Source organism: Myotis davidii, unplaced genomic scaffold, assembly GCF_000327345.1.
Source record: "Myotis davidii unplaced genomic scaffold, ASM32734v1 scaffold639, whole genome shotgun sequence".
Lineage (NCBI taxonomy): Eukaryota > Metazoa > Chordata > Mammalia > Chiroptera > Vespertilionidae > Myotis > Myotis davidii.
In genome coordinates this window covers 908569-980657 of record NW_006290541.1, presented here as the reverse complement: position 1 = coordinate 980657, position 72089 = coordinate 908569, and positions in this window count along the sequence as shown.

Sequence of the window (72089 nt, the reverse complement as noted above, 5' to 3'; positions counted from 1 at the left end):
TGCAATCATCATTGAGTGCTTTTTTTTCTTTTTAAAGCTTTCTATTTGAACTGAAACTTTGGAAGCCAACACTGACATTCGAGCTCTGGCACTCTAATGCCTCCTGAATAATCTGCTATATTCCAGCCCCAGTTTGGGACGACAAAATGAGGCAGGAACAGCCATGTCACTGGCCACTAGGTGGCAAACTCAAACACTCACAGCTTTTATCGTCAGCTACTGTTCAAATGCACTGGCCAGGATGGGTTAACACACACAAAGGATGATGGACAAGAAGTGAAATGTACACTGGAGCAAGTTGGAGTGAATTATCCTGGGTGCACCTGTCCAAGGACTTTATCATGTTTGTGGGGGAGGGCGGGACATTATGCTTGAGCTAGCTCCATGATAAATATTGTTTCTGTTTTGCATCCCGCAGGGTGGATTATGGAACGTTCAACCTAGTCTGTCCCTACTCCCCCCACCCCGCTTATAAAACACTAAATTTAAGAATCCCTTCAGATGTATCTTCCTACCTATGCATCCTTCCTCATGAAGTTAGCCATCTTTCAGGGGACTACAGTGGACTCAGATGTCAGGCCACCTCACAGAACACTGCTTTAATGTGCAAGGATTGTTTCTGCCCAGGTGTGTGAGATACTGCATATACGGCCAATGGCTTGGACACAGTTAACATCAGAATAAATGTGTGTGCTGAGCTTGGACAGATGAGACCCCAACCTGCCGTGCTGTCGCAGAGGGATGGCTTTTACATTTGAAGGGAGCCGTTCCCCACCATAAAGCTGGAAGGCAACAGTGAGCCCATCACTTTTGGCAGGTTTGAGGAGTCCAGATGTCCATCGTGAATTGGGTTATTTAATGTATCTGTGGGCTGTTTGCAAAGTGGAAATGCCTTCGATTTTGCAAACACCACCTGGGCAAATGCCAAATGTGTTGGCCACCAACATCAATGTGTATTTGGGTACCAAATACGTATAAAGGACCGTTGCTATTCAATCCAATGCAAATCAAACACTTTGCATTTTAATGTATGTCTACTTAATTCTGTTTCCTGCATGGAAGCAGCTCCATTAGGTCACCCTGCCAAACTCTGGTGACAGAGGTGTCTCCCCATGAGGCAATTATCAAACTTATCTATGCAATGCTTGGGTGTGGCGTGACCCTTACTCACCTTCATGGTAACTCATCAAATCCCATTTCCCCAAAATGAACAGGAAAAATAACCCTGGCTTAGCTAAGGAACTTTCAATATCTGATTCTGAAGAAAATAATTAATTTTGGATGAAACCCAGAGCACGGGCATTATCAGGATGACAATATCAAGTGCCTTACTCAACCCCATTCCCTAAATCTATGACTTTTAACCAGTGTGTGTGTGTGTGTGTGTGTGTGTGTGTGTGTGTTTGAGAATGGGTGTTTGAGAATAACATCTTTGAGAATGTGTTTGTAGCAATGGATTTATTTGTGGATGGTTAGGGCAATTGTGCTCAAAATGTACTCAAAATTCAGAACTGTCTCCTCATGGCTTCGCATATCACATGATCTCACTCATTTGTGGAATATAATGCACAGCATAAACGGGGGAGAGATCAACCAAAGGACTTGTATGCATGCATATAAGCATAACCAATGGACACAGACACCAAGGGGGTGAGGGCATGAGAGGGGGGTTGGGGGGGGGTCAACAGGGAGATAAGGACACATATGTAATACTTTAATTAATAAAGAAAAAATTTAAAATAAAGAATATTCTGTAAACATTTTTAAGGAACTTGTGGTCTTCCTAGATGTCTATAGATTAAGAACATGGTTTATATTTTCTACATATGGTTCAAGTTAAATCAAAAGGTTTATTAACATTTTGATTTGAATACCCACCTTTTATTTTCATTCAACATGATAGACTGGATTTCATTAATCACACTTCTGTAACTTAAAGTGAATATTATGAAGGAAGGCTTCTCTTCTAAAGGTCCTGCTGGAATAGGAAGATATATTGAAAGTGTTAAATAGTCAAATTGGAACGGGAAGATTATTTTGATGAAATGCAATGAATCAAGGTTGTAGCCAAATGATAGTGTCTCCTGTGCTCAAAGAAAACTTGGCCCTTCAGAGATCATTGCTCAAGGAAGGGCAATTTGGACATGCTGGTTCTATGTCCCACCCTCCACGCTACCAGTTCACTCTCTGGGCACCTAACTTTCCACATTGCCAGTGGCATCTGCTACCATTTTAACTTCAAGAAACATTCTTATGAGTCTCACAACTTGGCATCTTGCTGGGCCACTTATCTTTGTTTCCATAACTCAGTCCTGGGCACCTTTTGGAACAGACTGAGTCATCACTCAGAAGGGGACGTTTCTCTCTCTTCACTCTAGTGCTGTCTATTTTTGGAGAATCTGCTGACAAGGGAGCATTCCACTGCCTGTAGAGGCCATGCAGGGTTTATAAACAGCCTAACTTTGAACCATCCCTGCAAACCCGCTTAGGCATAAAACAGTGCTTCTCAAAAGCAAAAATCACCAGGAGATGCTTAGTGAACAAGAGTCACCAGGAGATGCTTAGTGAACAAGAGTCACCAGGAGATGCTTAGTGAACAAGAGTCACCAGGAGATGCTTAGTGAACAAGAGTCACCAGGAGATGCTTAGTGAACAAGAGTCACCAGGAGATGCTTAGTGAACAAGAGTCACCAGGAGATGCTTAGTGAGACCAGATTCCCACTGCCCTCCTCCCCCTTGCTGACTCCATGGCAGTACTTCTTAGGTGGGGTTCAGGAAGCTGTGTGTTTGATAAACACCCGGGTAATTCTAATGGCACTATTGTGTAGCCTATAAGTCCACCAATGTTGGTGCAGAGTAGTGACAGACTTGATCTCTGGGTGAAGAATGGGCAACAGAACAAGTCCCAGATGAGCTCTGTCTACATGGACTAGAGAAAGGTCCACCTTGGAAATTTACATTTCACAGGGGAGATGGCATGACAAACTGGCATGAGCTTAGATTTTAGAGACAGACAGACCCTGGTGAGAACCCTGGCTGGACCCTCTACTGCAACGGTTCTCAACCTGTGGGTCGCAACCCCTTTGGCGGTCGAACAATTCTTTCACAGGGGTTGCCTAAGACCATCCTGCATATCAAATATTTACATTATGATTCATAACAGTAGCAACAGTTATGAAGTAGCAACGAAAATAATTTTATGGTTGGGTCACAACATGAGGAACTGTATTTAAAGGGCCAGAAGGTTGAGAACCACTGCTCTACTGGCTATGCCCATTTGAGAATACCACTTACCCCTTTGGGGCATCAATTTCCTGATTTGCAAACTGGGCTTTTCTTTTCAGGGTTTTTAATGGACTCAGAGATACATAATTGACTAGTTTCCATGGGGCCTACTGTGTGCTAGGCACTCAATAAGTGGTGAGTTTATCTTCGTATTATAATGGTTAATATCCCTTTAAATTCCAATGATCAGATGATAGTCAAAAATGATTCGGAATCAGGAGGGTCTTCCAGAATCCTTTTTCCCCCTCGCTCCACTTTTTGTGTCTCCCTCTGTTTCTCTTTAAGTGGTTGCAGGTTTCAAATGAGAAGTTCCCTTCATTTTATTTTAAATACCACAGGAAGTCAGATTTTGACAGCTCTTGTCGGCACGAATGTGATGCCAGGAGGGGGCTGAGGAGGAAAGCAGAGACTCTCTGCCCACGTGGAGGTGTGCAAAGTGGCTGATTAGCCAGGTATTTTTAAAGTTTCATAGGTGTGAGGCAGCCTCCGCTAATGAGAATTTTAGGGCATTTCTCAAATCTAAAGTGAAGGGTGCCAAGAGTGGAACATGACCTTGGGGCTTTGCAGTACATGTTAACTAATATTACAAAGAATGCTCCGAACACCCTCTGAAGTCAACTTCTGCAGGAGGCGCAGGGGGAACAGGTGAGGCTCTGGGGACCGGCCCAGAGAGCTAATGATGGCTGCTATAAATAGATTTCTTCCGAAGCTGGGGAAGAATATCACGGGTACTCTGCTCAGAGCAGGAAATGGAGGGCTCTGAGCTGGAAATCAGGTCAAGGGTCCCCAAGACAGGGTTTTATTTGGAGCCAAAAGTTAAAGGCATCCATGTATAGAGCCACCAACGCACATGGCTGGACGGGAGCACCACAGCCCTCTGGCCCCCAGCCCCCTTGGGACACCCATCACCAGCTTTTCCACAGTTCACATCTGTCATGAGTGAATACCTATATCTGCGGGGACCTCAGTTCTCTGGGAGTGGGCAGGCTCGGTGGGGGAACCGAGGCATCCTGAGCACCTGCTATATGCCAAGCCCTGTGCTGGGCAGTTCACCGGAGCCGGTTCTAGCCTCCCACTGAGACTGGGCGCATCCTCTTCTGATTTTACAGGCGGTGGTGCAACTGATGTCTTGGAGAGGCTGAGCAATGCTTCCAAGTTGACACCAGCACTGAGTGGTGTTCAGGGTCTGGACTCAGGACTCCGTGTACTCACAGCAGCTGACTTACTGAAGACAAGTGGGCTGCAAATATGGCCCTTGTGGGCAAAAACGAGGGTGCCTACAACCAGATGAAAAGGCAACGCTGGGATACCAACAGGAGTCCATTTCTGGGGCGGAGAAATACAGGTATAAGCAGCCACAGTGTGTACTGCCATTGGCGACCCAGGGAGCAGGTGAGTCCTTGGGGGACAGGAGGTGGGAGAAGACCAGGTTACTGCATATCTGATGATGGCAAGGAGCTGTGCCCCAGCAAAGCAATGGAATGGCAAAGCTTAAAGTCTAGTGGGGAACTCTGTGGCCTTGTGGGGAAACTAAGGCATATACTAAGGCAGATGGAATGCACTGGATCATTAGGGGATTGGGCAAGAAACTGTTAATGAAAAGTGTGACTCAAGGTTACCTGGGAAATGAGTCTTCTCAATGCCAGGTAGTTTTCCAGGGCTACCAGAAGAAGTTGAGGGTTTTTATAACTCTTATTTATCCCCCAGCACTGAGCACAGTGCCTGGCAAACAAGGTCGCTGGGTTCTCATCCCTGCCCCTGTCTCACCGGGAGCTTCATGCATGCATGTACGGAGAGGCTAGAAATCTGAGATTTAAGGACTCATTCTGCAGCCGACTTCTGTGTCGACTTGAGCAAGACGATCAACTTTTCTGCAGAGTTTCTTCTTCTGCAGAATTTGTAAAAATTCCTTCCCCACACGCTTTGCAGGGGGGCTGCTCCGAAAAGACATAACCGCGCTCCTTACATCGCAGCCTTCTGGGGCATAGCCCAAAGTGGTGGATCTCACCCTTGAAGTGTCTTTGACGTCTCAGACTTTATCTTTTTTAAAAAAGCACGCAGTTCTTCATCCTGCTGCACAATATATTCAAGTTTGTTTTTAATAAAAAATAATGTTATTTTCACCCCAAATTGAGTTCAGCTGATTCCCTGGGAAGATGTGCCTCTTGGACCTTCAGTGCCTCCTGGTTCCCTGGGTGTCCCAGTTTTAAAAGCCTTTTGAAAAGAAGAAAGCCAAAATGAAAGAAAACCATCAAGCACTGAACAAGTGCAAGGCATTCTTAGAGTTCTTATTTATTAATAAATAACTGTTTTTAATAATTAATGCCAATCAAATCCACTTAAATGGCCCAAGTCCTTTAGGAACGAGAGACAGCCTCAGTCACAGCTACAGGAAAGCGGTGCTGGAAATAGAACATCTTCATCCTGGCTCAGTGCTGGCGAATGTGTTGTTTTTATTCATAAGAGCTACTGGCTCTTATGTTGGGTTTCCTTTTTCCATCACACCTGATAGGGATAGCCATGCTCAACACACACACACACACACACACACACCCACACACACCAACACACACCTGCCCCAGGATGCATGTACACACACACGTGCATGCATGCACGCATACACACATACATACACACACACACACACATGCATACACACACACACACACCAGCAGCTCCAGCAAAAAACAACACAGCAACACCTCCACAATGCCACTTACTTTAATCATGATTGATCAGCCTTATATTGTACTTCTCAGCAATAACATGGTGGGTGTTATATGCCATTTGCAGAAGAGGAAACAGAAACTGAGGGAGGGCAGTCCCTTTCCAAGGGCACCCGGTTCGGTGGAGGTGAAGCAGTGTTGCAGTGCAGTTCTAAAGCAGAGATCTGTCTGCAAACTACAAACTACATCCTGTGGCCCAATCTGGCCCACCACCTGGGTCTGTCAATAAAGTTTTGTTGGAACACAGTCACACTCATTCACACCTATACTGTCTATGGCTGCTTTTAGGCTATAATGGCAAATCAAGTTTTTATAATAGAGACTATTTGGTGCACAAGTGCCAATATTTGTCATCTGACCTATTACAGGAAAAGTTGGCCAACCCCCATCTAGGACTCTCTCTATTTCTCACAACCCTTATTTTGACCAACTGAGTTTGTCTTTTTGAGAGCCTGACCCTGAAGTCCCACAGGATGCTGAACCACCTGAGAGCTGAGAGTGATGTTTGGTCCAGTAGAGGAAAGGCCCTGCTGGGAGGGCTGGGTGCACACCTGCTTTGCTTTCACGTGGGGTCCTGCAGGCTCTGCCCCGGGTACCAGTTCACCTGCTGCTGCAGTGACTTATTAAACACTCACACCCCACTCGCCCACTTGCTGAAATTCCTTCCCCGGCTTCTGCTGCATGGTGATCACATCCAAGTTCAGTAACAGGCATCAGAAGGTGTCCCGTTCACATCTCCCTCCCTCGGTGCTTGACATGTTTTTGAGGACAGGATTCTACCACTATGCCACATTGCATGTGTTTGAGCATCCTCCTGAAATATGTCCCTCTTGCCTAAGGGAGTAGCTGTGGATATGACCAGTCAGTATCCAGGATAATGTGTATTGGCAAATAGGGTTCCTGTGCTTCTAAAAAGCAGACCCATAGGTGGTCTACCTCTTTTTTTTTAAACATATTTTTATTGATTTCTGAGAGAAAGGGAGAGGGAGAGAGAGCTAGAAACATCAATGATGAGAGAGAATCATTGATCAGCTGCCTCCTGCACACCCCTACTGGGGATTGAGCTTGCAACCTGGGCATGTGCCCTGACCAGGAATCAAACTGTGACTTCCTGGTTCATAGGTTGACGCTCAACCACTGAGCCACGCAGTGGTCTACCTCTTGCAATTACTTGTCTTCTTTCCCTCCTATGTCCCCTCCTCTTCACTGCACAGGTAAATCAGATGGCTCTCTTCTGCCAGCTTCAAAGGCGAAGGCGTTGGCTCATCTCATCTCACCCCTGTTGTCGCACCAGAGCTGTGCAGAGGTAGAGTGTAGCCGGCCGGCTGCACTGACAGAGTGTCTCTGTGGCCAGTGTGTGTAGAATTTGCTCTGTTTGGTAAACTTAGACCTGAGGAGGGATCAGTGGCAGGATTGGGCCGCTATTGTGGTCCTGGATGAAAAACACATAAGAACCCCCAAACTCATTCTGAAGTCACAGAGACTGTCCTCTTTATGTTTATGCTAGACACACAAAGCCCTACTTGGCTACCCTAGGACTCATGAATCTGTACACATTGCCCTTTTTATGAAATAACCCCTCTCTTTCTCTAACTGACTAAATCCTACTCCTTCTTAATAGCTTAGTGCAGGATGTGTGGTTTTTTGTTGTTGTTTTTGTTTTTTTGGGGGGGAAAGGGTGTTCTGTGATGCCCTCAGTTGGATTTGTAAGTCTCTCCTCCAGGCTGCAAAGCTTTCTGTACCTGCTCCTGTCCTGGCAATGATTAAATTGTGGCTTTATTCTCAATACTCCCACTAGATGGGAGCTCTCTGAGGGTGGATATATTCTTATTCATTCATTCATCTCTTATTTCCCCAAACTAGCACACCATCTGGCATGGGGTGTGTGCCTCAGTTAGGGTCCATTTGGCTACAAGTAAAAGCTCTTGAACGACAATGGCTGAGACCAAACATCTCATGTTTACTAAAGTGGAAGGCTAGTGCTCGATGGTCCCAGGGTTGTTCAGGCTCTCAGACACGTCATCTAAGATGCTGGATTTTTCAGTCCTTTCATTGGCCATCGTCTACATTGCGGAGGCCTCCTTCATGGCCACAAGGTGGATGTCTTAGCTCAGAGCATCACATCCTTGCATCTTTCAAAGAGAGAGGAGGATGGGTAACAGGTGCCGAAAAGGCTTTCTACATGTGTGGGTTTCTTACGTCCCTGGGGGGCAGTTCCTGGAAACCGCCTCCAGATGATTTTTCTTCATATCTGTTAGGCAAGAATGAGCCTACAAGCCCTCTACTAAACCGCTCTCTAGAAGAGGGGCATCTTTCTATGGTGACTGGCTTGTAAGAGTGAAAGTTTATCAACTGAGAATGCCCAAATGTCTATTTATGCCATAAATTCTGTATATAGGGGGCAATTTCTATTCAAAGAGTCACTGACATCATTAAAAGATGAGGGTTTACCTAACCACTTTCATGAGGGGGTAGTTTCCTAGTCAGCGGGAGGCGGGGGGGGCTACACTCTTCAATACTCCATCCTGTCCCACCATGCCTGATAGGGAATGAGGGAATGTAAGGGTGCCAACATTGCAGCTCCACCACTGACGACACGGGTTCTCTGGCACAATCTTAGCTCTCTTCAGTTCAATCAGCAGCTATTAGAGCCCATGAAGCATCATTTCCAGCTTGAGACACTGGGGTTTGAGCTGAGAACTGGACAGAAGACTGCCCTCCGCGAAGCTGACATCGAGGGGAGCTCCACAGTGGACAAAGAGGATGACGGGACTTACCTCCATCAAGGTGACATTCTGTCATTCATTCAATCAAATATTTATTACAAATCATGATGGCGATCTAGTGATGAGCAAGTCAGAAAGGATCCTTGTTTCTCATTGTCCTTGCAGCCTACTTGGGGAGACAGATGATAAAGATGAGAATATACAAATAACAAAAAGGACATCTAGAAGTAAGTGCTGCTAATCAAGCGGGTAAAGATGGGAAGTGAATGGGAGAGGACTCAGTGACATGAAGGGGTGTGTGTGTGTGCGCGTGCTCATATGTGCGTGCACGCGCACGTGCTTTCTGGGCAGAGGGCACTGCGAGGGTAAAGAGGTAGGAGATAGTTTTGCCTGCTTAAGGCATGTCCAGGGTGACTTATCCGAGTGAGTGAGGGCGAGAATCCAAGGACAGGGGGTTTATGGAGGAAGGCAGGGCTTTGCAGGCCATGCTAAGGAACTTCTTTAAAGTACACTTGCCCTGCCTCCTCTTGGGCTAGCATGAGCGACCTGGATAAAACATGCGTAAGATACTTCAAATAGCAGCTGTGGGGCTTGCCTGAACCTATTATTTGTTATTATGTTCTTTGAATTGGAGGATGCAACTGGCATGAATACTGCTGTTTGCACAACCTATTTGCTTGGTGTACCGTGGCCCTGGTTAATGCAAGCGTCGGTGCAATCTTCCTGTGTTCTGTGGCTTCCCGAGAGAAGCTGCATCGTGGATTCAATAAAGCTGGCAATAAAGCCCATATTAATAATGTATGCGGAGCTGTATATGTCTATTTATAAGGTGCAGAATTGCAGTCCAAATGCATCACTTCTCCCTCCTCAGATGAATGTAAGTGGCCCGAACTGTGTTAGATGAGGTTTCTCTCCCAACCTGACACCCCTTTCCTCCACGCTGCATATTAAGAACTGAGCTAAGTGCTGTGCAGCCCTGGGACTGTTGCATACACATTGCCCCTTGGGTCTGGGACAATCATTTATGCAGGAAACAGGAGATAAAGCATGCCTAGACACATGCTCTGACTTGCAACTAGAAACAGGAATAAGTGACTGGGGAACCATGTGAGTCAGGAGATGGATACGTTTTCTTGGGAGACATTCTTGTAAGAAAAGTATTCAGTGAGGCAGGAAGACAAGGGGGAAAGGCACCTAATGTGTGATGTGCACCTACTATGTGCCAGAGAAATGCTAGGATATGTGTGTGTGTGTGTGTGTGTGTGCTGTAGACTGAATGTTTGTGTCTCCCACAAATTCATGTTAAAACTTAGCCTCTAATGGGATGATAATTGGAGATGGGGACTTTGGGGGTGATTAGATTATGCAGGTAGAGCCCTGCTGAATGAGATAAAGGCCTTTATAAAGTAGAGCTTCCTCACTCCTTCCAAGATGTAAGGACACAGTGAGAAACCGGCCATCTGTGAACCAGGAAGTGGGTCCTCACCAGACACCGAATCTGCTGGTGCCTTATCTTGGACTTCCAGCCTCAGAACCGTGAGAAATCAATTTCCATTGCTTCCTACCCACTCTGTGTATGGTATTCTTTTATAGTAGCCAGAATGGACCAAAACAATATACTTAAAAAAATGATAACAGAAATAGTCAGGCCATCAACTTAAAGGGAACAATTCATATTTATAGGAACGTACTATGTGCTAGATAGCTCCATATACATTATTTTATTTCACTGACCCCTCACACCAAACCCATCATCAATCAGTTAGAAGAGATTAAGTTTTGTTGCTATAACAAATGACCCCACAGTCTCTATGGCTTCTATTAACGAGGCTTAATAAAATCTCGGTCATACCACAAGCTCAGTGTGGGTGGTTGTCTCTCTGCTTCATGACATCTTCACTCTGGGCCATCTTCACTCTGCCTGGAGCATTGCCGATCATTGTGGCTGAGAGAAAAGACTCCTGGTGAACCACGCAGGGACTACTAAAACTTCTGCTCAGAATTGGCATACGTCTGTTCACATTTAATTGGTCAGAACAAGTTACATGACCAACCTGAGCTGAATAAGGTGAGGATGTATAATCTTCATAACATCCTCCCCCAAGGTACCCCTGCCTCTGCTCAGAAAAATAACCTTCCCCAAGTGCAAATCTAGCCATGCTTCTTTCCATATTCATGCCCTTCATTATTCTCCTTCAATGATCCCACTGAATACTACTTATGAAGCACCTACTATGTACAAGCATTTAGTAGGCTTCAGGATCATAGTAGTGGCCAAAATAACACTCTCACTACTTTTACGGGGTTTATAGCCTTAGAGGGAAACCCAAACTTAGCCATTTACATAGGCATGTGTGAAACGGTGATGGTGTTAAACTCTACAAAGGAGAGAGACACTGTGTGTGGGATAAAGTCCAAACTCATAAAGGATGCATCATGGTGTGTTGTTATTTTTGCACTGTCCTTCTCTCTCCTCCATTAATCTTGTAGAGACTGTAGAACAGGGAATGTGTCTTCTTCATAAATTTATCCTCAGAGACTTCTCTAGAGCCTGTTTACATAATGGGAACTCATTATTCCTTGTTGGTTGATTGAGTTGATAAATAATTTTATGAATTATATTTGCTTCTATTTCCAAACCTGGGGTAAAATGGATTAGGATTCAGTTAAGGAGAATGAAAAGAAAGGTAAGTAATGTTCAAAACCATGGGCCTCGGTGTCACAATACCTCAGGCTGGGTCCCAGAAATCACACTCATGAGTTATAAGATCCTGAATAAATAACAGCACTGGTCTGACCCTTAGCACTTTCCCAGAGCGTGGTGTGAAAATGGAATAAAACAAAGCATGTAAAACACTAACTGTGATGCCTGGGCAATGGTAATCACCCAATAAATGCTAAGACACATTAGCATTTGTATTATCTATTGAGGATATACTATGTGCTAAACATTTGGGAGGTGCTTAACAAGTATCATCCAATGTAATTCTCACAGCCACCCCATTGCACAGATGCACAAACTTAGGCCCAGAGAGTTGAAATAAATTTTGCTAAAGCCCATAGAGAGTAAACAATAAGGTCAGGAAAATAATATAAAATGTTGCTGTGGCTTTTTAAGGATGAGGGGAAATGACAAAATAACTCGCCATTGGGGATTTATTTAAACACTGGTCTTCAGCAGTTTCCATCCTTTTCCTAACAGTTGCTATAGGTCCCAGGGGGTTGGTCTTAGTTTGTAGAGGCCCATTTTGTCCCTTCACAGGGCCTCCCCAAGTAGAATTACTCTTAATATGTTTTACCTTGAGTGTTTTTCACCTGTGAAAGCAATCCCATCTTTTTAGAAGTTCTGTGAATATTTAAAACACATAAAATGCTGCAGATGTTCACTGAGGACATAAATTGATTTAATAAAATACCTGCATGTGTCAAACACTAAAATCCTGACAGTTATTATTAAGAAAATACAGGGTAAACAATTAGTCAAGAAAAAGAAATAAGATGCATTTTGATGGGAAAGAAAGATGTATAACTATACTTTTTGATGACATAATCTTGCCTAGAAAAATGCTAAGAAATCCACATACATTTAAAAAATTATTAGAGCTAATAAATGAGTTCAGCTAGTTTGCAGGATACAATGTTTCTATATAAAAATCAGTTGTATTTTTATGCACTAGAAATGCACAATCTGAAAATAAAATTAAGAAAACAATTTTGTTTATAGTAGCAGCAAAAAGAAAAAACAACTTAGGAATAAATGAATAAAAGAAGTATAAGACTTATACACCAAACACTGAAAATTATGGTTGGAATAAATTAAAGATGACAAATAAATAAAAAGACATTCAGAGTTCATGGATTGGAAGCCTTATAATAGTGTTTAGGTAGCGATACTTCCTAGAATCGTCTATATAGTCAACGTAATTCCTATAAAAATCCAGGTGCCCTTTTTTTGCAGAAACTGACAAGCTGATCCTAAAATTAATATGTAAATACAAGGAACACAAAGGAGCCAAAAGCATCTTGAAAAAGAATAAAGTTGGCAGACTCCCATTTTCTATTGGGAACAATCCAATGATCTATCAACTGGTGAGTGAATAAACAAAATATAGCGCGTCCACGCAGTCGAATATTATTCAGCCATAAAAAGGAATGGAACATCAGCACTTGCTACAATGTGGATGTGCCTTGAAAACTTGCTAAATAAAAGAAGTCAGATACAAAAGTCTGCATGTTGTATAACCATAGAAAGTATGTAAATTGTTGTCAGGAGCTGAGAATAGTGAGGAGTGGGGTGACTGCTAATTGGTGTGGAGTTTTTGGGGAGATATTGAAAATATGCTGGAATTAGATTAGTGGTGATGGCTGTACAACCTTGCAACTGGCTTATTTCACTTAGCATAATGCTCTTCAGTTCCATCCATGCTGCTGCAAATGGTAAGAATCCCTTCTTTTTTATAGCAGCGTTGTATTCCATTGTGTAAATATACTATAGTTTTCTAATCCACTCATCTGCTGATGGGCATTTAGGCTGTTTCCAAATCTTAGCTATGGTGAATTGCATAGCAGCACAATTTACAATAGCTAAGATCTGGAAACAGCTCACGTGCCCATCATAGACAAGTGGATAAATAAGCTGTGGCACATTTATACCATGGAATACTCTGCAGCAATAAAAAAGAAGGATCTCTTACCCTTTGAGACAGCATGGAGGGACCTGGAGAGTATGATGCTAAGCAAAATAAGCCTGTCAGAGAAAGACAAGTATCACATTATCGCACTCATATGTGGAATCTAATGAATATAATAAACTGACAAACAAAATAGATCCAGAGACATGGAAGCATGCAACAGACCGATGAATCTCAGAGGGAATCAGAGGACAGGGAGGGAAGAGATTAAACAAAGAACTTGTATGTTTTTGTGCCTAACCCATGGAGACAGATAATAGTGCTGAGAAGGCCTAGGGAGGAGGCGGGAGTGGGGAGGAGTGGCCACTGGGGCGGGGGGAATAGGACATCTATAATATTTTCAGTAATAAAGATACATTTTTTTAAAAATAAAGAAACTAACGATGTGGTGAGGAGTGAATGTGAAGAACAGGTGGCTTCTGGGCCCTTGGTTTGGCTGAGAGGGAAGGTGGTAACTTTTGCTGAGATAGAGAGCTGAGTGGTAGGAGGAGGCGGGGAGGAGGAAACAACATGATTTCCAGTTTGGGCAGTGAGAGGCAGGTGTCTGTGTGCCTCCAGGTGCTGGTGCCAGTTCTACAAGGCCATACCCACAGCCCACCCTTAAATTGGAGCATTCGTCACTTTTAAAGAGCTAGCATCAGATGAGTTGTCAGAGTTGAAGTTACTATCGCTCATAGGCAGCTCTGAGTGAGCTTGGCCAAACCACTTCACTCTCTGAACTTGGATCTGATCACCAGTAAATTTGAGTAAATGACAATTCCTCCCTGCTATCATTCACAGGGGAGTTTGTGGGCATGAAATGAAATCCATGTATAAAAGTGATGTATGTTTTGTAAAATGTTATATACACAGAAGGTGCTAGCATTATAACATAGAACATAAATAATAATTCTACGACGAATGATGGGTTTTCAATGAGTTTTCTTTTCTTTTTTTTAAATCCTCACCCCTGGATATGTTTCCATCAATTTTTAGAGAAAGTGGAAGAGAGAGGGGAAGACAGAGAGAAACATCGATGTGAGAGAAACACATTGATTGGTTGCCTTCTGCATGAGCCCCAACCATGGCCCAGGCCAGGGAGGTGCCTGCCACCAAGGTACAGTGCCCTTGACTGGAACCGAGCCCGGGACCTTTGGTTTGCAGGTCAATGCTCTATCCACTGAGCCAAACCAGCTAGGGCTCAATGAGTTTTCTTAAAGACAATAAATGTGTGCATTGATCATAATAATGTTCATTGAGTCCTGGCATCTATGTGATACTGCCCTCTTTGACACACTGCTTCCACACTTATTATCTGAGCAGATACTTCCCTGTAGACAACCAGGCTGAGACCATTATTTGGAGGATGAGGAAGTTGAGACGCAGAGCACTGAAATGTATTTCCAAGGTCACCTGGCTAGTAAGTATCAGAGACAGTCTGACTCCTATTCTATGATGCCTGCCTCTAGGCTGTATGCTTTGTTGAAAAGGCACTTGAGCCCGGCTGGTGTGCATCAGTGGTTGAATGTCAACCTAAGAACCAGGAGGTCATGGCTCGATTCCTGGTCAGGGCACATGCCTGGGTTGTGGGCTCAATCTCCAGTAGGGGGTATGCAGGAGGCAGCCAATTGATGATTCTCTCTCATCATTGATGTTTCTATTTCTCTCTCCCTCTCCCTTCCTCACTGAAATAAATAAAAATATATTTAAAAAAAGAAAAAAGAAAAGGCACTTGGAGATCTGGCTTTCTAGATTCTGGACAATAGGTGTTATTTTACAGTAATTGCAGAGACTGCTATTGCCTACTTAGTGACTACTCTCCCCTTGTTACTTAGTAACAAAATTCTGATTATATTTGGCGTGGCAAAGTGCTCAGCTATCACAGTACATATCCCAACCTTCCTTGTGGCAAGGTATGGCTATTTGACTAAGTTCTCTTCATTTATATGAAAGTGGAAATGTGAGAAAAAAATTTAGAAAGAACTGACATCACAGGGATGCCCTTCTCTCTTCCTGCCTTCTGTCTAGAATGGGGACGTGATGGCTGGAGCTCCAGCAGCCATCTTAGACCATGAGGTGGCCTTGAGCAGGAAAGCCTGAACTCCTAAACCATCTTATCAGCTCTGAACTGCTCATCTCTAAACTTTATTTGAGATATAAGCTTTATTGAGATATAATTGACAAAATTATGTATTTATAGACATAAAATATAGTGAAATAATCACCAAGATAATTAAAATATCCATCACCCCACAACGTTACCATTGTCTTTTTCCGTCCCTCCCTCCTTTCCTTTCTTGCTTGCTTGCTTCCTCCCTTCCTCTTTTTTGTGTGGGGACAATACATAAGATCTATCCTCTTAGAAAATTTTAAGTACACAATATTGTACTGTTAACTGTAGTCATATTGCTGTCCATTAGATCTCTAGAAAGTCATCCTATATAACCAAAACTTTGGACCTTTGGACCAACATCTCCATTCCTCCCCCTCCCCTCAGGCCCTGGCAACCACGATTCTACTCTCTGCTTCTATGAGCTAAACTTTATGTTTCATATGAGGGAGAAAAATTTTCTACTTCACTTAAGCCCCATCTTCCTGGCTTTTTTTGTTAAATGCAGCCAATCACCTATTCAAGAAAATAACACCTCTCTATGCACAGGGTCTCTATGCTGAGATCCCCACCCCTTAGATAGGGGGGTGAGGTTTTCCCCACAAGTCACTTCAAGCGAGGTCCCTATGAGAAGGCGATTTGCATGAGAGATCGCTTCACAGGATGGCAGCGTTGGGAAGTAAGCATCTTCTCAATCTGTGGCCTTCCTTCCCAATGTCCTTAAGCCCAAGGCTCACTGTGCACATTTCCTCTATTGCCAGGCCTGTGGTCCGATGAGTAGCGTTTCTTCTTACCTTGCTCTTTTAATGCCAGCCCAGCAGATTGCCGACTGCATCTAAATACCCTCCATTATCATCAAGGCAAATGGGTAGCCGGACCCCCCTGGCCAGGCAAGTCAACTGGAGCAAATTGACGTTGCGCTGGAGCAAACGGGAGGGCTAATGAGCAATCTGGGCCAGTCTGGGGACCGCTGACGGCGCTCCACGGCTCGGATTTCCAGAGACAGTTGCATGTCAGCGTCAGTGGATTCTACATTGGCAGCCTCCTACCCACGCCGTCAACTCCACACCCGCTGACATCTTCCTTTCTTTCAAATTGGCAGCCGGAGCCAGGGAAAACCTAAATTTAACCTCCGGAGAGTAGGCCACATGACATTTGTGGGCCTTGCATGTTCGGTTTAAGACTTTGAAAGCTAATTTAGCCATGCGATGCCTCCGTAAGTGATGAGGGTTGATGCACCTGAACTTCTGTCATTGTTAGCCACCGCACTTCATTCTGTCTCTTGAGACTTCATCCCTTAATAACTGCTATCTTAGGCCCCAGAGGATAGCACTAATGAGTATTTGAAAATGCCAGGTTCTTGGCACCGTGTGCTGATTTAAAAAAAAAAAAATGAAATAACACCCATCAGTGTAATGGTCACTCAGTGAGGGGCATGGGGGATGCATTATGCATGACTTGTCTCGTCATTTCCAGCTCTCCCTTGAATTCCCACATTCAAAGTATAAGCAATTAAGTGGCTCCTGGACCAAATCTTAATTAATTCCAGGTACTGTGACCAAGGACCTGAAATAAAATGCCATATATATTTTATGGTATTTATATATTAGCTTTGGAGAGATCAATGATGGCTGCTTAGGCTGGGCTCCCCAGTATACAACATTATTGTTCAAGTTTGAAATCTTTGTTGGGAGATGCCGAAATCTACCATAAAATATCAGAGACTAAACAAGTCTATGAGTTCACAATTCCTTGAAGTGAAGAGCTTTCTCAGTTGTCATACATTTTCAACATCTAGCACATAGTAGGTGTTCACCAAGTTCTGGTTCAATGGAAGACCATTAATCAAGTTGCTACACTCTGACGTTAGCATCGCAGCCTGGTGGATCTGGACATGGGCCTGCTTATTATGTCCAGTTGGTGTATTTGAAGCTGGGGGTCTGTTGGTTTGGGGGTTGCTGCACCTAGAAAATGCTATTTTGAGCGGTTAAATACTCTCTATATTTGATTTGATCTTCATGCACTGCTCTAAAAAAATCACATTGCCATTCCTCTTTCCTCCTAGCATTTAAAGTCTTTAAAATGGCAAAGTAATCTTGAGCACAAATGGTAGGGCTCCCATCTGGCAGGCATATGACCACTGTCAGCTGTGTGACTGTGAACATTATCAAAGTTTGCCTGTGCATTTAAACCTTTGCTGGGCATATTGGTTTTTATTTTTCAAAATTGCTTAGGTAATGTCAGTATCAACCAGTGTCAGGAATGAACCAAAACAAACCCACAGAGCAGGGCTAGCCAGCTCACTTGCAGAGCAAAGCTCACAGGATTGTATATCCAGTGAGCAAAGAATGGCACTTCTTTTCTCTGTGTTCATTTGTGTTGGTTATAACATGGTTGTTCTGTGCTAGCCCAAGACCTTGGGAACATACCAAGAATCTGTTTTCTTTTTATAGACATAAATCTCCCCAGTTTAATAAGTGCCGCAAAAGGGAGGAGGAAGATAAAGAGGCGGAGTGGGCAATCAGAGAAGGAAGAATCTCCCACACAACAGCAATAAAAAGTCACCAGAATAAACAGTTTTATTACCAATACTAGAGGCCCGTTGCACGAAGAGTTTCCTGCAATAGCCTTCCTTTCCCCTGGCTGCTGGCACTGGTTTTCCTCTGGCACCCGCAACCCAGGCTTTTGCTCTGTCCAGAGCCGTCAGTCTTCGGGCTCTGGATAGAGCCTTCAGTCTTCGCTCCACCACTTTGCCCCTATGTATGCAAAATAACTGCCATCTTTGTTGGGTCAATTTGCATACTCTTCTGATTTGCTGGAGGGATGGTTAATTTACATTTTTGTCTATTACTAGGTAAGATATGTACAGCACCAAACTCAGGCACATTTTTTCCATAGGGAAAGCATAAATGTGGGGTCCATTTGAAAGAATATCCTCAAAGAAGACATATAGATGGCCAACAGGTACATGAAAAGATGCTCAACATCACTAATCATCAGGGAAATGCAAATAAAAACTATACTGAGATATTACCTCATGTTAAAAATGGCTATTATAAAAAGATAAGACAGAATCAGTTCTGGTGAGGTTGTGGAGAAAAGGGAACTCTGGTGTACTTTTGGTGAGAACATAGTATAGCCACTATGGAAAATAATATGGAGATTCCTACAAAAAATTAAAACTAGAACTACCATATGATCTAGCAATCCCACCTCTGAGGGTATATGTGAAAGAAATGAAATTGCTATATTGAAGAGATATCTGCATCCCCAACACAGAATCATTCACAATAGCCAAGACATAGAAACAATCTAAGTGTCTGTCAATAGATTGTGAATGGGCAAAGAACATGTGATACACACACATACACACACACACACAATAACACAATCACATACACACACAGAAGAATATTATCTATATATATAAAAGCCTAAGTGACTGTCTGACCGTCCAACTGTCCAAGCAGTAGCTATGTTGTGCAATGACCACCTGGGGGCAGACACTCAGTGCAGGAGCTGCCGTGATGTGCACTGGCCATTTACAGAGAAATGGCACTGCAGACCTGGCACCCACAAAGCAACACTTGGCTTTCCCCAAGTGGGACACAGACCCCGCCATCATCCCAGAGCGACACCCCACCAAACCGCAGCCAATGCTACCAAGACCCCATGGCACAAATGCGGCCCACAGCCCAGCCCAGCCCAGAAACGGTGGCTGTGGGCGCCAGGTAATGACATCTCATAGCAACGCCCGGCTTCCTTGCCCTAGTGACTAGCCTCCTTGCAGTTTCTTCAGCCCAGGAACACGACTTGCTTTATAGCCAGGTGCAAACATTTCACACTTTAACCAAATGCCTGTGAAGCATTTTCCCATGCCTCATCTCATTTGATCCTCATAGAGTCCTGGAATAGATAGATAGAAGACTTGGTAGAATCCTATTTTCCTTTCATTAACCGAAAAACAGAGATTTAGAAAGCTAAGAAACTTGACCCAATTGAAAAGAAGTAAGAAATGGTGGACCTTGAAAATGACTTCAGGTTTTCTCATTGCACAGAATATAGTCAAACACTGCTACAGTTAAATATTTTACCCTTTGTTCTCCCTGTGTGATCTACAATAATAATCTGCTTCGTGTTGATATTTACTGCTGTGTTGCTGACAATTACCTGAAAGAGAAGTTGGGGTGTTTCACTGGGATGGAAAAAGTTTAGCTACATCCAAAAGCAGGTCTAATTAAGCAAGTTTATTCTCTCTATATAAAAGGCTAAGTTGACTCGCACATGTGCGATACATCTAAAGCTCTTGCCGGCACTAATTGCATGCGTGTGTTTCGATCTGTCATTGTCGATCGTGAATTTGGTTGATACTTCTATCATAGAGAAAGGGCGAATAGCGATATTAAAATATTTCTTCTAATTAATCTCCTTTTGATGTGCATAAATTCGTGCACCAGGCTTCTAGTTTATATATATAAAACCATACCATTGTTCCCCTTAACTTACACAATGTTATATATCAGTTATATCTCATTAAAGCTGGGGCAAGAAGAAAGAACATCCTCACTTTAGGAAAATGGCAACTCATGGGCAGGAGACTTTGACTTTGGCCTCTAAAAGAGTGCTACTAAGTACAGGAAACAACGCAGGGATCCAGAAGCTGCAACGTTGGTGCAATTAAGGTCAAAGAGAACATCTGCAGAACAGTCCTGGTTTGGAACTCCTGCCCTGAGGAAGCCTGCTCCCCGGACTGCTGGAACACCTCATGGCAATTTGAGCTGATGGGATGACTGTGCAATTGTAGGCAGTTTCCAAAGCAGCAGTAACCAAGGACTGAGATTTCTTTCATCTTCTCCACATCAACATGTATTTGTTCTGGATGGCTCAGAGATTGCTGGAACCCAGAACCACAATTAACAGATAACCTTCTGAGGGAACAGGATTGTGCCTTTGAAAGTTTCAACACAATAGGCTGCTTTTTGTTTCTTTTACTTTGTTGGCAAGAACCCCAGTTGGTGCAGCTTTATTTTGAGCTCAATCCATCAACAATTCAAGAGAATTAATAATGTATTTATATCACATGCTAGTAGTAGCATAAAATTATCTATAAATGTTTAATAAATACTCTGCAATGCTTCTGGAACACGCTCTGCATGATAAATAAATAACAATGGATTCCTTATGAAATATTTATCCCCGGGATGGTTATTGTTATGTTGTAACTGCTTGGGAAGCCATTACTAACAAAGTGAATTGAGTTATCAAAGTTATAGATATATTTAGTCGCCATTCATAATGAAATGTGTAACACTTAGAATGGAAATAAAGACACTGGAAACAGTTGTTGACTAATTGTAGCTGTCAGAATCACCAGTCATACTTAACAATTCATAGACATAAAAGATTGTCAACTGTTTAATAAACTCCTGTTTAGTAAATATGTCTCATAAAAACTGGATCCTGGTATCCTGTAAATTTGGGGGACGCCTGATGGATTCTTCTCTATGAATGGCAACACTTAAGCATGGAGTCTTCCCAAAAGTCTCACAGGTTTGACAGGGCATGGAGCAAAGAGTTCAACAGATGATCATGCATTTGATACAAAAAGGTATCGCCTCAGTGGGAACAATATGCATAGGATATCCAGGGGTGAACATGTAATATGAGTTCCATAATTTCAGCCTTTGTATGTTGACAGTCAACAAAAAGATTTTTATCCTTTTTTTTTAAAAAAAAATTGAGGCATCATTTACATACATCCATTTTGTTTCATTATGACAAATGTCCATAGTCATGTAAACCACTAAATTTAAGTGCCCCCAGTTTTCCCATGTCCCTGCAGTCAACCCCCTCCCCAACCCCAGCTTCTAGAAAGCAATGATCTGTTCTCCATCCCTATAAATTTGCCTTTTCAAGCATGTCATTATAAGTAGAATCATAATTTTATAGCCTTCTGAGTCTGGCTTCTTCCAGCATAATGCATTTGAAATTTATCCCTGTCATTGTAGGTATCAGTACTTCATTCCTTTTTATTGCTGAGTAGTATTTCACTGTGTGGATATAGCATAGTTTGTTTATTCTTTCACCAGTTGAAGGGCATTTGGGTTGTTTGTCAACAATTTGGGGCAATTGTGAATAAATCTGCTGTTAACATTTGGTTACAGGTTTGTGTGTGAATATAAATTTTTGTTTTTAAAGGGTAAATACTTAGGAGTGAGGCTACTGGGTCAGATTGTAAACATATGTTTAATTTTTTAAGAAAACACTACCCATCCTAGCCGGTTTGGCTCAGTGGATAGAGTGTTGGCCTGCGAATCAAAAGGTCCTGGACTCGATTCTGGTCAAGAACATGTATCCTGGTTGCAGGCTCCTCCCTAGCCCGGGGCCTGGTCGGGGCTTGTGCAGGAGGCAACCAATCGATGTGCTTCTCTCATATCGAACTTTCTCTCTGCCTTTCTCTATCTCTTCTACTTTCCCTAAAAATCAATGGAAAAATATCCTCAGGTGAGATTTTAAAAAAGAAAGCGCCCCCCTGACTCTGTGTGGCTGTGTCATTTTGGTTTCCTTCTGCAAGATATGAGCGCCAGTTACTCTGCATCATCATTAGCTCATGGTATTGCCTTTCATTTCCTGTTTTTAATTGACAAGAGGATTTGGCTTTGTCAAATAATTCAAACATTTTATTCATGTAACCACATCAAAATAAAAACAAACAAACATTTTTTTAGGGTGTAATATGAACCAAAAGCACCCTGAGTTTTAGTCCTTGCCAGGTGGCTATGGGCAGTTTTAGGTTGGACAAAGGACAGATAAACCTGAGGGGTGAAATTCAACTCTCAGCTACGTATGATGCTAGTTAATGAAACATGAGAGCAAATCATTTCAGAGTGTCTTTTCAGTTGGATGAAAACATTCCAATTCAAATTGGCTGTGCCAATATGGCAAATGCCCTTAGAGTGGGCATTTTAAAAAATTTATCTTTACTGTTGAAAGTAATACAGATGTAACCTTTTTTGCCCCATTTACCCCTTCTAGCCTGCCCCCTTCTGGAATTTTGACTGAGGTTTTTCTTTCCAAATCCTTACTAAGAGGTGGGCATTACCATACCCATTTTACAACTGAGAAAAATAATCCCAGAGAGGTTAAACAACTCACTCAGGCATAGAAGTAGCAAAGTAAGGATTTAAACTCAGCTTTGCCTGAACACAAAGCCCATGCATTTTTCCAAGGCAGTATGCTACCAAAAGTATATTAACATTCTAAAATGACCCTTGCAAATATCACCAAGTGATTTTAGACAAGGATGCCAAGACCATTTAATAGAGGAAAGAATAGTTTGTTTTTTCAATAAGTGATATTGGGAAAACTGGATAGCTACATGCAAAAGAATAAGTAAAGTTGGGCCCCTACTTTACCTCATACACAAAAATGAACTAAAACTGGAATAAAGGCATAAATGCAAGGGTGAAAACTATAAAATTCTTAAAAGAAAATAGAGAGGAAACATTTCATGACATTGGATTTAACAAAGATTTCTCAGGTATGACACTAAAAGCACAGGCAACAAAAGAAAAAAAATAGATAAATTAATAAAGCCCATTAGATAGACTTTATTAAAATTAGAAAATTGCATGCTTCAGAGGACACTATCAACTGTGAAAGGCAGCCCATTGAATGGGAGAAAATATTTGCAAATCATCTACCTGATAAGGTATTAATTTCCAGAATATCTAAAGAACTTTCTAGAGCTAAAATCACAACAACAAAATCTAATTTTAAAAATGGGCAAAAGACTTCAATAAACATTACTTCAAGAAGACATACAACTGTCTGATAAATACATGAATAGATGTTTAACATCACCAATCATTGGGTACATGCAAACAACAACAACAACAAACAAACCCCACAGTGAAATAACATGCTATACCCTGGAAGGCTATTATTTTAAAAAAAGTATTGAGGATGTGGAGAAAGAAATTGGAACAGTTGTGCATTGCTGGTGGGGATGTTAAATGGTGCAATCACTGTGAAAACAGTATGACAGGTCCTCAAAAAATTAAACATATAGTTACCATATGATCCAGCAGTTCCACTTTTAGGTATATACACAAAATTATTGAAAGCAAGAACTCAAAGAGATATTTGTACAACAAACCCATAGTAGCATTATTTATAACAACCAAAGAAGTGGAAATAATCCATTAATCCATTGATATGTGAATAGATAAACAAACTAGAATACACACATAATGGAAAATGAATGAAATTCTAACACATGCTACAATGTGGGTGAACCTTGAAGACACTCTGCTACATGAGGTAAGCCAGCCATAAAGGATAAATAGTATACGATTCTACTTTTATGAGCTACCTAGAATAGTCATATTCATTGGAATAGAATGTAGAATAGTGGTTACTAGGGACAGAGGGAAAGACGTTTGGGGAACCAGGGTTTAACAGATAAAGAGTTTCATTTTGGGATGATGAAAACCTTCTAGAGATGGATAGTGGTGATAGTTGCACAACAATGTGAATGGACTTAATGCCACTGAACTCTACACTTTTAAACATGCTTAAGATGGTAAAGTATATTATATATATTTTGCTACAGTTTTAAAAAATCCCCTGCAATGGGAAAGATTAACATATAAGGTTCAAAAGTGATGCACATAAGGTCCCATGTAAAAGAAATACAAATATAAAGCCCGGGGTGGTTGATAAAGAGTCTCTAAGCAGCCAGAGATCAGAGTGGCAGGTCTAGGGAGTAGGTATTCCATGGGAGTCACAACACTTATAAACAACTCTCTGCAGCCTTATGATTTTCCAAGGAAGAAATAATTCCCACCCTAAAAGAGGTGCCAAGAGTTAAAATTTTCCTTCTGTTATTCCAACCATCAGACACCCGGTAGGTCCATACTCACCAGCTCTTATAATTAAATGGGACAGGTTGAAAAGATGGCACATTAATTAAGGCTGAATTACTCTGGACCACTGCAGAGCTCCTTATGCAAGAGTCTCATGAATAGCAAAGATCAGCTCCTCATTATTAGCGAGGAAAGGGAGAGCTAAGTATGAGATCCTCATTTTCTGCGAGATATTATTGCCAAGCCAATTTAGCATCTCGAATCTTAAGCTCTTCTTGAGTTCAGTGAAGCTTCACAACTATTAAAATACTCGGGATTCAACGGATACACCAAAAATAAAATGGAAACTCATCTACATAACAAAGGCTGGGAGAAAGCAGGCTGGGGATCAGCCATTGCCAGATCTTGGCTTTTCAGGGAGCCCTGAGTGTAACAGAATGAATGCCCTACACTTAGCTCACCATTTGAAGGTTAAGTGCCTGCTTTGGGCAACCAGGAGAAAGTGACGCACATCAGATGTATACATTCTGGTAGTGAGTATTATGTGTGGAGGGAAGAGAAGAGTGGATTAGATTTTTTTTTTTTTTTACTATAGTGTTAGCTCTCTGTCCCATTCATGTCCATTTGAACTTAAAAAGATGTAGTCACCACACTTACTCCAGCCCACACAAATCAAGTCTCAAATGTATCTGACATCTAGGGAAGGAGCTTAAAACTCCAGTACCTTCAAGGGAGGTCCCACAAATAGGACCATGAATAGGAGAAGTGGGTAAGGTGTGATAAAACAGAGGATGGTTACTCTGATACATATTCCATAATTTTAGCAGTTGTTTTAGGATTATGATTTGGACACCACAGTTGGTGGAAAAAGGACTGCTTTGGAAATCTCTTCCTTTGTGTTTAATCTACACTTAATTTATCTTATTAATATTCATAGCAATTTTTAAGTAAAGAAATGGTGTTTATTATGAAAGCACACAGACACGTACAATAAAAGACAAAAGGGAAGAACTGTTGATTGGATTGGGCTCTGAGATTCCCAATAGCCCAAAGGAAGTAGGGAAATGGTGCACTGAAAGCTTTCATTGTCTGACTAATACTTGATTTTCTCAGGTCTTCAGGAACCTCTAACCTTTATAAATGAAGTCCAGATATTAAGATAGGACCAGGCATGTACTGGTAAAGAATAGCATTCAGAGGGAAGAAAGAATAAAGATGTAGAAGAATTACAGTCTTGGGCTGGTAATGATGACATAGACATTGGTGTGTACTTGATAAACATATTAATTTATTCAACAAATACTTCTTGAGTGCCTGCTATATGCTAGAAACTGTCCTAGATATTTGAGATTAATGAATGAAGTAATGATTTCTACTGTTGTTCTAGCAGAACAGAGGAAACTATGCAAAACCATGTAACAAATAAGTGCTTTAAGTGTTATGTTAAAAGTGATATATGCGATAGGAAAAAAATGACAATGCAAAGCAAAGGGAATCAGGTATGTGATGGAAATTGTAGTAAGTGCTATGCTTTTATTTTGATTGTTCTGAAAATCAAATGAAATCAAGTAGGCAAAAGAGCTTCATAAGTTATTTTGTAAAAGTCAGTCGATAGAATAATTAGAGGATTGTTTTCAAAAGCTTCACACACACACAATATTTAACTTTTGGAATACTCCAAAGGACACATCTATTCTGTTGTTTCTCCTAGTAAGTGATCATCTGCTACGAGGGGAATATTCTTGGTTCTTGGCCAATAGCAATTAGGAGATGACATTTCAGAAGATGAAAAGGAACAGAGATCTGACCCCGTGCCGTGGTTTATAGTTCTCTCATTCCCACCCCACTGGTGACATCACCAGGGCCACAGAGGCCAGTAGGCCAAGTCCACCCTCTTTGCAGTCCACTAGCAGCTCACTTCTTCCTCCATCTGCTAACAACTGAAGGTCACACAGTCTCACCATTCCTTTCCTTCATCAAAACAGGCAAATGATGGTTAAATACTCAAACCGGCTAAGCTGGTGTTCATCACAACAGAAACCAGGGAGCAAAAGGCAAATTACATGATTAACTGGCAACAGAGTTAACCCAACAACCAAATACATTGTGTAAAGTTTTTTGTTTTGTTTTGTTTTTGTTTGTTTATTTAGTTTCTTTATAGAGCTACCTCTCCTTATTCCATCAAGTTCTGGGTTTGACAAGATGGTGGAGCCCATAGGATTTCTGGGTGCATTGGATGTGGGGGTGCTTGAGTGGGAAAGAAATGAAGGGTGCCTTTGAGGGTTTTGTTCTGAACAGCTACAAAGGTCGAGCTCCCTCAGCTAAAATGGGGAAGGCTGTGGATTTGAGGGTAGGATCCAGAGTTTGCTGGTGGATATGTTGAGTTTGAGATATTGATTCGACTAGGGATGTTGCAAAGTGGGGCATGTCTATGATTCTGGTGTTTGGGAGACAGATCTAGGCTGGAAATCTGAGTTTTCTGCTTATATATGGTGTTGCATGAGACCAGATAAGACCTTCCAGAGGGTGAGTGTAGATGGAGAAGGAAGGAGGGTCCAGAGCTGAGGGTTACTCAAATACTAGCAGAAAAAGAGAGGGGAGAAGGAAAGAAGGGAGGAGACTGAGCAGAGTGCACAGTGAGGTGGGAGGAAAACCCAGGAATAAGATTTCTTGGAAGGCAAATTGGAGATTATCACAGAGGAGGGAACTAACCTCTGCCAATATTGCAAAGGTAAAACCTATAATTTAGTAGCTGCTAAATTAGAATGGGAAACACTGCAAGTATTCCTTTCTTAAGGAGACGCCCCATCTTAACCTAGTGACCCCAGGAACCTTGTGAGTAGAAATTATGGTCCTGATTTTTCCTGATGATGAAGAGCTCAGTGAAATTGGGTGCCTCCCAAGGTCACATTGCTTGTGCCTGACCATGGATTTAAACATAAGACCCTCTAACTTTGATGCCCAAACTCCTTGCATTACACAAACATTTATGTGCTTTCCCTTCATTACCCTCCCCCAACTTTGGGGAAAGGTGGGAAGTGAAGGAAAGCGAGTTTTAGTGCTTTTCATATTCATTTTATGTTATCTTTCATAAATTAATTCAGTGGAAAAAGTGAAATGAGCTCAGTACCATATTGTGTTTGAATTATTGACAACCATTCTTATTCTAACCAGGAAAAAATATCTTTTGATAGAAATAAAGCCCCCACTCCCACTCTACCTTGCTATTATTAAAAAAAAAGCCTTGCAATTCTGTGCCTATTATTTTACATTGTAAAGTGATGAGGAATTAGAAAATTGTTAGGTAGCAGGTGACAAATTGCAATCTGATGGGCCAACATGAACCTATAAAAACGTTATCAAGATGATATTAAACAGTCTACTCCTTACATAGCATCCAGGCAGGAAATTGGAGCTATTCTTGCTGGATATCTCACACTTTGATATTTTTCATTTAGATAATGCTATTGAAAATTTAACTGGATTACTGGCAATTTGTCTTCCAAAATCATGTACTTGAGTACTTGGCTCAGGATATCCTTTCCCCAGTTTTTCTGAAAGGTGTTCAGTACTTTCTAGAATTTTTGGATTTTTGGGGGGAGAGGGCAGTAATTTTTTGTTTCATCTGCCAAAAAGTTGCCTTTTTGTTTACAAAGGAGAAAACCATGATTTCATATTTTGTTATGTGGCAGTTGGATGTGAGGTACAATTGGGTCTCTGAGCAGCTGATGACATGAGTGTGTCAGTGTAGTTTGTGGTTCCGTCCCCAGTGCTCAGCAGAATGTGTCCCATAGTAGCGACCCGACTCACATTTGTTGAATGAATGTTTTACTTACCCATATTACACCTGCACTTGGTATGATGTCCGACACAAAACAGGTGCAGAATTAATACCTATTGCATTGACTTACTCAGGGTACAGGTGGGTAACAACTCCTTGAAGCTCAGAATCACCTGAATCAAATTTCACCTCCCACCCCCTTTTCTCATAGGCCTGTGGGGGCTGAGATGCGTCTCCTCTGTAAGACTAGGCATTTCCCTGCAGAAAAGAGAACACCTGCTCTAGTCTAAAAGTAGAATTAGAGGCAGTGGAATTTGAGGCTGCGTTTGGTAAGTGGGTGGAGGATCCCTGGAGGTATGGTCACAACACGGTAGAGAAAGGCCAAAAATAAGTCTTCAAAGAAAAGCTATGTCGTATGAAAATGATAACATACAAACCATCTGGGTTGGACTCTCAGATCCAAAGCCCGATGAGGAAGGAAGGGAGGTGAAGAAATGTCTTCTTTCACTCAGAACAGTGACTGAGCATGTGCTGGGTGCAACGCTCTCCGCTTGGTGCTGGAGCCACGGTGGCAGTAAGACCAAGTTCCTGGCCTCCTGAGACGTATATTTTATCAAGCATTGGGCATGGAGATGAGTCATCGAGGATAATATCAATTAAATGATGATCTTGAGAAAATTATTAGCCGATAAAAGGATAAAAAATAAGATGTATGCTTTTCCCATGGTTGGAAAAGTGACATGATAAATAGGCCTTGGTATCCTTTCCAAAGTGAGGGGCAGTTCCCCACACCAAGCAATTCCTGGATGCAAGCTGGGTGTCCTACAGTCCATCCAGTTCTGACACTGTCTGCCTGAAGACAGAAGAGGTCCCACAGGAAAAGCCTTCAATCCTGTAGGATGGCATGCCCTCCCGCCTCAGACACCAGTCGGAGATCCAGGTTGTTGCCTGAGCTTATGACCCTGACCGCTGGCTGTACCTCAGAGGTTCCCGGGACCCCTTCCTTCCTTGGATTTGATGAGTTTGCTAGAGTGGCTCCCAGAACTCGGAGGAACATTGTACTCACCAGATTATTGGTTCATTATAAAGCAGGGGTGGGCCACAATGGGTTCTTAAACTGGACCGGAGGGCCGGAACAAAAGCATGGATGGAGTGTTTGTGTGAACTAATATAAATTCAAAGTAAACATCATTACATAAAAGGGTACGGTCTTTTTTTTCAATAGTTTTATTCAATTCAAACGGGCCGGATCCAGCCCGCAGGCCGTAGTTTGCCTACGGCTGTTATAAAGGGACGTAACCCAGGGACAGACAGATGGAAGGGGTGCACAGCGTAAAAGCCTGGGGGAGGGTGTGCACTTCCATGCTCTCCAAGGGGCCACTGCCCCAAAGCTCCTTGTTCACCAACCTGAACCCTGATCTTTAGTATTTATTTATTTATCTATTTATTTATTTATTTATTTATGGCTGATTTTTAGAGAGAGGGGAAGGGAGAGAAGGAGAAGTAAACATCGATTGGGGCATGCATCCTGACTGGGCATCGAACCGACAACCTTTCGGTGCACAGGCTGTCTATTCAGGATTTTATGCAGATTTCATTACATTGGCAGGCATGACTGAGGAACTCATTAGCCACTGGTGATTGAGTCAACTCCCTGGCCTTCTCCCCTTGGTCACAGGCTGGGACTTGGTCAGCCCTCTCATCACCTGGCTGGCTCTCCTGGAAGACAGCCCCCATCCTTAGGTAACCTGGGGGCTTTTCAAAAACCACCTCACTCATGGAACAAAACACACCTTTCTCGCTCTTTTCACATAGGAAATTACAAGGGTTTCAGGAGCCCTGTGACAGACACCAGTACTATTTTTCTAAATTATAGTATCACCCTTTGTGACCAAATGGAATCCATACAGGAAACATTAGAAAAACAAAAGAAATTTTAAGCAAGCACCAAAAACAAAACAAAATAATAACCAGAAACAGAAAGCATACGATAGAATGACACTTATAAGAGTAAATATATCAGGTTAAGATAATAAGTTTTTATGGTTTAAACTCCCCTATTAAAAGAATAAAAAGAGAGATTCTCATACTAAGAAAAAAATTAATGAAAAAGAAATGGAATCCAACTAAATGGAAAGGAAAATGACATTAAAAGTTAAAATCAATAACAGAAGCAAAGTTTTGTATGAAAACAAACAAACAAACAAAAAGAACGAGTTGAATATTCTGCTTTTACGTAAGGTAAGCTGCAAAGCAAAATTCATGAACTGAGACAAGGATCATCTTACATTGATAAAATATGCCATCTGCAATAAAAGGACAAGGGCTGTAATTATTTATCTACCAAACAACATATTTGAATATCTAAAATAATTAAAGAATTTAACAATTTTTTTCTTTGTGTTTTATATTTTTTATCTTCAGCAAATGTTAGGATGGCATCACCATCACTTGAGATGGGGTAGCTATGTGTAGAGGGGGTTTTGCAGGGAGGATCAGGTGATCAGTATGGGCCATTGCATTTGAGATAACCGCTAAACTTCCAAACATGTGCCTAATGAATCACAGAGGCAAAGTCTAGAGTGAAGTTTTCAAGGACACCAGTGAGAAGCTAAAGATGGGTGAGGAGAAAACAGCTACATATGAAGCACCTAGTGTGTACTGGGAACTCATCAAGGCCTTTCTGCAACATGTTATTTCATGTGACAGTCACAACAACTCTGATGACTTACCACTTGTTAATTGAGCACCTACTATGTCCAGTCACTGTGTTTAGAGAGATAAATAAGACAGAGCTGGTGCCTTAAAGAAATTACTATTGCCACTTAACAGGAGAGGTGCTTGAGTCTACAAGAAATGAAGGAACTGTGCAATTGTCATACAATTGGTAAATGTCATAACTGGCTGGCACTGTCTTATGCACGTATGTGTCTTGAGTCACTACTCTTTCCAATCTTCTATCTTGTGTCTATCAGCCCTTCCCTCTGCCTTTGAGAGGGGAATGCTGCCAATATTACAGAAAAATACTCAAGACAACCAACCCACCGGTCGCTGGCAAGTTTTCATGTTTCTGTACAAGCACTGATCGTTTTGTTACAAATTGGTCATGGCAATTATTTAAAGCAGGACTTCTAAAGAACTCATCTTCCGTCGCACGTTGTTATCGTCATGACTCATCTCCGATTCTACTGAAGAGTTGGTATTCCAAGTCCTCATCTTGCCAGAATACCTTTGTCACATGAGGGTGGCGTGCTAATGGGAACAGAAAGGCCGGGCCGCACAAAGCCTGCCTCGAAGAACCCGCTGTCCGTGGGCAGGTGGTGAAGAGCCACTTTTCACCTTTCTCCTCCTTCCCCAGATGTTCTGTGCAAAGCAGCATCGGTTGCATAATTTCCTCACAGAAAGGTTACACCGCTTTTGGAGAATGCTAACCAGAGAAGCCTGGCCTTTCGAAGCGAGGCCCTTTCAGGTAATTCAACCTCTTAAAGTGAATGTTAATATTTACATGATCTTGTTAACATCTCTGTGCTTTCTCCTCTGCCTGAAACAGGGGCCCGAGGGTTCAGATATTTTAAGCAGATGTTCCTTGGAGGGAAACTGGTCTTTCACAGCATTTCACAGAGCAAAGAACATGTCCTCTGGAATCTTCCATTTGCATTGGACTCCCCTTGTGGCCATTGATTTTGCTGGGTGCTCTTGGAATGTTAGGTCTTCTGGGCCTTAAGTCTCTCATCTGTAAGATGGGACACATGTCTCCTTCCTCAGTCAGTTACTGGGAGGGTAAACTTGGATCATTTGTTGATGCTCTCCTGCCTGGGTGCTCACTAGTGTGGAACTATTGTACTTGTTGTTGTGGTGGTGGTTGTTCAAATTGGCACAAATAGGAGCAAATCCACTCCAGTTTTGTGCACTCCCTCTTTAAAACTATTATCCAACTATTGTCATTATTAATACAGGATATATTTACTTAATTCTTTTCACAACTTATCCTGTCCATTGTGAGAGATGAACCATGTGATGGTCATGAATTCAGACTCCAGCTCTGGACTGAGTTCAAATCCTGACATTGTCACACTCTGGGGTTATAAACCTGAGAAGGTTTTGTCCTCTCGGTGCCTCATTACTCCTCCACCTCCCAGTGATAATTATGGTGTCCATCTCCTGGGGTCCTTGTGGGTGTTAAGCTAGTTAATGCAAAAAAAGGGCTTGGTACATGCCTGGCAAGTAGTATATATTTGATAAGTCGTAAGGATTTTTAGGTCATTGCAATTTGATTGTGTATGATGCAGTACTGCAAGCAATGGGAAACATGGTATTCATCCTCATTTAAAAGGTGGGGAAACTGAGTCCGGCGGCAATCTATAAGCAGGGCCAAAGTCACACAGCGAATTGGTAGCCAGCCAGGACAGCACTGCCTCCTCTGGCTCTCAAAGCAGTTCCCTCACCCAGGAAAAGTCCCCACCGCTGGAGCTCCGCCAGGATTTATTTCAAAGGCAGCTTTCCCGCACCCTGCTCCCCCTCCCCACCATTGTTGCGGGAAATTATGCTGCGAGCCATGTATCTTCTTCGACACGCTCTGCTCTTGAAGAAACACTCCCAATTACTGTGGCTGTGTTCTCCGTGATTGCAATGTGTCATGACATTTCCAAGATGTAAGTTTCTTCGAAAAAGGCATTAGCACCAGGCGAGTGGAGCAGCTCATTTTTCAAACTCGGAAACTGTCGTTTGCCCTGCTCGGTGCCGGTGAAGCCTGAAGGCACTGTTTAGTGAGCGACCGGCATTCACCCCCTGGGCACGTTCGGCTGCTCTCCTCGAAGATCTTTGGCTGAAAACGTGCAAATGTGTGTGCACATTTCCCACACTCGCACACACGCGCACACTTTACACCATGCACCCTCATTCTCTTGCAGCCTCTGCCCTATTCCCAGCTCCTCCCTGGAAACTGATCCTCTCCTTTAGCCCTTAGAACCTCTTAACACCCCCTCCCTGACCATTCTTCCCCGATCATTCTTCACCCGTCCACCACTTCAGGGATGCATCACATCCTTTATGGTTCCCCATCTGTATCAGCCGGGTTGTCAGTTGCAAGCAAAAGAAAGGGTCATGTGCAGATTTAAGCAGCAGTGGGATTTACCGGAAGACGCACAGCACACAGAATGGTCAGCTTCAAGACACAGGCAGGAGCAAAGAAAGGCAACACAGTCAGACCATGGGCAAATTCATGCCATAGCAGCAGTGCAGTGAGGGCATCAGGTGCCCAGGTGGGTACAATCCTCACGCTGAAGATGGATGTTATTGGTGTGCTCCTTTGCCCAGTTCAGATCCTGGGTGGATGCACCTGATTGGCTAAACCTCAGTCACATACCTCTGCGATAGCTGCAAGGGAAGCTGAGAAAAGTGAGTAATGGCTGTCTTCAAAATGGGTGGCTTATAATTACAGAAGTGTATTGTCTCACAGTTCTGGAGGCCACCAGTCCAAAGTTAAGGTGTTAGCATGGCTGTGCTCCTCTGGGGGGCTAGGGTAGGATCTGTTCCGGCTCTGTCCTAGCCTCCAGTAGTCTTGGGGGTCCCTTGCCTAGTATATGGCAGCCTTCTTTCTCTTCATGTCTGTCTCTGTGTTCAAAGTTTTTCCTTATAAGGACACCAGTCATAATAGATTAGGAACCACCCTAATTTTAAGTTGACCTCATTTTAATTTGACTACATCTGCAAACATGATATTTCCAAGTAGAGGTACTGGGGGTAAGAATCAACCTGTCTTTTTCGGGGGGAAATGAGTCAACCCATAACAATGTCATTTTCATTTACTTGGTAGGAGGGAGACTATGGTGGCATTCTACCCAGTGGTGAATCTTTTCTTTTACACGTACAATGGGGTCAGGCACAGACAGCCAAAACATACTAACAAAAGGCCTAAAAATATCCCCATGCCATCACCCTAAGGATCCGGTACTCCAAGCTTCTTAACAGCATTTAAAGTTCTCCTTCTTGACTCAAACCCCTCTTTCTTTCTTTTTTTTAATTTAATTTAATATTTTCTTATTAGTTAAGGTATTACAAATGTGTCCTCATCCCCTCATTAACCCCCAACCTCCCCCCGCCCCCGCACACTCACGATCCCACCCCCCTGTTGTCCATGTCCATTGGTTTGGCTTATATGCATGCATACAAGTCCTTCGGTTGATATCTTCCCCTTACCCCCGCCCTCCCCTACTTTCCCTCTGGGGATTGATAGCCTGATCACTGTTTCTCAGTCTTTGGATCTGTCCCTGTTCATCAGTCTATGTTGTATCAGAGAAAGATAAATACCACATGACCCCTCTTTCTTTCTTTTATCTTCTGCCACTCTCTAAGATATTCTTTGGCCTAATATACAGAACTACCTATCATTTCCTGAATATTAATTTTTTTCTTAACATATGGAAAGCTGTACATAATTAATGTATGCAATTAGATAAGTTTAGAGATATCTACCCCAGTGAAAGCATCACCACAGCCTATTATCCCCCTAAATTTTCTCTTGCTTATTATTATTATTATTGTTATTTTATAATATCTTTCTTTTTATTATGTTGTGATAAGAATACTTAACATAAGATCTACCTTCTTAGCAAACACGTATGAAATACAGTATGGTTAACTATAGGCACTATGCTACATGGTAAATCTCTAGGAATTATTCATCTCCTGAATATTTTGTAACAGATGAATTACTAAGAAAAAGAAATCTAATGGTTTTCCCTAGATGATGTGGCTCAGTTAGTTGGAGCAACGTCCCATACACCAAGATGTGGTTGGTTTGATTTCCGATCAGGGCAATTATCCAGGTTGTAGGTTCGATCCCCAGTTGCACGCATGCAGGAAGCAACCTATTGCTATTTCTTATTTCTCTTTCCCACCCTTCCTTCATCTGTAAAAAATACAACAAACAACCTCAGAATGGTTTGCAGTTTTGAGCATTTCACCCCCTATCCCTTGGACCAGTACTGGAGCCTGCTAATAAGAGATAATATCTCTTACCCTCCCTGATAAAAAGCAGATGTGACTAAGCATTGATGTGTGGGGAAGATGAGAAAGCTTCCCCAAGATGAGTGAGGTGATGGGGATTTAGGTAAGAAGTGTAAGAAAACACCGTTATTGTCCTTGCAGCTCCAGAGGGGATTGCCTGCAAAGGGCAATGAGGCATGTGAGACCCAGGCCCTGGGGCCTTATGTCTTGAGGAACAGGGGATGTTGCAGGATAAAGAAGCCTATTAATGGTGACCAGTGTAGCACAAGGGCTGGAAGACCTTTGTCAAAGATTCTAGAATCGACCATTTAGGAACCCCCGAGTGTTGCTTGACTCTGGATGACCCTGGCAGAAAGGCATGGCAATAATAGAGCTTAAATTTCCTGCCAGCCCAGAAGGGTGGAGAGCTATTTCAGATATATCTAGATTTAGCTAGAAGAAAATATATTCTTTCGAGTAATGCTTTTTTTTCCCTTGCACCATGTGTGGTTGAAAATGTAAATTCTATAAACTCCACATTTTCTTATGTCTTCATTCTTGTGCACTGGCCCATACTCCTTCCTAGAATCACCGCCTCCTGCGTTGGCCAACTCATTCCCATCCTCCTGTTCTGGGAGCCTCCCCCCCCCCACCACCCCCCGTCTCTCAGCACCTGGTTCTCCATATCGATCACGGAACTCCCAGGTCGTAATTGCCTCCTTCCTAACCTGTCATCCCCACTGATCTGTGAGCTCTGGGACTATCACTTTATTTGATTTCTCAATGTCTAGCACAGGGCCAGGTGCATAATAGATGCTCAATCACTGATGGGCATGAAGGAGATGATGAAAACAATAAGACAGATGCCCAATCTTCCTAGGCCTTGAGAACAGCAAATCATTGAGCCACAGAGTGACAAAGCCAAATTTCTCAGTGGGTAAGAGCTCATGGAGAGCGTCACCTGCAAGCTAGGATGCACGTAGCGTGCACTCTCCACTATAGTAGCCACTAGCCACCTCCTGCTATGTAAAATTAAATAAACATTACTTAAAATTACACAAAATTATAAATGCAGTTCCTCTGTTGTAGGAGCCACATTTCGAGTATTTTACACCTCCATGTGGCTGGTAGCTGTCATGACAGTACAAGTATAGAATAAACCCATTGCCATGGAACATTCTATAGGACGGTGCTGACACAGGCTTCCTGTAGCTCTTCAAAGAGGCTGCATTCTAATCTTAGCAAGTGATCCATTTCCTCTATATCACGCTTATTTTTTTTAACTCATAAAATCACAACACATACACACAATTTACTATCCAAACCACCATTCACTTTTCTTTTGTAAAAAGAGCATTCATTGATTTTTACTAAAAAGATGTTTGTTGCAAGAGGAAGTCTATAGATAGCAATAAAACTTTTCCTTTTGAGGGTAACTTAAGACAATGTCTGGATTTGTGTCATTGCCATAACGGTGCCAAGCATTTACCTTCTGTCCCCTTGTGCGCAACCCTGAGAAAGTGCTCAGAAGGGCATGCTCTGAAGGTGCGAGTGCTGATCCCAGCAATTATGACGGTCTCTTAGAGTGGATGAATTTAAAAGAAAAACACTTTATTTTCCAACTACTGTTGATATACAATATTAAATTAGTTTCAGGTGTGAAACATAGTGGTGATTAGACATTTATATAACTTACCAAGTGAGGGTAAGTTTTATCATTTCTTTGGAACTGGATGGCTGCCATTCAAAATAGCACCTAGACGTGCTTTCATTGGTTGGATCAACCATGTGATATGATAGCTCCTTCAAATGTTTTCAAGCCACTAGTGGGTGCTGAGGTTAACTATGGACTGGGCTCTACACAGAAAGTGAAGCCTGAAAAGAGAGGGGGAGGAGGAGAGGAAGAGAGATAGATGAGAGAGAGAGAGAGAGAGAGAGAGAGAGAGAGAGAGAGAGAACCTCATTCATATGCACCTACTATTACTGAAAGTCTTTTTAAAATTTTTTATCCAGACCTATTACATAGGCATGATTGATAATATCATTGGCCATTGGCAACTGAGTCAACCTTCAGCCCCTCTCCCCTCCCTGGAGGTCAGTGGGGTAGGACTGAAAATTCCAACCATCTAATCATATGGTTGGTATTTCTGGCAACCACTTGCCCCTACCCATCCTTAGGTGGGTTCCAAAAGTCACCTCCTCAACATAATGAGAGACAGATTTAACGCTCTTATCCCTGGAAATTTCAAGGGTTTTAGGAGCTCTGTGCCCCCAAATGGGGACTAAGACCAAGTATACATGTGTTATTATCGCTCACAATATCATACGTCATAATTGAGTATTTAGTCTATGCCAGAATCCATGCTTGATGGTATTTAAAACTCATGATCAATATCATGATCCATCTCATTTTTACATTTGAGGAAACTGAGGCTCAGAGCAGATAAATGATTCATCCATGGTGTACAGCCAGTAAGAGGTTAAAGCTGGGATCCTATGGCTCTGACGTCAAATTTTATAATTAATTTACGACACATCAGCTGTCTTAGCTTGGGCTGCTATAATAAAGTGCCACAGAGTAGGTTTGTAGGTGTCTTATAAATAAGAGAAATTTATTTCTCACAGTTCTGGAGGTTGGAAGTCTGAGATTAGGCTGAGACTGCCACCTCTTATCACATCTTCACATGGCAGAGAGAGGAAGCAAGCTTTCGTGTGACATTTAATAGGGCACAAATGCCATTCATGAGTGCTCCATCCTCTTGACCTCATTTCGTCTTAAATACCTCCCAAAGACCGCCCCCCACCCACCCTCCTAATACCATCCCTTTGGAGGGCAGGGTCTCACCATATGAATTAAGAGGACATACACATTTAGTCCACAGCACCATTTTCACACCTTCTACAATTTGAACTTAGGGCCATAAGAAACATCTCTATCTTAGCTAATCCATTGGACCAGTAGGATTGCTTAGCTTCTCTGATTCCGGCTTCCCATCCACACCTGCCACCAGCTCGGTGCTCAGAAGCAGCAGACAAGGCGAGCCACCCCTTTCTGCATTCCTGTTTATCTCCTGGAGCCCAGAGAAAGTCCCCTTCAATGTCTCCTCCTCAGCAAGGCGCTCACTTAATCATCTGCAGGCTCTGCCTTTGATCACCCAGGCTGGAGTGAAGACTGTGTTTGGCTTCGTTAGGATGAATTTACCAGGTAAACCCAACACCTTACATAGACACCCCCCTCCGCCCATCCCTGCATCCACGTGTGGGCTCAGAACACATGACCATATCCTTTTAGAATCCTAGAGAGTTCCCGGGTCACTGAAAAGTAACTGCATGTGACTTGCAAGCTATGGCTCCAGATTTGATAGAGAAGAAGAAAGAAAAGAAAGGCTGTGTGAACAGGGAAGCACTTTAAACACAAGTTGATGAAGACAGAACGGGGAAAGAAAAACAAGGGGGACCCATTGGAGGTCCACAGGGGCCCCCTCTGGGGTGCTCACACTGATCTTACGTTTAACATGAACACTTGCTAAATTATATTAAATGGCATATCAGTCAGATTAATAAGGCTTACACTATTTAGAGCATCGAGTTTGCTAAAAATCACTGGCATCTGTGCCTATTAAAAATGACAGATGATTAGGATATCCAAAGTTTGGTGGAATCTGCTAGCTAACAAGGTAAATTAAAATTTACATCTTGTTCCGGCATAATGAAGATAATTAAAAAGAGTGATAAAACCCTTTGATTAACCCTCATCTCCTCTTGCATAGCATTGTATTATGCAAATGGAACCTCCAACACTGTAAACTTAATACCAGTTAGGAATATGAAGATGTTCTCATTTTCAAAGCACAAAGATATGTGTGCACGTATCAAATATTTGATTGAGGTTGGAGTCGGGGCCCGTTTTGCAATACAGTGTAATTTAGGAGTGCGTGTCACGGGGATCTGTTCTGTCTCCATTTTCTACAGGCTTCCGTGCTGGCCCCCCTGTGCTACCCACACAACTTCTTGGTAGCTTCCGTTTTGTTAATTGCCTGCCCTGCCATGGATATCATTGCGGATGCCCAGACCCCCAAACAAGAAGGGCTGTGTCACCCCATGGAAGGCTGCTCTGTAGTCCTGCTTTTGCTCACCGGAGTTAAAGGGCACCTCATACTGACTTTAAAAAGCAGGAAATTTCTTGTCCATCCATCTCTTAGGTTGAAGAAAAAGAGGTTAGAAAGCCCTAGGGAGGAGAATCTTTTGGAAAGAATTCTGTTTTATTTTCTTTGAAGAAATACTATTTGAATATGTAATTTCCTCCCCAAGGGTCATTTCTTCCTCTCCGGGAGTGTGGAAAGGAGCACTGAGATAGCAAGATCCCTAAAAGGTGCCGCGATGGTTTAATGAACTTTCGGCCATTTGAGTTCATCGATAGGAAAACCAGACTTATTTTTTCCTATTGTCGGATTTCTCTACCTACCTCTGCACTCTTCATTCATCATTCCCATCTTCATCTGGACAGAGAAAGAGCCTTTAGTTGTGTGATAAGAAGCAACTAACATCAGCAAGATAAATTTGTGGTTGCTTCTAAAAGCCACTCTTCTCCCCAAAGATTCAGATTCAGGAATGATGTGGATTGTGGGGATGGATGCACAAAAGGGGATTTGCTGGCTCAGGGACGTGGGGCAGGATGAAGGTGGGGGGATGAAGGTGACAGAGAAGAAGGCAATGTGAAAAGGTAGCAGAGAGAGATGCAGGCAGGAGCCAAGGAGTGTAGACAGGTACCAGCGCTGGAGGAGGCAAGGGATGGGATGGCTCCTCCCCTAAAGCCTCTGGACAGAGTGTGGCCCCACCAACACCTTGATTTTGACTCCTGGCTTCCAGAACTTGAGAAAACACATTTCTGTTGTTTGAAGCCGCCCAGTGGGTGGTAATTTGTGCCAGCATCCCTAGGAAATGGACACGGCTTTTGGTGTCAGGAAGTGGGATGTGGATGAAAAGGTGATGGGGGCAGGGGAAGAGGAGGGAAGACAGGCCTGCATCATCTTCCTGACCTCAGGTGCACTCCTGAGCAGCCACAGGTGAGATGGTCCTGATGTCCATGTGTTCTCATGTTGCAAATGGAAAGAATAACAGTACCTGCCTCACAGGGTTGTTGAGAGGATTTAAATGAGTTTGTAAACGTGAGGGTCTCAGCACAACATCTGGCAAACAATCTGTATTCTCTCCCTGTTAGCTTTTATTTCTGCTGTTGCTGCTGCTGCTATCGTGTTTATTATTATTATTTGCCAGAATTTACATGCCTACTTGATTATTGCAGGGCCTATTTGAATAATTTCATTTGCATACGCATTTATGAAAAAAAAAGAGAGAGAGAGAAGTTCATCCCCCAAATGATAATAAACAGTTATCTTTGGGTGATGTGTTTACCATAGAATTTTATTTGCTTCTGTTTGTTTATATTTTCTAAATTTTCAACAATGAACACATATTACTTGGTAATAAGAACATTAAAGATTTGATTTTCTTTTTGGTTTTAAAGACTGTTTTGTTTTAATTCATAACACAATCAAAAAAGCCCAAATCCAGGCATTTTCAATGTCAATGAGTTGATACAACAAAATAACAAACTGTAATATTCTTGGTGCAACCCTAATATTTGTAAGAATTTGCCCTGACTGATTTGGCTCAGTGGATAGGGCGTCGGCCTGCAGACTGAAAGGTCCCAGGTTCAATTCCAGTCAAGGGCATGTACCTTGGTTGTGGGCACATCCCTGGCGGGGGGAGGGGGGGTTGTGCAGGAAACAGCTGATCGATGTTTCTCTCTCGTCGATGTTTCTAACTCTCTATCCCTCTCCCTTCCTCTCTGTAAAAAATCAATAAAATATATTTTTAAAAAAGAATTTTCCACTAGGGGGGCATTGAGAGATAGGGAGAGTGCAGAAAACTAATTTGGAAGTGAATTTTAAAGGTTTGCAAGTACAGTAGAGTAAGGATCCCCAAATGTCCCCCATTTGTGCCTGAGATCCCACGTCTGGACTGGGTTTTCAGGTTCAGCACTCTCTTCTCCAGGGAGATTTCTAGGAATAGAAAGACAGGTGATCACTATAGACCAGGGCTAATCAACCTGGACACCATTGACATTTAGGGCTGGGTTAATTCTGTGTTGTGGGGCTGTTCTGTGCATAGTGGACTGTTTAGCAGCATCCCTGATCCCCACCCACTAGATTCAATTAGTGCCTCCCCGCTTGGATTGTGATAATCAATGCCTCCAGATAGTACCATGTATCCCCTGGGGGACAGGGGACAAAAAGGCCTGGTCCCCTAGTTGAGAAGCACTGCCTAGACCAGTGGTTCTCAACCTTCCTAATGCCGCCACCCTTTAATACAGTTCCTCATGTTGTGGTGACCCCCAACCATAAAATTATTTTTGTTGCTACTTCATAACTGTAATTTTGCTACTGTTATGAATCATAGTGTAAATACCTGATATGCAGGATGTATTTTCATTGTTACAAATTGAACATAATTAAAGCATAGTGATTAATCACAAAAACAATATGTAATTATATATGTGTTTTCCGATGGTCTTAGGCGACCCCTGTGAAAGGGTCGTTCGACCCCCAAAGGGGTCGCGACCCACAGGTTGAGAGACGCTGGTGTAACTGATCCTCTCATCAAAAACTCATCAACTGCATTATGGACATGCTTCGTTGACCAAACCTGGTTTTCCAAGGCCCCTAACCGCCAGTAAAAATAAAATAAAATCTAGAACCAAATTTGATGCAGAATTATGATTTATATTCTGTTGGTAGTTTAGGAGGGTCCAAACAGAATGCCCTTATCACTGAGCCTCAGCTGCAGAAGAAATCCTTTAATCACGACCGTTCTCCTGGAAGAAGAATGTAGAGTTAGGGCCAGACTCGGGTTACTGAGCAAGGAGGAGACGCTGCCAGAAGCTACCCTGCCCCTTCTTGGCTCCAAAAGCCTCTAATCTGCTTCCACTGTCTTTTGGAAGTCTGGAGATATTTGAATGCAACCTAATTAGGAAGTGTGGGCTCAGAGAGAATTTATTTCTGTCGCACACATGGCACAGAGGGAAGCGTGTCAACGATGCTTATGAAGAAGCTGGCCTCTGGTTCGTTTGGTTCCTCAGACCCCCCTGCATCTTCCCTACAGTCCTTTTGGGGGGATGGTTGCAATGTCTGAAGGAATCTCTACCACTCCTGTGACCCCTCACTCTTGTTGTGGTAGTATAAGGCTTACTAGTAGGTCTAAAATCAGAGTGAACTGGATTTAAATCTTGGTTTAGTTGGTTATGAGCTGGGCAACCTTAAGCAAGTGACAGCCTCTCTGTACAATGAGGACATTAAGCTTAGCTAAATCAGTTGAGTCAACATCTGTTAAACACTTGCTATGTGAAAGGTACTGTTTGTTCTCGGTGCTAGAATGAAAAGAAACCCCACATGTAATGTACCTTTGTCACATACTTTATATTCAGTGGTGCGGAGTGATATTTAACAAATGGGCTGGGTCACAGACACACACAAGGCCTTATTTGCAATGTTTGCCAATACCTAGAGTGTAAATACTCCCATTACGTTTGACTGCAAGGTAGGAAGAGAACACTACTGAGTGCACAGCTGAGAGGGATATGCAAGATCAGCTCTCAGGAGTGGTGCACACAGACTCTAGTATATCATTGCTATTAACATGACAACATGCCTGCAAGAGCCTTATTTACATCCTCTCTCTCTCTCTCTCTCTCTCTCTCTCTATTTGGGGTCAGAAAGAATCAAGTTCAAGTCCCAGTTATACTTATTATCTCAGTCTACTTCCTAATCTGTAAAACAACAACAAAAGAAGACTGTGTAATACAGTGTAATTGTTTGTCAATCAGGGATATTAGCCTATAATTTTCTTTCTTTATTGTTTCTTTTTTTTTTAATATATTTTATTGATTTTTTACAGAGAGGAAGGGAGAGAGATAGAGAGTTAGAAACACCGATGAGAGAGAAACATCGATCAGCTGCCTCCTGCGCATCTCCTACGGGGGATGTGCCTGCAACCCAGGTACATGCCCTTGACCGGAATCAAACCGGGGACCTTTCAGTCCGCAGGCCGACGCTCCATCCACTGAGCCAAACCGGTTTCGGCTCTTTATTGTTTCTTTATCTGGTTTTAGAATTAGGATAATGCTGGCCTTGTAAAATGAACTTGGGAGTCTTTCCTCCTCTTAAATTTTTTGGAATAGTTTGAGAAGGATGTGTGTTAGTTCTTGGAATGTTCGATAAAATTCACATGTGAAGCCATCTGGTCCAGAACTTTTGTTTGTTGGGTTTTTGGTTGGCTGTTGTTGTTGTTGTTTTGTTACTGCTTCAATTTCACTTGCCTATTCAGATTCTCTGATTCTTCCTGATTCAGATTTGAAAGATTGCATGTTTCTAAGAATTTATCAGTTTCTTCAATGTTGTCCAATTTGTTGGCATGTAGTTGTTTGTAATATTTATTTTACATTTCTTTGTATTCCTGTGATGTCAGTTGTTACTTTCCTCTTTCATTTCTGATTTTATTTAGAAAATAAAATCCTTTCATTTTTTATTGACTAGTCTTGTTAAAGATCCAGCTATTGGTTATACTGATTTTTAGTATTGTTTTGTTTTGTTTTTAGACTCTATACCAGTTATTTCTGTTCTGATCGTTAATATTTTCTTTGTTCTACTCTCTTTAGTTTTTGTTTGTTGTTCTTTTTCTAGTATCTTTAAATGTAAAGTTAAATTGTTTCTTTGAGATTTTTCTTGTTTCTTGACTTAAGCCTGTAATGTTATGTATATCCCTCTTAGGACTGCTTTTGCTGTGTGCCATAAATTTTAGGTTGTTGTTTTCTCATTTTCATTTGTTCCAAGGTATCTTTTGATTTCTTCCTTGATCTCATTGTTAATCCATTCATTGTTTACTAACATTTATGTACCTCATGTCTTTTGTGTTTTTCAGATTTTTCTTGTAATTGATTTCTAGTTTCACAGTATCATAGTCAGAGAAGATGCTTGATATGATTTCAATGTTCTTAAATTTATTGAGACTTTGTTTTGCATGCTAACATGTGGTCTATCCTAGACAATGTTCCACTGTGTTGCTTTGGGGTGAAATGTTTTAAAGATATCAATTAAATCCATCTGATCTAGTGTGTCATTTAAGGCCACTGTTTCATTATTGATTTTCTGTCTGGAAGATCTATCCATTGATGTCAATAGGGAGTTAAAATCCCCTATTATGAATGTATTATAATCAATCTCCTTATGTCCATCAATATTTGCTTTATATATTTAGATGCTCCTCTTTTGGGTACATAAATGTTTACAAGGGTTATACCCTCTTGTTGAAATGCTGCTTTTATCATTATGTAGTGCTCTTCTCTGTCTCTTACTATAGCATTTGTTTTAAAGTCTACGTTGTCAGATATATGCATTGCTACCCCGGCTTTTTTATTCACTTTCATTTGCATGAAATATCTTTTTCCATCTTTTCACTTTTAGTCTGTGTGTGTCTTTTGTTCTGAGGTGTGTCTCTTGTAGATAGCACATATCTATCTAACTATCTATATCTATATCTATACATCTATATATCTATATCTATATCTATATCTATCTATATATCTATCTATCTATATATCTTGTTATCTCTTCAGCTACCTTATGTCTTTTGATTGGAGCATTTTAGCCATTTATATTTAAAGTGCTTATAGTTAGGTACATATTTATTACTGTTTTAGTCTTTATAACTGTGTTCCTCTGTTGTTATTTTTAACATTTAACATTTAACCTTTAACATTTCTTATAATTCTAGTTTGGTGGTAACAAACTCCTTTTGTTTTTCTTGTCTGGGAACGTCTTTATTTTGCCTTCATTTTTAAATGATAATCTTGCTGGGTAAAGTAGTCTTGGTTGTTAGTCCTTGCTTTTCATAACTTTGAATATTTCAGGCCAACCCCTTCTGGCCTGAAATGTTTCTGTTGATAAATCAACTGACAGCCTTATGGGAGCTCCCTTGTAGGTAACTTACTGCTTTTCTCTTGCTGCTTTTAAGACTCTCTCTCTGTCTTGAACCTTTGGCATTTTAATTATGATGTGCCAGATGCTGAATGTGATAGCTTTTCCAAATAGGTTTCCCAGGGCTAAATAACCTATTTGGAGCTACAAGGTTATCCACAGTTTATAGCTCTCTATTGTTGACCTTGGTGTGCATAGGAAAGACCAAACTACACACCAAGACTGGCTCCCACCACCACTGAACCTGAGGATTGGTTAGTGAAAGGCTCAAAACAGCCCCCAAGATCTGCCTCTACCTGCCTCTGCCTGATGGCTGCCTGTTAGGCTCAGTCACTGGAAGTTCAAGCTTCTTGTGCATTAAATATGTTCTCAGTGAGTCACTAGGTGGGGGTGAGTGGTGTTCACCAGACTAATGAAGGTTCAAAGTCAGTGCCAGTACTGGGTCTGAGGTCACTCAGTAAAAGTCCCAGGGTAGCCCAGCCAGTGTAGCTCAGTGGTTGAGCATGGACCCTGGAACCAAAAAGTCACTGGTTTGATTCCCAGTCAGGACACATGCCCAGGTTGTGGGCTCAGTCCCAGTAGTGGGTGTGCAGGAGACAGATGATAGATGACTTTTCTCTCTCATTGAAGTTCTTATCTCTCTATCCTTCTCCCTTCCTCTCTCTCTAAAAATCAATAAAAAGCATATTTTAAAAAGTCTCAGAGTATACCAAGTCTAGCTATCCCCTGCCGGGTGCATGTAAACCTTTGTGGTAGGGCTGGGTGACAGGGAGTTGTCAGGGGAAGACGGCAGAGTTTATCAGGCCCAAATAAACGAAGATTTGGCCAAGTGAAGGGAAGGCTCTTCACCAGTTGGGTGTGCTAGGGGAAAAGGGCCCCAGTCCTAGAGCCACACAATTCAGTCTGTCCCAGTTTCTGCTAAAAACCTGGAGGGTGGAGCTAGTGGATCTCCCATGTCGGGGAGGATGGTCATCCCTGGTAAGGTTCCTGGGGTAAGTGGAGGCAATAGCCTCCACCCCAAAGACACACAACTCAGTCACTGACACTCTCTGAGTCTGCTGAGACATCAATAGCTTGGCCCAGGCAGCTGACTCCTCAGCAGGGTATGAGCTCCAAAGGGTGGGGCAACAGCAAATCCAGAGGGTGGGGCTATTGCATCCCTCATGTTGCTGCTGTAAGGAGGGGAGTGCTCAGCTAAAAAAACGATGGCATCTCCAGTGTCAGAGAGGGACTCAGCACAAGGATCCTGGTGGCTGTCCCTTCAGCTCTTTCCTCAGAGCCACAAACCCCACTCTCTCCTCACATGACTCTAGTTAACTCAGCCTTCCCTCCATCAGATCCCAGAATGAGTGGTTGAAAAAAAGATCTTGTGTGCTGGCCCTTTCAAGGGACACCTGTGTTTCTAGCCCAGGGTGAGTGGCTGTGAAAGAGATTTTGTGTCCCGGTGCTTTAAGAAGGTATCTGTGTGTCTAGCTGACTTCTGTCTCTCCTTAGTGGACAGAATACCCAATGCGTTTCACAGCCAGATGTTATGTGGGCACTTCTTGCTAGCTCTGGGGCTCGGGGTTTGGGTGCCCAGCATGGGACTGAGACACCATGCTTGTCAGGGGAACCTTTGCAGCTGAGATATCCCTCAGGAATTTTAGCCACCACCTGTGGGAGTGGGGCCAGTTATTTTTGCATCTTCACCCTTCCTATTAGTCTTGATTTGGCTTCTTCTGTAAATCCTGTGTTATAAGACTTTTGTTCAGCTAGATTTCAGTTGGTTATTCAGGTTGATTATTTTATATTTTAGTTGTAATTTTAGTTTGCTCCTTGGAGGAGGTGAGTGTACCTTCTAGCTACTCCACCACAATCTAGGAACTTTTCTATGGTATATTTTTATGGTATAAATGTCCAGTCTACAATTAGACCCATTTGCTAAATTCTTCCTTAAAGATATTATATTTTTTTCAATTCTAACATTTCTGTTTTTCTCTGATAATGTTTTATTTCTCTATTGAAATTCTCCTTCTATTCATGCTTATTGTCCACTTTTTCACTAGATGCTTTAACATGTTGATAGTAGTTGTTATTTTAAAGTGATTTTATACTAATTATAACATCTGAGTCATCTGCGAGTTTACTGGCCATTTTTTCTCTGTGTGGGTCACATTTTTCTCTGTGTGCGTTTTAAAATATCTTGTAATTGTGTATAAAAGACATTGCATTTACAAGGAGAACAGAGCCTGAATTAAATGATATTTACCCTGGAAAGGGTTTTTGCTTCTTTCTCTCTCAGCCCAGTAGAACGAGAGCGTTCATCCTGCTTCATTTCACTTTAGTGTTACTGGGCTTGGGTTAGGTTGCATCTGCCGTTGGCTTCAGTTCACCGTTGGTTTTAAATGTTTCACAGGTGAGATCAAGATTCTCCCTCCAGCAGGGCTCGGGATCTGAGTCACAGTAAGGCTTCTTAGATCTCTCTCGCTGCTTCACCATTGAGGCCCCAGCCCTTTGGAGAACGCTCTCCAGCCCACCTGCTTACTTTCAAGTTTTTGAAGCTGTGTCTTTGTCCGTGTGCCCTCCAGCCCTCAGTGAGCTGCATCATGAATTCCTGAAAGGCCCAGGTGGAAACAGTTAGCGGGCGGGTATGCCTCAGGTGACGGGCTGCGCTATGGTCCTGACCCCAACCGCCTGTGTGCAGTTCAGAAATCAATAGGAATGCTGGAGAGCAAGTCTCCCAAAGTGATCAAGAAGCAGTTGCTGAAATAGGGGAGAAACGGATGCTGTGAAGTCACTGATTCCCGGCTACATTATTACAGCACTCCACACATGCAAAACAGTAACCGCATGTGAAAAAGTGACTTCCATTCATCTGGCCAGCTCACCTCTCCAGCTCCTCTCCCTTCCCTTCAGTTTCCATTCACTTTCCAATTGTGCTGAACCAGGTGCTTGCAGTCCCAGGCGCTTGCTCACTTGTTCTAAAAGACACACCATTAACATTTCCCTTTCATCACTCCATTGATTCCTCTTTATCCTGCAGAATTCCATTTCAAGTTCACCTCCTCAAGCAAGCCTTCCCTCCACTGATCCAGAAGGCCAACCTGTAAGTACTCATGTGCTCACTTTTCTCAAAGCCCCTATCATACTTTATTTTGATTATTCACGTACAGATACATACTAGACGTTGTGCTCCGTCTGGGGTGAAGCCATGCCCAATTTCATCTAGCACCCCCAGAATCTATCAGAGCACCAGAAACTCAGTAACCTTGTGTCAAGGGCTGTGGACAAAAAAGCACTTGGTTTCCTCTCCTCTCGGCCTCCTATTGGCTCCTGCTTCCTTCAGAGTCTGCACAACCACATCTATCATCTCGTCCTTGGACTCTACTTCTCCAGTGCCTGTCTGACCACTTACTGAGTACTCACTAGTTCCAAGAGCTTTCCGATTATTGTCGCAGGCAATCCTTTATAGAACTATAGCTGTCCTTGTCATTTATAGGTAAGGAAACTGAGGCTGAAGATGTTTCAGTGACTTGCCAGAAAGAGCTAACATGCCAGCCCACATCCACGCCCATGGAGACCCCACGCTCTTAGGACCAGACTCAGGTTTTTGTATCTGCTCCCCTCCCTTCCATTTCTCTACTCTCCTCCCCCGTCTGCCTCTGACACTGAACTCAGAGTGAGTGCTTGATCAGCGGAGCCCATCTATCTGGCATCGCCTCGGAGCTCCGTTTTCCCCATTTCTGCTTCTGTATCATTCAGCACTTCTGTTTTCCTCCGAGGTCACCCTTAAAGGTCCACGTGTCATGTTTCTCATTTCTGCCTTGTCGAGGAAATCTTGCCAGTGCATCTATCAAAGTAATCATCACAAGCCTGATGTAAGAGTATGGTTCCTCTCACATTTTTCATTACTAGATAATTTATTAATATCCTTCCCGAGCAGCACTAGATTTATCTTGATAAAACTGCTATCCGCAGCGACACAGGCAACACCACTGGGATGCACGCACAAGAGCGGCACGCTCACCTCCTTCACCCCTTAATGCCTCGGGAAGCCCAACCCAGAGCCAGCCCCGGGGGCTGCCGAGACCCACAGCATTTTATCATTTTGATAAAGTTGACCTGGGGCAGCCTCTCAGGGACTGCTACCTGTCTTGCCTTTCTTCCCTGCTCGTGGCAAACACAGCATTGCCTATGTATGGGAAAGGCAGGGAGCGGGGAGTGGATGAATTACCTTCAAAGAGTTCACAATTTATCTCATTTTCCTTGGAGCATCAGCAGTGAACAACCTCACTGCTCAGCTCAAGTGGGCTTTCGGGGCGGCCCTGTGTCTGCAATGGGTGGAGGACCTTAGGGTTGGTTTAGAGCAGATTCAGGTGTGGGTTCCTTAGGTAGAGAGCTGAGTGGTCCCTGCCATGCCCACCTCCTTCTGCTCTGCATGTCTCTCTCCAAGAAGAGAGCAGAGAGCAGAGGCAGCCCGCACCCTCCCTGCTGATGAGTCACCAAAATGACAGCACAGGAGGTCTCCGGGGCAAGGCAGCTGCCTCCACAGGCTGCAGGTAGGCTTGGTTGCAGGTGGGAGCAGAGCCTCTGTAGCTTTTCATTTGCCACAATTCAGAGCAACTATTATAAACTGGGTTTCATGGTTCATTTGTTTGACAGTGTCCCCCTCAAGCCCTAAAACAGGTAAACAAATAAAAACATGTTTTCACACTCAGAGGGGAAAGTGAGGTCTGTGAGTGTCTGGTATGGCACATTTATGTGCAAATGGAGACCACATATGCATTGCTGATTGGTTTAGCAAATGGAGAATAAATATTTGTACCCCATGACTCACAAACCTTCATTGAATGCTTTACCTACATGTACACAAAGGATGACTTTTGTAATTTTTTAATTTGCAGCATTGTTTATAATAGAAAAAATAGTGTTGCCACAGAACAACTGCAAAACTGGTGAAAGAAATCACGGTACATCCACACAGTGGAATATTACACAGTCGGGCAAAGGAGGAGACAGATACCTATGTTCTGAGTTGGGGCAAGATATTTCAGTGATAAAAAAGCAAAGTAAAAGTCTCTTTTGTAGAGGGAGCCTCAGTCTATAATTGGTTGGTGCGTGAAGGACATAAAAGAAGCTAGCCACAGTGATTTCTTGTGAGAGGGAGACATGGTTGTCTGAGGAGGGTGAGGAGGGAATGTTTGTTATTAAGCATTCTTTCATCCTGTTTAAAATTTCCCTAATAATATGTTACATTTTCAATGAAAAGTTAAGGCTATTCATATGCTTTTTTTTCTTTTACATGTGTTTCTAGGAACATTTCTGAGGCTCTTAATGTTTTTTGCTTTTTTTTTTTTGCTTCTCTCCTAAAATAAGCTTGAGCTGTGCCATCTGGTTCTCCCGCCATCCCCTCCCTACATAATAAAATCCATGTTGTGCAAAGGGGCTGAGCTGACTACACTGATGAAACAGTCCTCTCCGCTAATTGGTCACTCTCTGATTGGCAAAGCCAATTTTCATAATGGTCTGGTAAGGGGGGAACAGAAGAGTCCGTTATTTTCCAGTTGCAGAAATTGGGTCTCTCCGTAAAGTGATTTATTCAAGATCATGCATCCTGTAGGGGGTGGGGCTAAGATTCAAATCGAAATTTGACTGAATTCTTGCTACACAACCTTTCCCTTGTGCCCTACTCACGCTCAGGAAATCATTTCTCCTGGCTGTTTCAGAGGTGAGGCTGTGAGCTCCTATCCATTATGCAGGCCCCCTCCCTCTCCCTGCTGTTGAACGGGGGACCTTCCCAGTGGCTGTTTGCTTGCGGGGGAGAGCCTGTCTGTGAGCCTGTGGCTCCAGGTGCCTTTTTGGAGAAGAGCTGGCTTTTGCGATTGCTAATTTCAAAGCTGAGGATGGCTCTGGCCTCCCGGACAGATGGCCAATTGCACTAGAGCTCTCAGAGTGCACATATGTCACCAGTGACAGGGAGTTTCAGCTGTGGCCCGAGCTGGGACAGCTGTCCAAATGCAGGGCCATTCGTCACTGTGGTTGATTCCATAAAACCAACGATGAGGGGCAGATGGGGGCTGCAGTCTCAGCAGCCTGTGACTTGGCCATACCGGGAGAACCCAGAGTACACCCAGCTCAGTGAGTATTGAGACTGTCGATCTTGTACAGATTCAAAATCCACAGGGAATCATTTTTTTCTGGACATATCATCCATACCCAGTGTTTGCTTAAAAAATATCTCACTACTACTAATACTATTAAACCTACCCAAATGCTAGTTGCTTCTTTCCTCGTTGTTTCACTTTGCCTTCTAATGCTGAATGCTGACTTCTCTAGGCCCTAAGAGAGACGTCCTAGTCCTAGCAGAGTGAAAGAAAATGTAAACCCTAACTCCACTGTTTCTTAGCTGGGTGACCTGGGAAGTTGCTGACCAGGCCTAAGTCTCCTGAACCAGTGTCCAGTGTCCATCCTGAACCTTGTGGGGATTAAAAAGGGCATCCTATTTTGACATCACCATGGTGCCTCCTACAACACAAGTGATCCAACCTGCGTGAAATCATTTCTAGAGTTGCCCTTGTGACCAGACACAGGGCGGTGGTTCTCAACTAGGAGACAACTGGCAATGTCTGGTGACATTTTGGATTATCATAAGTGGGATGGGGGCCACTGTTACTAGTGAAGGCTGAAGGGAGAGGGGTTTTAGCTATAGAAGCATCTAGAATCACTTATTAATACCCTGGCAATGTACATACAAGATGTTTGGACTCTAGAATGAAATAAGGGAGCTCAAATATGGAGACTACTATTTATCTGTGTCATAAAGCAGAGGCTCTCAACTGGAGCTACTGTGTCCTCAAGGGGACTATTCGGCAGTGTCTGATCATCACAACTGGGGAAGGGATGTAATTGGCATCTGGTAGATTCAGATTATCGGTGCTGCAAGTATCCTGCAGTGCACATGACTTGAGCCTACCAGTTCTTGGTTGTACCTATACTGTTGGCTTTCCTGGGTCCCCAGCCTGCTGACTCACCATGTAGATCTTGAGACTTATCAGCTTCCTTAGTCACATGAGCCAATTCCTTATACTATTCTTTCTTTATCTCTGATTCTATACCTCCTATTGGTTCTGTTTATCTGGATAACTCTGATGAACACATTCAGTGATGAGTTTCTACTATGTACATAACACCTGATCTAGTTCTATGCATAATGCAAAGTAGACATTGCCAACTTCTATAATATAAGGTGGATAAATGTCTGTGGGAGTTCAGAGGGTGATGGATGAGACAGTTTGCTGTAGAAGAGGCAAGGGTCGTCTGACACTGAGCTGTGAAAAGGGGAGTCCAATATTTATTGAGCACCTATTTAAAATGTTAGCACATTTAATTCCACATAAAACTTCAGAAGCTAAACTTTCTACTTCTGATTTCTATACTAGGAAAGTCACATTGAGAAGGGAATAGCCAGGATTCAAATCCAGACCTGTTGTTTCCAGGGCCTATTTACTTTGGGCTCTTGGTGCTCCCTGGATTAATATCAAGATCACCGGAAGAGTCTCGAGAGCACAATCAACACTCAAATTAGTCTCAAGAAGCTTGAATCCTACTCAATTAAGGGTTGAACTCAACCTCTGGGCATGTAAAAGTAACAAGTCAAACCTCTTACTCAGGATCTAAAAAAGCAAGCACACATAAAACTATGAGATTCTGCTTTTGCATCTGTAAAATGAGCATAAGATAGCCATTTATGGAGCAGTTGCAAGAGCATAAGTATAATTTATGTAAAGAATAGTCATGGTGTCAACTATTACAGAAATTTCGCCACCTTTGAATATTTACCTCTGTTCACATTGCTGTTTCATGCCAGCACAATCTTGCTGAACACCACATGTCCCTTGTCATGCTTCCGTTAATTACTCCTTTGGTTGCTTGCAACCACTCTTCATAAACACAGATCTCTCACAATTCTTAACACTTCTCATTGGAAAGGATGAGTCTATGGCCAAGTGATCTTACATTCATAGGTTCCAGAGTGACCTCTAGGAAGATGAAGAGTTATGCTTATAATTTTCCCTTCAACACCACCTTTAGAATAACACAAATTCTGGAAACTTCTTTAAATCTACAACTTTATCAATCTTTTTTTTTTTTAAGCATCGTGTCCTAAAACCATAGTGACTCACAGAGGAATCAAGAGGAGCTTACTGGATGATGAGGGCTTTGAGAGCTAGACGTTGGAACCATATATCTATTACTCAAACTGTAAAGGAGAACACATATGGATGTCAGAGGGGCAGGCACATGACAACCACAATTGGGGGCCTATATGCTAAATATAGACATATTTAAGTGGCAATGAAATAACAGAATCAATCAGAAACTCCAAATCAATGTCTTCCATCATTAAACAAATGCTTTATGTCAACAATGGTGCTACATCCCCAAGAGATAGTTGATGTCAGAGAAGATGAGAACATAAACTCCCACACTAGGTGGCTGGGGAGGTGGAGCGATGAGTCATGAAATCAATAACTAAGCTCTTCTCAAGGTTATTCAGCAGATGGAAAAGTTTCCATAAAATTCCAATGACCACTTTGGAACCTTTTGACTGGGCTGATTCTTACAATGAGTCTTAAGCTCCAATGGGGGCTATCAAAGAGACCGATAATGATGACAGAAGAGGCTCAACAAGGTTAGCCAAAGACTGAACCTCACAAGGGAGGTGGAAGTCTTTTGCCTATGACTGCCAATGGGCCCTGACTGCCCATTGTAGGGAGAAGCAAATGGCCGAAGGGCTTAGAGAACTCTCAGGCTGATAGTTAAGTTTGTAACTCCTCCGCTGCCTTCTTCGGTAATGAGGGAATCTCGTTAGGAGTTGAGACTGAACCAAGCCTTATAGAACTCCATTTGGAGGCACCAAAGTGAGGTGGGCTTAGCTTGTCCTGGGTTCTTTCTCCCATGGGTAGAGGCTGGTCCCACTGAGGCAGTGCCCATATGAGACCAGGCATGGCCAAACCAAAAGCTTAGAGCTCTGGCTTCAGACTAGAAAGAATGGCTTTACATCAGACACACTAATATTGAACTCCAATTTTGAGGCTCTAATGCCATACCTGAGTCTTGGCGTCTTTTCCTGGGGGACACGGGCAATAATACATTCTTTACAGTGTTACTTGCTGATTCAGTAAAAAAATGAGGTCAAAGTACCTAACACCTTGCTGGGCATGGATTAAATGCTCAGAGAATGGTAACTTCCTGACCCACCACTTTGCAGATCTAGAGAAACTATATTACTGAACAGATGTAGATTTTGACTCAGATGTTAGAAACTCATCAGATAGATTTGGGCCTGCTCGCCTCTCTCATAATCAGTTCTGTTTCCTGTCTTCCCACCTGCCTCCCCCGATTGGTATTCCAACTTAAAGTCAGCTCAACTTCTAATATAGTTTCCCCTCCACTCTTTCTTGGCTTTAGTGTAAATCCCAGCAAGATATTTCTGTGATTAGGACAATTCCTTCCCAGCTCCGCATTAGGTCTCCTTGGCTACTTCTATGAGCTGTTGCTCTGCTCAAAGATTAAATGCCTTGTTTGCCTAAGTGGGTTTGGTGGCAAGTCCGGCAGGCCTGTCCCTCCCTAAACTACCTCCATGCAGCTTAGGAGCCAGAAATCAGAATAGAAAGTCTTGTGATGGAGAAGAAAAAGGTGTGTCTCGTGTGTTGGAGCTTTCTAGAACAAGGAAAACAAGAACAGCCTCACATCTCAATAGACGATCTCCGAACAGGAAATTGTGCTGTGAGCAGTCGTCAGACTTCATGGCGAAGGGGAGATTCTCTCTGAATGCTGAAGGGGGAGCGTGCCTGCTGGAGAAGGGGAAAAGGTCAATTCCTTCAGAAAGAAAGGGATGTACAAACATACAGAGGCAGGTTCAAAAAAGTCCTTTGTGGTTGAAGCATGGAATGTATAATAGTGGATGAGGCTGGGGAAGAAAAGTGGTGCCCAATGTGAGCAGATTGAAGAAAGGGAGCCATGAAAAGGGCAAGAAGATGAGTCAGGAAATTTTGGTGAACATTTTCCGTGTCCTTCTGCAGGGATTCAAAAGGGACATCGAGAACTTTTACTTAATTATGCCAGGATTAAAGATGAGAACTCATCCAAACATACACTAAAACGGATCCCAGTGCTGCAGACCAAGGCTCCCCCAGTCATTCAGAATCAAGGGGAAAAATATTTTGGAACAAGTATTTTTGGATAAGGGAAAAAGAAGCTGAATTACTCAAATTTTTACAGTCCTACTTAAAAGGCAAAATTCCCCATGGGTTCGAAGTATATCCACATTTAAGATGACAACTCAACAGTGAATTCTCAGAGACATTAACAGGAGGAGTTATGAGGAACATAGCAGAGGAGTTAAAATTTGCAAAGGATTGGGGATTTGAACATGGATTTGAACTATGAAAAAGGTCAAAATGCATGTAAGAAAGCAAGATGAGTGAACCAGAAACTCCCTGCTCACTTATGATAAGATATCTAATTAATACCAAATAAAAGATTCAAATAGACTTGTTATGTTTTTTTTAGAAAGTCTCTCTAAAATAATGATGATGTTGTTAATAGCAAATGGAACCAGATGTTAGACCTTGGGTTTGTCTAAGAAAAGAATTCAGATCCAAGGGACTCAATTATAAGCAAAAGTTTACTTTGAAAGTCACAGGGGTAGAAGTGAGCTGTGGATGAAGTGAGCCAGCTGGGCTGTGGGGACTCACAAAACCAGTTACAGAGGCAAAAGAAGGGCACTTGGAGCTTAGGAGGAAGAAAGGAAAAGAAAATGCACCTGGGGAAAGAAGGGGATGGGGAAAGGTGTGGGAAAGAGAGGAGCACACACGCCTGTGTCCTTCGTCACAAGGGCTTTTATTTTTTTATTGTGATAAAAAACATACAATTTTCCACCTTTTTTTTCAATTATAGTTCACATTCAATATTATTCTGTATTAGTTTCAGGTGTACAACATAGTGGTTAGACAATCACATACCCTATAGAGTAGTCCCCCTGATATTTCAAGTACCCATGCCCCGGCCTGTACATAGCTATTAAAATATTATTTTTCCCCATTGACCTCTCTCCAGCCACTCCCACTCCCCCAGTACATTCCCTTACCCACCCCCTAGTGTCTGTGTCCATTGGTAATGCTCATATGCATGCATACAAGTCCTTTGGTTGATCTCTTAGTCTCCCCCAACTTCTCCTGCCTTCCCTCTGAGGTTTGACAGTCAGTTAGATGTTTCTCTGTCTCTGGATCTATTTTTTGGGTATCAGTGTACGTTGTTCATTATATTCCACAAATTTTAACAGCAGCATAGTATTCTATTGTGTAGATGTACCACAGATTTTTAATCCATTCGTCTGCTGATGGGCACTTAGGCTATTTCCAAATCTTAGCTATGGTAAATTGTGCTTCTATGAACATAGAGGTGCACATATCCTTTCTGATTGGTGTTTCTCAGGGGAGGATCTCAATAGAATATTCATCAGCTCATCAGCTCTCCTCAAGGTTATTGTCTCCACAGATTGGTGGGCACCAGGGAAGGGGTTCATTAGTCATCGAAGCTGGTTCTGATTATCAACCATGGCACCTCCCCACCTGGCCTTGCTGCTTTTCTGGGCCTGGAGCTGAAACACAGCTAAGGCCTAGATGTCATCTCTAGTTTGACCAAAACTCTCTGTCTCTATGGTAAACAGACCTGAGGCTTTGCTCCTAAGATTATTTGATGTAGGTCAGCACCTCATGGTCTTGAGGCTTAATGTTGAAGGGAGTAGCTATGCAAGGGCTTCTATGGGAGTCACTTAAGGCTATTCTGCAGCTCCCCTTCCTCTTCTCAGAGAATCTACTGCATGGCTGGTGACATGTCAGGGGAGGTAAGGTGAGGGGAGGGTCCAAACCACATGACCAGCGATATGTTAGGGAAGGAGAGGTCACCCTGGAGCTTTCTTCCCTGGTGACCTTCTGTACCTGACCTATCATTCCTACTCTGCTCATGCCTGTCTAACTACCTACCATATCATTATCTCCCCCTGGCCCCATTTTTTAGAAGCACTTTCACAAATAAAGTGCTGTTTTTAGGAAGGAAGATTGGCTATGGGGAGGAAGCACCTTAGTTCGAAGGAAAAATGTATGAAAGGCATACAATTTCTGAACTTAGAATTGTTCTTAGACACCGTTTCAAGAATCCTACCTTGAGAACAAGATCCACCATTTATTTTATATAGGTTTGTATGGGCTTCTGTTCACATATGCTCACCTTAAACTCGAAATGCACATCAATTTAGTGGAAGAGATGTAAAATTAAATCGACAATTTTAGTGAAGAATGAAGAGTGCTCTAAAAATGTATTACTTACAAAGGAATGCTCAGTGGTTGAGAAAAATCATGAGGACATCATAGAAGATGTGACATTTGAGCTTTTTAAAAAGAAATTTATTGATTTTTTTTTTTTTTTTTTAGAGAGAAAGAAAGGAGAGGGATAGAGAGATAGAAACATTGATCAGCTGCCTCCTGCATGCCCCCTGCTGGGGAACAATCCCATACCCGGGCATGTGCACTGACTGGGAATCGAACCCATGACCTCTTGGTGCATGGTATGATGCTTAAGCACTGAGCAACACTAGCCAGGCTAAGCCAGTTCTTGGAAGATTAATAGGAGTTCACCAGGTTGGAGAATGCCTTCTCTTTGGAAAGCACAGGTCTGCCACATTGCAGAGAACAGCTATAGAGCTTCAGTGATGTGGAATTTTAGTCTAAAGGAGACTTCACGTGGCTGGGCAAAAACCAGGGTGTACCAACTTGCAGACCAAAGAGTCTTTATCTTCTTGCATGGCCTGTAAATTAACCAATGTTGCTTATGAGAAATACTTACCTGCAAAGGGACCAGAGGTGTATTTAGTAGTGGGCATTTCCCCAAATCTAAGGGGGAGCATGAGTCAAGCCCAGTTCTTCTCCCCTCAGAGAAAAGCTAACTAAAAGTGTTAATCCTCTTGGTATTAATTTTTGAGGGCTGCTCTAACAAAGAATCACACACTGGGTGACTTAACACAAGTTTATTCTGTCTTTTTAGAGACTGGTTTCTTCGGGGGGCTCTGAGGGGGAATGTGTTCCATGCCTTTATCCAACTTCTGGGGGCTGCCTGCAGATCTTGAAGCTCCTTGTCTCAACAACACATCAATCCAACCTCTGTCTTCCTCTTCACATGGCCCTTTCCTCAGTGTCTCTATCTTCTCTGTTTCTTACAAGAATACTCATCATTGGAGTTAGGGTCCACATTACTTCTAGAATTATCTTATCTCAAGATCCTTAACTTAATTCCATCAACAAAGACCCTACTTCCAACTAAGATCACACTCACAGGTACAAGAGGTTAGGAGCTGGACATAAAACTTCGGAGTCACTATTCAACCTATTACAACTCCATTTCATTTCCCCAAAGTTCTCTCTTCTAGAGAGAAGGTGCCTCTATAATTTTCACAAGGGAAAGGGAGAAGTGGTGATAATGATGCAGTCTAAGGTAGATGGTGGCCCATCTAGAAAGCAGAGCTTGAGGTGAGGATTAAAGTGTTAATACTTTATTTGAGGGTTGCAAATTCAGGACCCTGCGGATAAGGGCAAGATGGGAGCAAGGCAAGGGAAGCGATGAAGTGATAAGGAGGCACTGCATTTTAGGGATGGTCACCACTTCATGACGAGCTATGGAGGGACACGTCAGGTCTGCTCAGCGAGCACGGTGGCTCTGCAGAAGGGACTTTCTCAGGAAGGTTTGCAAGAAGGAACTGCACCTGGGAGGAGACTCCATAATGCTGGGAGAAGAGGAGGACTCTATTTATCCAGGTCCTCTACACCTATTTCCCTTTGGTGAAGTTTTACCTTATGGGGAACCGGCTTTCCACACTTCAAGGTTATTATCATTTGCCCTTGAATATCCCTCAGGAGGCTGGGTCTCATGGTGTGCCATTCCACCCAAAACCAGAAGTAGATGGATGATTTGGGGTTGCCAGGGGTCAGCTTACTGGGAATGAGGGTCATCCCAGCCTAGGGCTTCAACCTTGGCCCTAGCCAACTCAGGGAGTTTGGCAATGGAACCAGCAAAGATTGCAGGTCAGTGGCCTAGGAGTTGGACGGTACTTTCCCAAAGAAGGAAGGGGTTGAAGCAAATCTAAGAAGGCTTGTATTTGTGCCTCATACTAGGATCAAGGCACAGTGTTGATGGAGACAATTTTTACACCAAGAGTATGCTGCAAATACTAAAGATTTTTACTTTCTACAGTTGTGGGAAAGTTAGTATGGGCTGGAAAGGGTAAAGATACCTCCATTAACTAGCAATTCCCTTTCACAGGATAGATGCTACTGCAAAAAAAATACCTTTGATCAAGTGGTTTATGGGAATGTATAACCATTTGTATTGCAATACAAAAAGAAGTAAGCAATGAATGAAATGATATGTATATCTTTCACCTGAATTATCATTTACCTTTTTTTTTTCTTAACAGAAAGGGAAGAGAGAGAAATGGCATCTATACACGCAAGCTTTGTAATATTTTTTTAATGGTGAATCTTGCTAGAATCATAATGAAGATATGGAAGAAATAAAAACTTATGATTAGAACAAGCGTTATAGACATTTATGGAAAACTGGAAGTGAATAGTCCTTTCCCATCTGTTACTAATTCATAACCGGATTCTCTCTGGTATTGTGACTGAAGTACATTTTTATAATTCATTTCTTGGTTTCAACTGTTGGGGAGTTCTCATCTTTGTTAATTTCACAACATCAGATGTTCACGAGGAAGTTACCATTATGACTCTGAGTCAACATGCTATCAATTCCAAGAGGAGAGGATGAAGCCAGATAAAGTGGTTTAAAACAGAGCTGTATTTCTAAACACTCTATGCTCCAGGAAGCTACTGGGGAAACTAGGAAATGACTTAGGGGATGGATTGGGGTGGGGAGGAGGGACTGTGCACAGTTACAGGCCATCCCATGATCCAACAGTCCTGTTTGTGCTGGTGTCTTCATTGACGCCCAGACCCATTAACTACTCATTGACAGAAGTGAACATTTGACAGAATAGGGGCGAGGTGAGGCGAGGCGTGCTAAGCTTAGATAGTCCCACAGCCCCACACTTTGATATGCTTGCCCAGAAGAACCTCACCACTAAGAGCAAAAGGGAAACAACTGTTCTTAATAACAAAGTGACAAGCAAATACTTTTTTTATGAAGCAACAAGTTTTAACACAGTATCTCATTTTAAGCCAGCAACTCTTTGGCTGACATCTGCTATCCACACAAAGGATGACAAAATTATACTGAACCTGATCAAGATATATTGTATTCTAGCCCAATCTATGGAGTTTTTAGTAAGATAAATGTCCTTCACATTCCCCCCTCCCATCATAATATCACTTTCCAGATTAATTTATATGTCTTTGCTTATATGTTGTACAAGTTACAGTATTTTTTACTATGAAAACAATATTCACCTGGTTATTTCATATATCACCATAGACTGGAACAACAAAATGTGAACGAAAGCATATCTGTCATTTCCCAGATCATGAATCTTACATTATTGAAGTACTAGAGTTTTTTTTTTAAGCTTTCTATCCTCTTTCCTTTAGTATCATATTATTGAACTTAAGAGGGTTTAGCTGGCAGAAAAAAAATTAGTAGAATACTTTAGAAGAACATAATGATTTCAAAATGAATCAAGTTAATATTGTCTGACACAGTAATTCCAAATGCAGGAATTCATCCTGAGGAAATAATACTGAATCCAAGAAAATGTTTTATACTCAAAGTTATTGACCACAATGTTATTTACAAGAGTAAAGATTTCAAAAACCCTTTCAATGAATTACCATCGTTACGAAAAATGTAACATACCCATTCATTGCCATGTATTCTAAATTTTACTTTTTATGACTATTATGTAATAACATGGGGGGGAAATCTCAGAGAATGATTACTACAGCTCATTAGGTGCATCCTATAATTGATCCCATCGCTGGCACAGTACTCTGGTTATTTAAATGGAAAGTAGAAAGAAAAGCAGCAGACAAATAAACCAAACAAGAAAAAATTCTTCATTAAAATGGTTAGACCTCGTATTACTCTCTCTGAATTCAACCTTTTAAACCTATTCAAACAAAATGGTAATAAAATACTAAGAGTAATAACCAAAGTTTCTTAAAGTTTGCTCTATAATAAAATTAATGTAGATATTGTTCTCATTTTGCAGATGAGGACATTGAAGTCTAAAAATATTTAATCACCTCTCTGAGTTCTCACAGCTATTAAGTGGTAGGTGGAGCATTTAAATTCAGGTTGGTTTGGCTCCAAATCTGTGTTATTTTGCAAACAACCTTTAACATATTTCTTAAGGTTAAAACTAGAGAAATGGAAAACTGTAAAATATTAAGAGAGGCAACCAATAGGTGTGAAAACTGAAAAAAAATGAAAATAGAAATTAAGGCTATAATGAGCTCTGAGATAATCAGATACTCTTTGGAGAAGGGAAAAATTGATGAGAAATTTTAATCAGACTGTCTATATTCAACATCTTTTTTAAGTTTTTGTAGCATTATCTCCAATGACAACAATGGCAACAAGAACACAGAAATAAATAAAAGTTTCCATATATAGGAGAATGATGAACTAAAATTCCATCAACATAATAGATATTTTTCAGATATTAGAAATTATCATTTTATAAACCAGCTTCTGTGGCTCAGCAGCTGTGCATCGACCTAGGAACTAAGACAAGAGGTCACTGGTTCAATTCCTGGTCAGGGCAGGTGCCCAAGTTGTGGGCTCGATCCAGTAGGGGGCATGTAAGAGGCAGCCAATTGGGATCTTTCTCTTTCTCTATCCCTCCCCCTTCCTCCCTCGCTCTCAAAATCAATAAAAACATATTTTTAAAATTATCATTATGAAAACTGTGTGCAAATATGGAAAATGTTTTTGATCAACTGTTAAATGAACAAAGCGGAACATAAAATGACCTGGGCAATATCAATGCCATTCTGTGAAAATATGGGTTTATGCTCTTGGACTGGGTCAGGCATCTATTACAAAAATAACTATGTTTGGGATCCTATTTTTATATTAGGATATAATTGAGCTACTATATCTTCATTTCAATGTTAAACATAAACACACATATATTTTTAAAATCTAAGTTCCACAAATTTGCTTAGTTTAATATATATAAAGCTTAATCAGATAAAACAATAGATTCCATGTACCCATGCAAATGGAATAAAATGATTAAACAATTGTATCCATTATACAGCTTTGAAAATTATTAACTTTTTTGTATAAGGCATTTGTATTATTACAAAACTAACATGAGGTTTAGGAGGAATTAACTTTGGAGATCATCAGCAAACCTTGGGAAATGTCTCATGTTAGAAATCGAAAATATATTGACTGACTCAGTGCAGAAAGGATCACTCATTTTGGCTGTACATGTGAGCCAATAACTGTTTCCATCTCTAGTTAAGAGGTATTAAGGATTGACACCAAAAAAATAGAAGTTTGGGAATAGAAAAAAGCTAAGAAACTTGTGCCTAGTTGTCAGAGAGAAATAATTAAGTGTAACATGATTTAGAGAAAATAGTGTCCACTATTAGGACCTCAAGGCTCCCCAGAGGCTAAACCAAGATGACAGTTTAGAACCATGAGTAAGGTTAAACTTCACCAAGGGGCATAACGCCCCAGTACCTGGCAAGTAAATATAATTAAAACACACTGACATGTCTGAGATATATGATGGAGAAGAATGAGTTAGATCCAGGGAATATGGTTTAGTTAATGGTGAATAAATAGTTACTAGGTCTAAATACCTCTAGGACTGAGAAGGAAAATTAATTCATTAATTAATCTATTTCTCAATCTATCTGCCAATTCTTTCATCCTATCCTTTCATCCATCCATCTTCTTATCCAGCCAGACAACCAGCCAGCCAGTCATCCATCTTTCCATCCATCCATCCATCCATCCATCCATCCATCCATTATTCATCTATCCATTTATTGATCAATCATCCATTCATCCATCCATTATCCACCCATCTATCATCCATCCACCCATCCATCCATCCAGTCAGCCAGCCAATAATTCATCATTTTCCAGAAATTAAAAGACCTTCAGAATGTTTAGAATGTATAGTATGGGGGAGTACTGAACAAAAACTCTGAATGTTAAGGAGATTATTTGCCTAAAAGTTTAGACTTTATTCTGAGAATGATTGGAAACCATTGAAGGATTTTGAGCTGCTAAGTGACAAGATGAGATTTTCCTTTTAGAAGCAAGTGGCTAGGAATTAGCATATGGTCACCAACGGACTGCAGGCTTTGACTTCCTAGAGAGGCAAATAGTACAGGGGAGTGTCTGAGGTGCCTGACTAAGCTGGAAGAGAGACCTTCTAGCAGGTTTTCTGACAGCGCGGCTTCAGAACTTCCAATTATTCCAGGAAACCACGCCTTTCTTCTTTAATCATCCATAACCATCATCTATCAATCAGACATTTAATCTAGCAGGTTCTGCTGAGCTGGGCCTCTAGTTCCATAGTCAATCTTAACTACCGTTTCAGGTTCACAACAAACTTGTCACGAGGGGCAATATGATAGCATAGAAGAGCTGGAAAACGGTAAAAAATAATAAAGTCTGAATTTTTCCCTCTCTAATGACACCATCACACCCTGGCAAGGTCGATCTGATTAAGAAATAAATAGGTAACATGCCAATTCAGTGCTTTTCTGAAGATGAAGCCAAACCATCCAATTTCACCTCTGCGGAGTTCTGTCAGACTTTGTAGAAAAGTGTAGAAGGTTCACCCTGCTGTGGTCTCTTTCCTTTCTACTACCCAAACTCTCTCTAGCAGTAACCCAAAAGTATGACAGCCAAATATCATCTATGTTAAACCACTTCTTCAATAGTACGATGATTTATAGTTGATTAGGTAATTAAATCAAATACAAGTGGCTGGAAGTAAATCTATTTTTATCATCCCTGTAAATTAAAAGTTCTGCATCATAAAAAATCATGACCATCTTGAAAATGACGAGTCAAGTGCCTTTTAGAGGCAAGCGGGATTTATTGTCAATTAACGTATTGAACTGTATAGTCAGCATAAGCCTGTGCTCAAGACTTTTAAAATTATTGGCTTCCGCTTCTGAGCTTCTCTCGATCACGGTAATGAAATGTATCTAACTATTCTCATATTGAACAATTCCGTAGGTTGGGTTTATATCTCACTATAACAACATTTCATTTTATTATTATCTCCAATCCCCTGTAATGAATACAGATACATTCCTTTTTTTCCATCATGAGTTTATCAATTTTCATTGATTTGCCTATAATGAATACAGTCAGGAAAAGAAAGGCAGACAGATCATATCCATTAAAGTATCTTTAGCTTCCTTCAAAAGTTAGTCTGCGGCATTGTTTAATTAAAAAAGGAAAGGAAAGTCATCAGGAAACTAATTAAAAAGAGACATTACTTTCGGGCCTGCTTATAAATAAGAAGTCAATAATTATTGCATAAAGGAGCTGGGGAGCTATGGCATTTTAGAAATTTTGTCTTTGTATCCAGTCCACTTGGTAAAGTAAAAAAATTAATTCTTATCGGATATTTAGTGCCTACATTATCTAGCTATAATGTCCTATATTTTTCTTAGTGTATGGTACCATTTACTATTGCATTTATAGTGTCTTGAATTCATGAGGATATGAGTTATTAACATTAAAAGTAATTTGACAGTAAGATAGTTCAGGGTGCTCCACAGGTCAGCTTGAACATAGACTACCTTTTATGTTTCTATGTTGCTAACCTTAATGCTGATATCCACCCTCAAATTCTCCTCATAGTCCAAGATGCGGGGGTTCCAGCCATTGCATCAATAGTATAAGAAGCCTAAAGGGGGAAAGATAGTGATGACAGACAAAGCAGTTACCTCCAAGCCCAGGCAATTCTTAGTAGTAACCTCTTTCCAAAAGCCACAGGCCATGACCACTTATATCTCATTGACTACAACTATAAAGGAGGATGAGAAATGTAATCTTTGAGTCTGACACAATATTCTGAATAAAATCATATTCTGTTACTAAGTAAGGGAGAATAGATATGAGGCAAACAGCCAGCTATGTCTGTCAGTCTTTTCAAACCAGTGTGTAGCCTCACAGTTTGGGGATACTCAACCCTGGTCAAACCACACCCTCATCTTTCCAATCTTGAATGTAGGGGAGCTCAAAGAAATGACTTTCCCCATAACAATTGAAATGGGGTTTAAATGGGACTATGGGAGCAGAGAGGACTGGCCCTAGGTGTGGGCTGGTAGAAAGGCGTCAGGCCCTAGCCAATTTTGCTCAGTGGATAGAGTGTCAGCCTTTGGACTAAAGGGTCCCAAGTTTGATTCTGGCCAAGGGCACATGCCTAGGTTGTGGGCTCAATCCCCCCCAGTAGAGGACATGCAGGAGGCAGGCAATCAATGATTCTCTCTCATCATTGATGTTTCTATCTCTCTCTCTCTTCCTCTCTGAAATCAATATATATATATATATATAACAAAGGGGTCAGGAAATGCTTTCTAGAGAAGGACCCAGAGCTAAAACTTAAAGCAGGAATCCAGACCAGGGGTACATTTCTGGCCCAGAGGCAACAAAGTATGTAAGGGGAAAGAAATGAAAGTAAGTTCCTGAGCACCTTTCTTAAAGATTCTCCCGAGACACCATTGCTCTGGAGTTGGCCAAATCTATAATAATAAAAGCGTAATATGCTAATTAGACTGGATGACCTTCTGGACGAAGCCAGGGCTGCAAGGGAAGCCCGGGTCCCGGGTGCCAGAGGGAAACCGGTGCTGGAAGCTGGGGGAAGGAATGCCTACTCTTGCACGAATTTTGTGCATCGGGCCTCTAGTTGTCTATAAAAGGGGCAGAGAGTAGATGTGTGAGACTTGGTGGTCATACCTTCTCTATTATGAGCATTCAACTCTGCCTCCTTGTAGCAAGAAAGCAACCACATGCAATAGGTAAGCAACCATGATTGCTTTTCCACAGTCCTGAGCTGGGCTCAGGACTCAGTGTACCAGCCCCTGCCCTTGAGAAGAGACGGAAGGATCCTTCCATTCTCCTGGTAAAAAATGACATCACAAAATTTGGAGCATTTGAAGAAGCGGCCGGTTGGTCCAAACAAAAAAATAACAACGAAGTAGGAAAGCCATGGGATGAACATACATGTCAAAAAGAAGATCATAGAAACTGTTATTTTCTGGATTTTTTAAACTTTGCCATGTTTTATAGCATTTAAAAATTTGTAATTTGCCATCGTTTTATTATTCAAAGTAAGTATTCCCATTCATATCTGCATTTGTATTAGCACTTCCTTTCTTTTAGAAGGGCCTCAAAAACTGTATAAACAGATCCGTTCTTGCCCAGAGGCATGAGAACACTGCACACTGGGGGAATTGCAAGTAATTTGGTATTGCTCATGCGAACTGGTGAAGTGATTAAAATCACCGTCGGACTGCCTGGGTTGAAATCCGGGTGTTACCACTTACGCGCTCTAAGACTTGGGGAAGTTATTTCAGCCCCGTCTTTCAACATGCCTGGCCTGGGAGGGTTGTTGGAGGATGAGATGAGATCACTCACGCACAGGGGTAAGTGCAGTGTGGTACCCGGTGAGGATGCCTCAGTGCTAATGGTGGAGATGATGGTGAGCCAGGGAAGTGGCTGGTGGGGAAGGGGCAGACAGGGCCGGATTTGAAGGGCTGTGTGCACAACAGCAGGGATTGGGAATCCATCCTGGAGCCGGTGTGGAATGCAGGAGGCTCAGGCCAAGCCTGGCCTGGTATATTTGCATTTGCATGAGCTCCTGGAACTGTGAAGCGCAGCTCTAAGAAAGGAGGCCGACTGGGCCCCACTCAGACAGTTCTTGCAGTGTCAGCAAAGTTGGAGGTTTAGTTTTCAAAATCCCTCCTGGGGAAATCTGCTGTTGAGTTATATCAGTCGGCATCAGGGCCCTCAGCAGAAGGAAATGAAATGCATCAGCGCAGGCCTGGCAGTGTCCTGAAGGACCGCTGTAATTAAAGCTATCTATCCACGTTTCTGGGCGCTGGGAGGTGAACCCAGAGGTTGGTGTTGAGGATGGGCAGCTGGGCAAGTGCCGGGGCGATCCTCAGTGCCCCAGGTAGGACCGTCCATCCCTGCAGGGACAGGGCCAGGGCTCCAACACACCGCCTGGCTCTGCTGTCTTTCACTAAAGGCCCAGTAGGTGTGCGAGAAGCAGGAGCGGCCGGCCGTGTTACAAAGGCTGCCCAGGCACGGGGTTGGCATGAGGCTGAAAATTACCTGACCTCGGGGGCTCTGTCAAGACTGGACAAGCAATATTTTTATCGCTCCACTGGAGCTTTGGCTGTTTCTCCTTCCTAGCTCTTAACACAACTGCAATAACAGCAGCAGCAACAATAGTAATAATGAACCTCTCTGGGTAATATCTTGTTAAATATCAGGCTATCCTCCTAGGCAATTAGCTCCGTGGTGGTAGGGAACAGTTCTGTTTTACTCACTTTGCATCCCCAGGAACTGGCCTGGTGGAGGTGTGTAATAAACCCGGTTGTACTTGTTGTATAAATAACTCAATAATTTCGCGAGTCAGGTGAGAGAGGTGTTTTTTGTTTGTTTTATTTTGCGTTCACCTATGGAGCTACCCCATTAACCTGTATTAACCTGGTTCATGATTCATGCCTTCACTTGCTCATTCTTTTCCATTTTTAAACAGCTTTATTGAGATATATTTCACATACCAAACAATTCACCCACTGAAAGTGTGTAATTAGATGACTTTTAGTATATTGAGGGCATGATGCATCCACCACCTAATCGATTTTTAGAAAATTTCCTGAGAAGGAACTCCACTCCCTTTAGCCATCACTACCACTCCACCTCACCCCAACCCTCATCCTCCCCAGCCTAGAAACCCACCAGCCTACATTCTGTATCTATAGTTTTCCCTATTCTGGACATTTCATGTAAATTAAATAATATAATATGTGGCTAATTGTTTTTCTCTTAGCATAATGATCTCAAGGTTCATCCACATTGCAATATGTATGCTAGTTTATTTCTTTTTACTGCCAACTAGCATTCCATTGTAAGGATATAGCCTGTTTTATTTATCCATTCATCAGTTGATGGGCATTTGTGCTATTTCGGGGCTTTTATGAAAGTCATTCATTGTTAAGCACTGATTGGCACCTACTCTTGACTGAGTACCATTCTGGGCTCCTTATGCAGAAATAAATAAGTGTTTGTCTTTGTCCAGGAAGAACAGTGCAGCCTTTATAGGGAGAGCATTGTAGCTAAGATCTAGATAGCCCGAGAGATGCTGACGAAAAAGACTAAATAAATCCAGAGGAAGAAATAAGTACATTCTCGCAAAGGGGCTGGAGTCAGTGATTCAGGCTGGATGAATGGGAGTTCAGTGGAAGTGCTGTGAGGAAACAGAGGCTGTTGCCACACCTGTGTGTTCTAGACAGATGAGTGGGTTGAGGTGGCCAGAGGTCAGAGTGCGTGGTGGGGAGGTGGGAATTGAGGCTGATAGGAGCTTCTCCACTCTGGGGTATGGAGGATAAATGGTGAAAAAGAAGTCTCTTTCCCACCCCAGAACCCCAACCATGCACACCCTTTCTTTTGACATATGAAACAGCAAATTTTAATGAGCACCTATTATGTGTAGATACTGGGGAAAAAGACAGAGTCTTTGAACTCATAGAGGCCACATTTTATTGTGGAAAGACATGTGTAATATATTTTTTCTGTCATTTTTAAAAAGGATTATTCTTTTTGCATTCTTCCATTGAACAAGTTGCTTCTTTGTTTTTATACTCAAAGAGAATATCTTGGCAAATTGCTCCATAAAAGCACTTAAGTGTCCACCTTATGGTTGTTGTTTTTTCTTTAAAGAGCCACATGGCATTCCTTCTAGAGCAGCATAATTTATTTAAACAGCATCAATTAATGATTATTTAGGTTTTCTCTAGTCTTTATTGGGACCCATGTTGCAATACATTGGTCTGACTAGTATATCTGGAGGGAAATTATTAGAATTAGAATTTCAGGGTTAGGAGTATGCACATTTTACGGGTGTATTATTTTTAAATTTATCTTCAGAAGGGCTACAATGAGTCCATGTCCCTGTGAAGAAAGTGTAAGAGGCTGGCCCAGCTGGTGTGACTCAGTAGTTGAACATCAACTTATGAACCAGTAGGTCACAGTTCAATTCCCAGTCAGGGCGTGCAGGAGGCAGCCAATTAATGATTCTCTCTCACCATTGATGTTCCTAAGTCTCTCTCCCTCTCCCTTCCCTCTCTGAAAGCAATAAAAATATATTTTTCAAAAAAGAAAGTATAAGAGGCTGAATATTACACTGAGATGCCAGTATGATGCATTGTGTGTTTGGGAACTATGATGTAGAAGCCAGTTTGACTTGGGGGGTGGAGAGGTGGGGAGAGGTGGGAGAGAGTAAGGGACAGAAACACCAGTGTGCAGTCACCTGGGGCGATAGAGGATATATCAGAGGCAGAGGACTGGGTCAGAATTTAGGTGAGAGAACTCAGCCAGGACAGATGACTGTGGAAAGGGGGAAATAAGTGGTTTCAAATCTATTATGTTGGACGTGGAAGGGACCAGAACCGAGGCTGCATCTGAAAGATAAGGAAATGGAGGCCTTGAGAAAGGGACCTGACTCCCAGAAGCCAGCACTGTGCATTCCAAAGGCACAGACTTCATTCAACTCAGCTAGGAGAGCTGACCTTGAATGCCTCCCAGGGAAGCCTGGAGAAACAAACTCCCCAAGTGCCCATGTGGGAATGGTGCTTGCTTTTGGAAAGAGGCCCTAGGCAGAGCTTGTCGTCTGGGGGACATATGGAACAGGGCGTTCTCCCCGAAGAGAAAAGGGTGTGATGCAAAGCTGCCAGGGGACCAGATGGGATTCTTGAAAATCAGAAGCTTCCTCCGCGTTTCCATCGCTGCAGCAACATGGGGCTTCATTCGAGGTGTTCCCAAGTAAGACCAGGAGACTTAGAGGGACATTACCTTCAGGTTTCTGGGGCTCAATTTGGACAACAGAGAATTGTGTCCTTGCTAGAAATGTGAGATTCTGACAAATTCCACAGCTTGAAATGTAGACCCAAATATTCATTTCCAGTTCTGACAAACAAGTTTAAATTAGACTAACACTCCCACCAGGATCAACTAAAAATATTGTGTTATAATCGAAAGCATTATCAGAGCAGCTGTGACTGGGAGGGTGCTGTTCTAGAGAGAAGGGAAATCGACTGAGGTGAGCCGGGTAAGCTGGAGACTCTGAGCAGAAACATCGCTAAGAGTCAAAGAAATTGACTGGAACTTTTGTCACTCTCATGGGGTTGTGGAGGCCAAACAGAAAAGCAAAGACAAAACTCAGAATTAGCCAGACAGCCAGGACCCAAGTGGATAAGATCGCAGACAGAATGTAAGTATAGGAATGGAACCCGGTAGTCTAAGTGGGGTTCCCCCTTGAATTATTTGTTGATTTATAAGTAGGGGACAGAAAGTCACTGTTGGGAGGCTGAGAAGCTAACAAGTTGGGGGGAGATAAGGATTGGGGTGTAGGAGTCTTCAGAGTGGAAGAGCTCCAGTGAACAAGCAGGCCTTCCCTCAGGGCAGCTGAAGGACTGTACCCGGGAGGAGCACTCAGATGAAACAGACACATCCTTACAAAGTTAAAGCACACTGAACCATATTCGTTCTGGATTGCATTTGGATGATCTTCTCCTACTTAGACCTCCCTCTGGAAGCTAAATAAATAGTTCTAGACAACAGCATCCAGAGACTCCACAATTTTTCAAATATATATTGTGTAGCATTCATCCAAAACTTACCATGTGGATCAAGAGATGAGGCCAGTAGACAAAACAGACAATAGAGACAGCACCAGGAAGGATCCATGTACTAGAAATTCCATCAAACATGGACCACTTTGATTGGTATGTTCAGAGAATAAAAGACAAGATAGAAAAACTAGAAAAGTAACTGGAATATGGAGAAACTAATTTAAGGAAAACCCTAGACTGGAAAACAATGAAATTCACATTGCAATAATATTGGGCTCACAAAGCAGTCCTATACCAAGAGAGCATCAATGGACCAGAAGATACATCAGTGGGAAGTACTCAGACAGTTGCTCAGAAGAGGAAAGAAAAGTGGCCCAGGGGACCCAGTGTTTTGATCTAACGTGCATGTATCAGGATTATCAGAATTGGATGACAGTCATAAAGGGACCGAAGCAATATTTGAAGAAACAATGACTGATGCTTTTCTAAAACTGATAAAAGACATGGACCCACAGATTCAAGAAGCACAACAAACTCAGGTAAGATGTATACAAAGAAAATCACACTGGGTCACATTATAGTAAAATTGTTGAAAACTGAGGGCAGAATATCTTAAAAGCAGACAGAGAAAAACATTATATTCACAGAAATAATAAGTATGACAGATAATTCTCAAGAAAAGATAGAAATCAGAATACAAACACTGAGTAGAAGTAACTGCCAAATTAGAATTCTGTAATAGCCAAAATATATTTTTAAAATGAAGACATTTTCAGGAAAACAAAGCCTGAGGGAATTATAGCAGACCTAAACTAAAATAAATACTTTAAAATTAGAGCTATTTTGGTTCAGAAAAAAATTATTCTGGATGGAAGCATGGAAACGCAGGAAGGAATTAAGAACAATAAAAAATCGAATATGTTTGAATATCTGTTTAAAATGTATCTATTGACTATAAAAAATGTCTTATGTGATTTAAAATATATGTAGACTTGCCCTGGCAAG